Genomic DNA, 72,089 nt, shown 5'->3' with positions numbered 1-72,089 from the left:
GTTTTGACTGCCATGTGGCTTTCAGGTGGATCTGCAGACCTGGCCTCTCAGTAGGAGGCTAACTCTGTGCCGTGGGTTGCCTTAACATAAGCATGGTTTCTAACATTCCTTGGGAAATTAAATTTTTACTGAGATTTGATGCATAGCACCATTCTCTTTGCCCAGGTGACACCCCAGATTTTAACAGTAAGAAGGGATGTGGGAGGGATCTACTCAAACTGACAACGTTTCTTACATCCAGGCAGTTCTCCCTGGAAGTCAGAATAGATCTGCCTCCGATGGAGAGTCCCACCCCTTGATTTTTACTCTAACACATAAATAAATAAAAATATATGAAAGTGGAATTAATTTTAAATTCCTATCCACCTGAAAGTTGACGATACTCTGTGATTTTGCCGAAGGCACTAGGTGGCACTGTGCTCTGTCTTTTGCTCACCCTCAATTTGCTAAATTGGTGAAACCTGGGCAGTTTTTATGTTCTCTTCCCAAACACTGCATGAATGTTAGTGAAAGTTTCTTCAGCACCTACCATTATACTTTGCTGCCCATCTCTAATTTTCTTTTATCTGTCAAAATGGCCAGTGTTATTGAACTCAACAACATATTCAAACTTACATTTGCCTGCCTAAAAAGCACAGTTTTCCTCTAGTTGGCATTTAGAATGGACACGAAAAAATATATATTGTAATGCTGATTACTCAGCATTACAACAAAAGAAAGCACAAATACCCCAGCCCTACACAAAGGCTTGTTGGCACTTCTTTCTTCTAAGGCTGTACCAGAAATGTTATTACAATATAGGAATGAATGTTAGAGCTGTAAATCTGCACTTTTAGTTACTTGCTTTCACCCACACTATACAGCATCTGCCTAAAAGCTTACACAGTCCTTCCTGTCTTTTGTTGTTATTGTAACGATCAGACCAACAGGCCATAAGAAGAAGGTGATGAGCACATAATGTGTATTTATGCAGACAAATATACAGTACAAAGGAGGTTTTGCTCAGAAGAGCTTTTAATCCATAAAACAGTTTTCTGAACTATGAAGCAAGCTGATTAGAAGGAAAAAACAGGCCTCCCAGTTTCCAGCCTACTATTCTATCCTCTTGACCACATACAAATTTACCATAACAGAACTTTTGTAACCATATCCTATCAGTCTGAGATGTGTCTGATTTTAACTTCTCTTTGCTTGCACACTTGTGTATTACCTTAACATGACATTACAAGCCTTTGAAATCTACAGTGATCTGTAAATATTTCAAAGAATTCTTTAGTCTCTAAAAATATATATGTATAGTTATGCTATACATACATACGCTAGAGAGAGTGTAAAAATAATTATAAATGGAGTTTACCCCAACAGATAATTTATGTGGAATAAATTTTCTTTTTTGATTTCACCTGAAGTGTTTTGACAAAATTTTCAGCCCAAATAGGATTCAGTCCTCATGTATAAAGGCAACATCCCCAAGAAGGACAGCCTATTCTTATCAAATATATGTTCAGCCTGACTTGCATGTATCACCTGCACAACATCTTGGTTACTGCACAATTTCCAGGTCTAGAAAATCAGACAGAAGCCAAAAACAATGTTGAAACAGCTACTATCCAAGATGAAATACTGTCTGAAAGGTGCGTGGCATCTCTCATGGCACAAGAATATGAAACAGATGGTTTAAACACTGTTCCTACTTGTGTCATCAAGCTGCTGTTAAATTTCAGGAAAGTCACTGCCCTTTTCTCTCAGGTTAGTCTGCTGCTCTCCTGTCCAGGTTCCAGCCGGAAGCATCTTTCCTTAAGTGCACCTACAGCATGGGATATTAAAAAAAGAAAAAAAAAAGAAAAAAAAAAGTTGTAGTACCAGTAAAGACTCCTTAGGCACTATACTAACTCTGTAACAACATTGCAGACTGATCTTAATTCAAGAAATAATCTGTTTGCAAACCACTCACTCCTAACTTACTTCTCTCAGCATTTCCTGAAGATTTAAGAATTATCAATCATTGTTTCGGCAGTTCCAAGTTAGTTATTTTTGACATTAATAAGATTCTGAAGCCAACACATACTGAAATCCAGGTATGACAGCTGAAGGAAGTTAAACCAATGAAGCATAAAACAAAATGATATAGTTTGCTCATTTTCAGTCAGTCATGAATGTTCAGTTTGGATGTAAGAGATCAGAAAACTCTCATAACTGAAATTGCTTCCTTAGAGCAATATGCTTACTGTTTCCATTGTACTATTTGTTAACTTCTGAAAGAAAAGAAAAAAAAGTAGTGGCAGCAAGCATTTTTTGTTTTTTCAGAAATTGAGAGCATGATTAGTTATAAAATGAGCACTTTGGGAGTGCAGCTTTAGAATTTTAATTTTTGAAGGATCTAGAGTTCAAGAGAGGAATCCATACTTCACAATTCAAGGAAAATATTTTTGTTCAGTTTTTCAACTTTCTGAAACTATGGAGAAGTTTAAAGCTATATTACTAATAAAACCTTATCACTTCACTGATAAAAAAAAATCAACTGACAACTGCAATATCACATTTTAATGCATTATTTAATACATTACTTATGTGCAGGGATAACATATTTTTGTCTTGAAGCAAGTGCCTGTTGTGCTTGCTATAGAGATTACATAATATTCAGCATATATGATAGCAATGAGTGTGAATGCCTTTGGTGTTGAAATTTTCCAATTATCCAGCCACCCAGTAGCTTTCTACACATGAAACAGAAAACTGTAGGCATCCTTTCATGAAAGCCTTGGCATTTGGCATCCCTCATTAACAGATTTACTAATTTTCCACTCCTCAATAGGATTTTTATTTTTTTCTGGCACTTCTCTCTCTTGTATAAGTTATTCCTAATTAATTAAAATGAAATTCTTAAGATGTGAGTTCATTAATCCCTTTAATGAGAAAGAACATTTTGGACCTTATTATTAGACTGTCATCAGTATCTGTTAGACAGTTAAATTAATAAAGTGATTATATTCAAATAATTCAAACATTTGCATTTTATTTTTAACATTACATGTCTCTCTTGCTTACTCTGAGACTGGGGAAGTTTTGTTGGCCATGCAAAAGTAGTTTGGATTGATTTCTGTGCACTGTATGCCTGGACCCTTCAAATGTGTTTAGGGGTCAGAATATCCGTGGTCTAGGAGAGGTCTACTTAAGGTCTGCTGAAACCTCGAGGAATGATTCAAGCAAGAACAGAGCATTGACATCCCTTAAAAATAAAGGGAACGCGGTCCTTTATTATTAGAAAGCAAAAGGCTTGAAAGAAAGATAGTGAGAATGGACACTTCCTATCCTTGAAAGCATCAAGATAAAGTGGGACACAGCAGTAATTTGCTACTGTACTGCACATTTTGTGTACTACTGACAGGCTGTGAAAAATATCCATCGGCTAAAAGCAATATACAAGATTGAACTAGAGCTCCAAATGTCTCCTATTCTTGTGAAAAGCCATGGGTGTTTTATAATGATCTCAACATGCATCTTCCTCAAATAGTGATCCTCCAGCTATGCAGCATCCCTTTAATGCTTTTCTGGGACACTGATTCAGTCAAAGCACACAAAAGAGGCACGACCTTAGCTCAAAAAGGCAAGTGCAACCACTTTGAAAATTGTAAGTCAGAGAGGTGGATAAAGCTGGTATCAGTTAAAACATTAACTTATGAATCCTCTTAACTCACAAAACCTAGATCTGATTTTTAATAACTGATTTATGCTTTATAAATGTGCATATTGAAATACCAAACTGAAATTTTTTGTTCTCAAACATCTTTGGTCAACAATGCAAGCATTTTTCTTCTCTTCATCATCGCTTAAACAATAATCATCACATTTCTTCCTTCTCACATTTCCCAAGTCATAAACATCACAACAATCAATAGATATTTAAAAAAATAAAATAAAATAAAATAAAATAAAAGACAAATCCCGCCCAGCTCCTGCTGGAACCAAATTACTTTTTAAATGTTGTAATCTTTAAAGGCAAACAAGATAAACTTCTGCATCTAAAAAAGTTTAGATTTACTGTAGCCACATAGAAAGAAGCCACACGAGTGAGATTTGTTGCTTAGCAGACAAGTACAAAGGAAGAAAGAGGAAGAATTTTTCCAATTTAATTAGAAATGGTTTTATGTCTCAGGCACCAGTGCCTCCTAGACAAGTTTAGCTAAGGAGGAATTTAGAGTGTTGCTTCTTCAGCTATGCCTGCTGCAGTTATATAACTCTAACATTTACAAAACAATTTAGCTGAAAAGATAGTGGAGCACCTGTTGAATTGTTTTACATATTTACTCCACAGCATTTCTTTCTTTCTTTGAGGCTTTAGTTAGCCACAGAATTGAATACCACAGGAGTTAGATTAAGATTCATCCCAGAGTTAATGACTGAAATCGTGATGTACATCAGAGCTGCTATCATTTGGAACTAGTATCAGATCCTTGGGCTTGAACCAGTGGTATTGATCATGGTGACGATATAGAAGCTTCCTAAGGGCTCTCTTTTGGTGGAACAGTACAAGAATGCCCAGGGAGAACAACTCTGCCGGTACCTTTGCCATACATCCAGCTCACACATAAACACATGTCCTACCTTTCAGTTTAGCATATGTTTAATGATAAAACAAAGTGATGTGCATGGCAGGCTAGCAGCCTGAAAAATTTACTACTGGAGGAACTGTGAGAGGAGGAAGGTCAGTCATTGTGTTTGGAGATTCATCAAATCATTGATTATAAACCTAGAAAATGCAACGCGCATTCCTGCAGGAGACACTTCTCAAATCACCTCTGAAGGTAGATCAACAACAATCAAGCCCAAACAAAACTGCAGCTTCTCAGCTATATGGTGAAAGTACATAACATGCCTCCAGAGCTAGGCCACTGGTATGTAGGAAGGTTCTCGATCCAAACTTGTAAGGTAAGAGCAACAAAATGCCAGTTTACTATCCTGAAAGATTCTGACTAACAGAACATTAACTACAAGATGAGTGCACTTCAAATATTGTCTTGTTCTTCACAGTACAGTCACAGTTGACTAGTAATCCAATTCAAATATTTACCAAAAACTCACACAATCACTACATTGTATTCTCAAATAGAATATTTGCTTCTCTTTGCACTAGAAAAAACTCATCATTTCAATGACAGATCCACTTATCAAGAGTAAAGAAGAAAATCGTGTGTTTGCCTATTCATTTCTCCTGTCAGAGAGATGCTATTTAAATCAGTCATCCAATTATACATGGAAAACAGGACTACCATAGCATTGTATGTACAGCATCATATTGCAGTTTTTCTGTGGGAAAAACACATGTAGTACATACATTTCTGGATGCAGAAATGAAGTCTTGTAACCACTGTTTGTTTTTTGTTTGTTTGTTTGTTTTTAAGTGTTGAAAAATACCTAGACAAAGAGCTAGTATCTTCCATATCAGCCTTTTGTGAAATCAGAAGCCTTTTCACATTTAATTGCAAACCAAGGCTTTACCAATCATTTTAATTCAAAGTGAGAAGGGATTTGATCACTGTACATTGCATTAAATATATTTTTTATTGAAAAACTGTTAAAATCTAATGATATATCCATCTTCAATTACTGGATGATGAGTATTAACAATAGGCTGAAATTCTCCAACCTAACTAAAATCATGTTATCAGAAAGCTGTTCTATCCTGAAGATAACATCCTATTTCACAACATTTTTAATGGGCAGCTTTAATTTACTGCTTAAAATAGAACTGGAGTTCTGCGATTAATAAAGCTCTCTCTTGTACTGCCAGTGATGTACTACATGCTCTTGTGTCCCTGGGGGCATCATCTGGCTTTACATAATATTCAGCATATATGATAGCCAACAAGCCTGACAGAGTGCTCAACACCACCATACAGCCTGCATCCAAACTGGGTGCTACTGGCCTCCTGCAGCTGGAGAGATGGAGCTCAGCTTCCACCGCAGATTTTAAACCACCAGTGAAAGTTACTTCAAATCTACTTTTCAAAGCAAAGACTGTTTTAATGTCTCAAATGCTTCAACCCTTAGAAAAAAAAAATGTATTGTTTAAATGCTGAAATAAGGCAATAGCAGGATTATCAGACCATTTGTGCAAGAACATTTTACAAACACATCAGTGCAGAGCATATGTTTCAAATTCATCAAAAAACATCAAATGCAACTCTTTGAGTGAACAGGGCACTTCAGAAATTTTTGAAAGGTAATTTTTTGGTGTTTTTGAGGTGAAACATTAACAAAATACCAAATAAAAGTGCTTTACATTATCACGCTTCTATCTGCCTTTTTTCTAGCACGTACTATTTACCAAGTTTAGCCCAAATTCTCAATATTTTTTTACTTTGCCCTAAATTCTCAATATTTTTTTTACTTTGCCCTAAATTTATACTCATCAAGTGCATAGCTTTTTTCCCTACTCATTCCTATCTGAAGTTGACACTTTTTACACACATACTGCAACATAAAGAAGTCAGCAATAATATTAGTGGCTTTAAATGAATTCATATAACAGGAAAAAATTATGTATAATACACGTGCTTCTCATTTTCACCAGCAGACCAGTTCAAGTACTATATATAAAACAACACTATTGAGCTTGTTCAGTAAATTTAAGACAACTGGTTTTGTTTCCCCAAAGCAGGCCCCACAAGATAACTAACGGAGCTCTAGATGTCCACAGAAGCTTGAATTCAGACAAAGAAAAAATCTGAATATAAATGGCTTTTAAGGAATGAACATTTCGCTTTAAAGTAGTTATCCTGAAAATTTGGAGGTACTGATTTTACAGATTTTCTAGTTTTTCATGCCCTTTCGGTAAAAGTACCTAAGCATGTACTTAAAACATACTTAAGTCTAAGATACGAAGATATCTCAAGCCCTCATTCCCCTAGTAGTTGAGTAGCTTATAGTTACGACCACATCTACAACAAATGAAAGATAAGTGAAGATAAGAGTGCTGGTACACAAAGATCATGCTCTTAGAAGCACACATTCAGCAGGTGAAGCTGGGATACCAAAATGCTCTTCAGAACAGTGTGATTTGTACAAGGCCACCAAAAATATTGCGACAGAACAAGGAAATCTGTGCCTTTATCTCTGGATCAAGTTTTTTTTTTTCTCTCCATAGTAAATGTCAAGAGGATGTAAGCACATGCTCTGCTGAATATGGAATCATTCTACTGAATTAAAACCTAAATCAACATTCCTGGAAAATGAGGACAATTGCTTAATTTTTATTTTTGTAATACATAGCAACAAGAATAGTGATATATTAAATTGAATTCTGGAGTAGAGAGCTGACACCGCACAAATAGGTAGTTAATTTTTCCCTCCTCATCACCATCCCCTAACGTTACAGCATTTGCGCCTTATCACATCATTTCTTACTACAAAGCATCTAAAGAAGTCAGGAGATCACTGCAAAGAATGCACATCATAACATGATAAATGCTATGGATGTTAGGGAGACACTTAACTGCATGCGCTATACAAGCGTTTCTGTGAGTTGGTGCTTTTGGAAGCCAAACTTGGGCATTTACTTTAGCATGGTTGGCATTGCCCTGAGGTGATTAGACTAATTTAATTTAATTTGTATACTTTGTGGACTTTTATCACTATGGAAATATATCAACTGAAATAAACTTCTTTCAATCATTTCAAAGCACATTTACTTTCTGAGCACTGCACTAACCCCTGCTGTTACAGAAACCTTCAGGGATTTCTGAATGGCTGTGTGGAAAATTATTTAAAGAAGCTACATGAGTTGCAAAGACAACAACTGTTTCAATTTTGAATCCAACTGTTCTCAAGTGTTGACTGAATGCACACTCTTTCAGTATAGAAGGCTGATATAGCAGTAATTATTTTATTTTTAAATTAGCCACTAATTAAACAAGGTCCAAATAGAGGAGGCTTAAGCAGGTAGATAAGTTGTATGTCATCCCTTACTTCCAATAACTGTCTTTTTTAATAGCAAATTTAAAACACAAGTTTTCTGCTGGGCTGTATTGAAAAGGACAATGCACAAAATCCAGACAAAAATATCAGGTTTTGAAATTGTTGGATAGTTTTATTCCTGAGAAGAAAATGTACATGCATGCTTTTTTGTGTGCGCGTGTGCAAGTTCTGCAGAATGTACTTCCAATTATATTAAAATGTAACACACAAACAAAGGAAAAGTGAGGAAAAACTAGGAGAGAGCTATTGTATCTTTTACATTCAAACCCCACACTTCCATCCATTAATGATTAAACTTCAGCTTATATAAATAGTAAATTCCACTAAAGATTACCAGGAGTGTTCTGTATTTCTGATCATTATGCTCTGTACCAGTATATCAGTGAACTATTTTGCTTAGTATGCCGTTCTCTCTCTAGATTTTAATTTCTGAAGTTCTTCCTGACAGAGAGCCTCTCTTGACAGAGAAGTTCAAGGCACAGAGTTACAAGCTGCAGAGCGAAGGAAACCAAAGGAAGGCAGTAGGGAGCTGAACAGTACCTGCACTCATCTGTATTCCAGCTTCTTTAGGGACTACTGTATTTTCTTTTCCAAAGTAATGGGGACAATTTAGCTTTGGAAGCAGCGTTATAGCATTGTGGTGTTTTTTTGTTTGTTTGTTTTTGATTGTTTTTGTTTGTTTGTTTTTTAACATAATTTATCTTGGAAAAATAAAACAAAAAGATGGTTGTGGCCTACAGTCTAACAGGAAACTTCAGATTAATTTTCAAGGGAAGTTTCACAGCTTATGAAAATTTTGGGGCACACAGTATGTTCTGTGTTTCCTTTGTGAACCTCTTTGCCAATTCTGCTCTGTTCTAGATCTTGTTATCCATAGCTATTTTACACTTTTCCTTCAGAACCTTCCCTTTTAGTAGACAGTTTCTCTCTCGTTACAAGCATCAATATATATCCCAGTTTTTACACTAATTTAAAAAAGAAAAAGGAACATTAGATCAACAGAGAAATATCACAAATTAAGACACAGTAAAAAAACATTTAGGACAAGTCCAAATCAATTATCTCTAAAATATTTTAGAGGGATTATAAACATGCATTTCAGCAGCCAGCAGATTTAACGCTGAATAAAAGGAAGATGCTGAACCTTCCTTTTTGGACTCTGATCTGTATTCCAGAAATGCAAAGTGAAGAGTTAAATAACCGAGTAGAGCATAGAGATTACTTAGCAGGAAGTGGTCAACAATTATGTATCTGCATTTTGAGCCATTAACTGGGTAGTAGTCTTGTAGGTTCAGAAAGATGTTAATGGAACAGCTGCCAGATAACAGGAGGGCTGCAGAAATATATATTTTGCTATTTGTTACACTGGTGTCAGGGTGCGCATCTATCTGCGGATCAGCCTGATCCAAAGCCCACTGTAATCTGTTCTGTGACTTACATAACCATTGGTGCAGGCTCTAGACAAATTCAAACCACAACTAGTAACCTCTGGATAGATGATTTTAAATCCTGTTAAAACAGGACAAATTCGGGTTGTTAGGCCTAATTAAATCTAAACGTGTTACGATAAGTTGCGCTGTTGCAGAGTTCACTGTGGTCGCTTCATACTGTGGTATTAAAGTAGCTTTCTCCTCTGCTTAACACAACGCCCATAATCCTTTAAGATCATTATCATGGCTCTAAGTCAAAGACAGAATAGTTGTACATTCTTAGACAAAACCTTCTCTACAGTTAGATAAAGTAATTTCTACTGCTTAAGTAACGAGATGCAGTCATATGCAAGAACTCAGCAATGAGTTCTTGCCATCTAGCTTTGCATAAGAATGTTTTTCATTTATTTGCAGGTCCTTTAAATTCATTTGGCTGTTATTATTCAGTATGGAAAGAGCAAAGTAAAAAGCACTTATGGGCTATTAAATAATTGAGGAAAAATGCTATACAGAAATCCCTGTATTGTTTAAATTGCTTGTTAGTAACAAAGTTTAAGTTCATAAAGGCTTTAAAATCTAAATTTCTATTCAATTCTGTCAGACATCCCTGCAGAAGAGAACATGCTGAAACAAACATGCTAATTCTCTAAATGTTTTTTGGTGTTTTAGGAAATCAGAGGAGATTGTACGGTCCAAGTAGTGATGTGTCAGCTCCCAGATCAGTGCCTGAGATAATCTTTCAAAAGGTCTTTAAATTTTGAACTCTTGAAACTCATTCTGTGTAAGGGACAATTGTGCTTAAAGCATGCACATGCATGAAAAAAGACTTTTTATATGCATTTAACATAGGAGTAAAATAGAGACCAGAACATTTCTATAAATATCAGAAGTTATTTTGTTGAAGTCAACAGAAAATGACACCTGCACTGTCCAGAAAGCGGAAGAGAGAAATGCAACACAACAAAAAGCATAGGGGAAAATAATGATTTCATTAGTGATAATTTCTGATTAAAGTCCTTGAAAAATAGATATAAACAAGTTCAAATTATGTTGCTGAAGTTATTACTCTACTGAAGTTGACTTTGGTCTTCTATTTGCTCACCTTTCTTCCACTAAAATTACAAGAAATATTCCTACCAGTATTTCCATACCATGTCACCATTATGTTCACAGTGGTCAGTTTTGCAGTTGGTAAAATCTCTAGTCTTCTTCATACCTATCCACATTTTATGAGCTTCAACAGTGTTATCTTCCAGCCTAAAAGACTGCTCATGTTAATAAGCATGTACTTAAATAATATATTATAATGGACTTAAATGGCTACAGGCCTAGACACCAAATGCAAATCAAAACTCCCGTGAATGCCATAAAAAATGCTTTGAAAATTACTATCAACATTAGAAAATGCGTAGATAATAAGAGATTTATACAGACAGATTAGGACTTTAAACATTCCAAAGAGATTCTTTGCTTTCTGTGTATTAAAATCCTATTATAAAGGAAATTAACAGAAAAGTACTAAGCATGATAAATCTGAAAAGCCAAGAGTTGCAAAGCATAAAAAACAGCAGGAAGTTCAGAGGAACTCCACTGCAGTCCAACCAAAGGACATTGTTTTCTTCTGACATTGATTTCCGAAATCGCCCAGAGAAAATCTGTCCTAGAGCTAAGGCAAGGAAAGAGAAGTTCTCTCCTTGAAAGGACAGAAAGCAAGCCACCCTTTTTCCAACAGGGCCCAGTAGTGCTGAGCTGCACTTACTGGCTATCCCAGAGTAAGTCAAATTTATAGAATTAGATTTTATTACCAGAGCAAATAAGTGGTAGCCATTTCACAATCACAGATTAAGGAATCTTTATTATCCCTTTGTTTTCCTCAGTGGTTTTAAGAGTAGGAACTCTTTCAACACACATATTCAAACATCCCAGAACAGCTTTAGGATCAGGCTATCCCTGCAGAAATTAACTATATGGGGAAGGGAATTTAACAACAGGTGAAAATGTGAAAGCAAATGCTTCAGCTTTATTGTCTTTGAAACAAATCTGATAGTGACTAAAGCAAGCAACATCAGCTACGAAGAGGGAAGAACTCAAACTGTAGCAGGAAAACCATGGAAAAGAGAGGACAAAGTGTGGTGGTGCTTTCAGATTTTAATCAGTGAAAGCCAAAATGAGCTACATGCCTGGCTCTATAAAAATCTGGCCAAAAAAAGAAATATGACATTTATTATAAAGCTGAGCAACAAAATTTGTCTTCCATATGACAATTTACAAGATAATAAGAAACATGGCTTTCAGTGTTGTGCTTCAAAGACATCTGACAAGAAGTGTAAGATAAATCAGTATTCTGAGGAACATATTTCCATTAGAGTTGTGACTCTTCCAAGGTGTTCACATCCAGATACAACCCAAGGGACAAATATTTTTTTACTTATTCTCACACTTGATGAGACGAGGGCTACAGAGGTAAGGCTGGGAAAGTTCTTTGGGAATTTTTCCTTCTAAGGCTTTCAGGTACTGTAGGAAGGAAAAACAAGAAGAAAAAACATGAAATTCTGGGCTAATAGGATTAAAAAAATCAAGAACTATGGTCTGACAAGTATTCGGGAATTTTGGGAACAGCAACCTTGCCACATGAGAGGAGTTGCAGACTTAAAGATTTTTCCCCATGACAGTACTGGAATACTGTCTTCACCCCATCCCTCACTCAGTAACATTTCTGAAGATGCTTGTAGAGAACAGCTTTCAGATTTCAATAGATTTATATATATGTGCCTTGTAGCAGGCACTGTACTCTTCACACAGAAAAAAATCTATGGATTCTATGGATTCAGTCAAGGCTAGAGCCTCAGCTGATTCAATGCCTACTTTCAAAGGCTCTCAAATTCCTCCAGCATGTTTCTTTCCATAAAATCAAATGACAGAGAAAAGCTGTTGCAAAAGGTCTCTTCTGGAAAAAATCTGTACCATAGGGAGGGTTGTCCCGTGGAGGGTTTAAACTTCAACAGTTTATCACAGAATCACAGAATTTTCTAGGTTGGAAGAGACCTCAAGATCATCGAGTCCAACCTCTGACCTAACACTAACAGTCCCCACTAAACCATTTCCCTAAGCTCTACATCTAAATGTCTTTTGAAGACTTCCAGGGATGGTGACTCCACCACTTCCCTGGGCAGCCTGTTCCAATGCCTCACAACCCTTTCGGTAAAGAAGTTCTTCCTAACATCTAACCTAAAACTCCCCTGGCTCAACTTAAGCCCATTCCCCCTCGTCCTGTCACCAGGCACGTGGGAGAACAGGCCAACCCCCACCTCGCTACAGCCTCCCTTGAGGTACCTATAGAGAGCAATAAGGTCGCCCCTGAGCCTCCTCTTCTCCAGGCTGAACAAGCCCAGCTCCCTCAGCCGCTCCTCACAGGACTTGTTCTCCAGGCCCCTCACCAGCTTCGTCGCCCTTCTCTGCACCCGCTCAAGCACCTCGATGTCCTTCTTGTAGCGAGGGGCCCAAAACTGAACACAGTACTCGAGGTGCGGCCTCACCAGAGCTGAGTACAGGGGGACGATCACCTCCCTAGCCCTGCTGGTCACACTGTTCCTGATACAAGCCAGGATGCCGTTGGCCTTCTTGGCCACCTGAGCACACTGCTGGCTCATATTCAGCCGACTACCCACCATCACTCCCAGGTCCTTCTCTGCCTGGCAGCTCTCCAACCATTCCTCTCCCAGCCTGTAGCTCTGCTTGGGGTTATTGCGCCCCAGGTGCAGGACCCGGCACTTGGCCTTGTTAAACTTCATGCAGTTGACCTCAGCCCATCGGTGCAGCCTATCCAGATCCTCCTGCAGAGCCTTCCTACCCTCAAGCAGATCGACACACGGACCTAACTTGGTGTCATCTGCGAACTTACTGAGGGTGCACTCGATACCCTTGTCCAGATCATCGATGAAGATATTAAAGAGGACCGGCCCCAGCACCGAGCCCTGGGGAACGCCACTAGTGACTGGCCTCCAACTGGACTTGACTCCATTCACCACGACTCTTTGGGCCCGGCTATCCAGCCAGTTTCTAACCCAACGAAGCGTGCGCCAGTCCAAGCCAAGAGCAGCCAGTTTCTTGAGGAGAATGCTGTGGGAGACGGTGTCAAAAGCCTTGCTGAAGTCAAGGTAGACCACAGCCACAGCCTTTCCCTCGTCCACCCAGCGCGTCACTTTGTCATAGAAGGAGATCAGGTTCGTCAAGCAGGACCTGCCTTTCATAAAGCCATGCTGACTGGGCCTGATCGCCTGCTTCCCCTGCAAGTGCTGCATGATGACTCTCAGGAGGATCTGCTCCATGAGCTTTCCTGGCACTGAGGTCAAACTGACAGGCCTGTAGTTTCCTGGGTCTGCCCTCCGGCCCTTCTTGTAGATGGGCGTCACGTTTGCTAGCCGCCAGTCGATTGGGACCTCCCCCGATAGCCAGGACTGTTGATAAATGATGGACAGTGGCTTGGCCAGCTCCTCTGCCAGTTCCCTCAGTACCCTTGGGTGGATCCCATCCGGCCCCATCGACTTGTGCACATCTAAGTGCCGTAGCAGGTCACCAACCAGTTCTTCATGGATAATGAGGGCCACATCCTGCTTCCCATCCCCTTCCACCAGCTCAGGGTACTGAGTATCCAGAGAACATCCGGTATTGCCGCTAAAGACTGAGGCAAAGAAGGCATTGAGCACCTCCGCCTTTTCCTCATCTCTTGTAACTAAGTTTCCCCCCGCATCCAGTAAAGGCTGGAGATTCTCCTTCGTCCTCCTTTTTGTGTTGATATATTTATAGAAACGTTTTTTGTTATCTTTAACGGCAGTAGCCAGATTGAGCTCCAGATGAGCTTTGGCCTTCCTAATTTTGTCCCTGCACAGCCTCGCTACTTCTTTAAAGTCCTCCTTAGTGGCCTGCCCACTTTTCCAAAGCTTATAAACCCTCTTTTTCCTCCTAAGCTCAAGCCACAATTCTCTGTTGAGCCAGGCTGGTCTTCTTCCCCGCCAGCTCGTCTTTGGGCACGTGGGGACAGACCGTTCCTGCGCCATTAAGACTTCCCTCTTGAAGAGCGCCCAGCCTTCCTGGACTCCTCTGCCTTTCAGAACCGCCTCCCAAGGGACTCCACCAACCAGTGTCCTGAGCAGCTCAAAGTCAGCCCTCCGAAAGTCCAATACAGCGGTTTTACTGGTCCCCTTCCTGGCCTCGCCAAGAATAGTGAACTCCACCATTGCGTGGTCACTCTGCCCAAGACAGCTCCCGACAATCACATCCTCCACCAGTCCTTCTCTGTTTGTGAAGAGAAGGTCGAGTGGGGCACCTCCCCTGGTAGGTTCACTAACCAGCTGTGTCAGGAAGCTATCTTCCACGCTCTCCAGAAACCTCCTAGACTGCTTTCTCAGGGCTGTGTTGTGCTTCCAGGACATGTCAGGGAAGTTGAAGTCCCCCACGAGTACAAGAGCTGACGATTTTGCAACCTCTGTCAGCTGCCTGTAGAATTCCTCATCCGTCTCCTCATCCTGGTTCGGCGGTCTATAGCAGACCCCGACCAGGACACTAGCCTTGTTGTCCCTACCGATCCTAACCCAAAGGGACTCGACCTTGTCATTCCCAACCTCGAGTTCTACAACATCGAAAGACTCTCTAATATAGAGAGCCACACCACCACCCCTTCTGTGCTGCCTGTCCCTTCTATAGAGCTTATAGCCAGGCATTGCAGCACTCCAGTCATGAGACTGGTCCCACCACGTCTCCGTGATGGCAAACAAGTCATAGCCTGCCTGCCGCACGATGGCTTCCAGCTCCTCCTGTTTGTTACCCATGCTGCGTGCATTGGTGTAGATGCACTTCAGCTGGGCCATTGCCTTATCCTCCGGCCTTGCCATTGTTCCCCCTAGCACAGCCCCAACAATCCTAGCCTCAGCCCCATCCCCCTTCCTACCTAGTTTAAAGCCCTCTCAATGAGCCCTGCCAGCTCCTGGCCCAGGATCCTTTTTCCCCTAAAAGATAGGGACCCGTCTGCGGCCATCAGGCCAGGTGCTGAGTAAAGTGCCCCATGATCAAAAAACCCAAGATTTCTGCGTTGGCACCAGTCCCGGAGCCACGTGTTTAACAGGTGGGCTTTCCGTGTCCTCTCTGAACCCCTCCCTGCCACCGTAGGGATGGACGAAAACACCACCTGCACTCCCGCTCCATCCACTAACCGACCCAGTCCCCTAAAGTCCCTTTTGATAGCCTTCAGGCTTCTCTCTTCGATGTTATCACTGCCCGCCTGGACTATCAAAAGGGGGTAATAGTCAGAGGGGCGTACCAGGTTAGGAAGCTTCCTGGCAACGTCCCTGACCCTGGCCCCAGGGAGACAGCAGACTTCCCTACGGGTAGGGTCAGGCCGACAAATAGGGCCCTCTGTTCCCCTAAGAATCGAGTCACCAACAACAATAACCCTCCTGTCTTTCTTGGTGGAGGCAGTCCTGAGGCGCGGAGTTGACCTCCTCGCCCCAGGCATCCTCCTGGGAACATTTGCTACCTCGTCCTCACACACCGGCCTCTCAATCTCTAGGGCCTCAAACCTGTTGTGTAAGGGCACCTGGGAAGGTGGGGCCGGAAGGGGAGGGCGTCGCCTGCGATGTCGAGCAGGGACCTGTTTCCATTCCTCCTCAGCTCCCAGATCCCCTCCCTCTGCCCGACGGGGACAGGGCAGGGGGTCCGCCCCCATTTGCGGAGTCTCACCTCGGCACCTCCCCTTGAGGCCCTGCAGGGAGTTACTCCAGAAGTCTATCTCCCGCTCACACTCCCTGATGGCCCTCAACCTCTCCACCTCCTCCTTGAGCTCCGCCACCATGCGGACCAGGTCATCCACCTGCTCGCACCTCACGCACGCAGTTTCTCTGCTTCCCGCCGATGGCAGCAACAGGCTCAGACACTTCTTGCATCCGGTGACCTGAACTGCGGCATTTTTTAAGGGGTAGTCGGTCTGCGTGTGTACCGACTTTCTGGAGAGCGCGCCGTGCCTGGTGGCGACCATTATCACCTAGTTACGGCTGTTGTTAACGAGGCGTTGTTTGTGTGTAGGGGGAGCGCTCTGCCCTTCCTGCGCGCCCTGCCTGCGCGAACTGCCGCGCCAACTGCCGCGCCACTCCCTTCTGACGCGCCACGCCCTGTTTGCCCGCCCTGGTCGCCGCGCTCCCTAGGGGCAGCTTTTGAACGGCTGGGGAGGGGGCGCTGCTGGCTCCGCCTTCGCCTCGTCAGCCTCCCTCACGAGGGCTGCCGGGTCCTGGCGGCTCTCTCAAGTAGGCTCGATGCCGGAAAAAATTAGCCCTGCCTGGCCCGATCCCCCGCTCCGCTGCAGAACGCGTCTGCCCCGGAGCCGATCGCCTCGGCAAAAAGGCTTCAGTTGTGCAGAGAAACTAATCCCTTTAGAGTTTTACTTTAGAATCCAGCACAATAGTTTTCTATCAGTATGTGGGGTGCTTAGCTTGGATTATAGTGTGGTTTTATAGTAGTTTTAATAGTTTAGAACAATGTTTGGCAAAGGCACTAACTATAATTAGATGGCTTTTTCAGGCAACGATTGCATATAACTGTGTGCACGAATGTTTAGCCCAACTGAGTCCTCATTTCAGACAGGACCTTTTCTGTAAGAGCAACACGCAAATTTTCTGGCTTACAACCATATTAGCACCAAGTAAGCAATTACCTAGACTGTGTATAGCATAAAGCCAGCTAGCATGAAGTCACATAAAGCTAAGTTGAGAAAATACAGAACCAATTTAACAAGATACGGAAGCCTTGTACAAAGTCGTGAGTTTTTAAACATTAACCACTGATTAAGTTAAAATGCTTGTCCAACATGTTTTGGGGTGAAATAAAGATGACAGAAATATTAGAGCACCAAAGCTCCAGAAAGTTCCATGTTCTTAGATGTTCCCTACATCAGACTTCTTTATATTAAACTATGAATATGGCAGTTTTGGCTTTGATTGGATTAAATATAATAAAAAGAATTACCACTTCAAATTTTCAGTAGTTCTCATTTCAGTGTAATTAGATGTAGTGATTAGAATATCTTTTCTATTGCATTGTAGTTCTTCCTTAGCACCAATCAATGATACAAGTTATTTACATAACTATCTTAAGTTAAAGAAGGAGCACAACTTAACACAAGAGTTGCCATTGTTTCCACTGGAGCTTCTCCAAACTCCTGCCAAACACCCTGCAGTGTTGTGCAATGTCTTCGTAAACAGTTTGTGTCAGTTCACCATCTGTAACATTTTTTTTTCTATATTAAAACACACAAAAAACACACTTCTGAAAACCAACCAAACTTACTTATAGACACTTCAGTTCATCACTGGCTCCCTCAGGGAGAGATATCCTTTGTACCCCAAAGACCCTGAAAGAAGCTTCAGATATTAATTACTTTTGGACTGCCTGCCTCACCTGTCAAGTTCGAAGCACAGACAGGATGGCCTCAGCTTCTTCATGTTTCCTGAGATGCTAAATGGATCTCTGCATGTCAACGTATCGTGAACATTTACAGTTACATTAGCAGTGTGAGTAGTTAAGAATATTTCTAGGAACCCCACTTAAATATATAAATATTTATCAATGTTTATGAACATTTAGGTTCCAATTTCTTGGACGATTAATCCAAGTTTTTTTAATAACCCATGCTGAAAAGTTACTAGGAAAAAAATAATTTATGGAATGATTTTTGCTTACTAACTTTTTTAGAATAGAAACAATGTCAGCACATGAATTATATGCCAATAAAGCAATATACTTGACTAACTTTCCAGTCACATACTGGAAGAAAACAATTTCGGCTTAAAGAAATATGGATGAATTCTCTACTCTCTGCTCTCACTGAACGTAGCTAAATGACAATGATGCTCTTGATGGAGATCTAAATTATATTTTGATCTATGTGTTCTGTGTCTTCTGTTCTAGGGCTGTATGATAACAAAGCGTACTATCACAGACTTTTCTATTCTCTTGATAATACTGTTGCTAATTAGTTCAGCAATTGATCTCCATCTCTATCTGATTCATTTAGCATTGTGATAGCAATAATTGTTTCACCCTGACAGCAAACACCAAGCAGCCAAATCCCTAACCTAGTTACAACTGAGATTTTGCTACCACAGGAGCTAGGTGAAAAAATTGTGTTCAAAAGCTTTGAATATTTTACGTGTGTGCTGTGACCTTCAGTGGGACCTAAGCTGCCCTTTCAATCTGTGGCCACAAAGCAAATGTAGCAAGAGAAGTTTTCCTGAAGGTCTGCAGCAGCTCTTTGAGTCATCTGCATCAAGAACAATTTCTGTGTATCCATTGCTATTCTATAAAGCAGGGATAACTGCATTTCTTTCTCCCCAGTGCTGTGTGGCATAAACTTTCATAGTGTTATCTTTTATCATTTCTCAGTACTTGTACTTATTGAAGACCCAGTTCCTAATATTGTTAAACTCGGTCATCACAGCCAAAGCCAAATATCTACCAGTATTCTTGGATTTGCTCTGTAGCACGTCCTGTTGCATTCCTGGCAGCTCTAAGCCAACTGATTTAAAGAAAGCTGAGTTTTAGTCATCACAGCTGACATGATTATCTCTAAATTATTTGAGGCAGGGACTGACTACTGCTATCATGGTTGTTTGGGGGTGTTTGTTTTGCAAAGCATTAACGGATGTGTCTGTATCCTTTGTTCATATATCCAGTTTGTACTACAATATAAATGACGTAGGTTTGGTGCAGACCATTTTGGGAGTCCAATGGAGCTTTGCTCCAAAACCACATACACTTCCCTCCCTCCTTTCTCCCCATCAACTACTAAATTAGCATGAGACATTTAGAGTGGTGTCTTATTTCTAGCTTTGAGTCAGTTGCAAGAACAGGCTCCACTTTCAGAGTGAGTAAGCTGGCCAACACACAGTATGTCAGCCAGTCACCTGTAGAGACATTGCACTGAGGGATAGCCACATGTGAATTTTCCTTCAGCAAGCAAAACAAATTGAGGAAATCCTCTTTTATCCAGAACAGCAATTATGCACATTCCGACTTCCACACAATAAAATTTTAAACAGTTTAAATTTCAGTGGTTCTGTGAATCGAGCTGTATATTTTTGCTGTCAAGTCATCATTGTTTTGTGGGTTTTGTTTAAATCCACATTTATACAGCTACAAATCAGTCCAGCAGACATTTGTGCCAGTGAAAAGGAGCTTTAAAAAGGCATTTAACAGGCATTCCATACTCAGAGCAGGAAGGAAAAATAAAGGGGAACTGAACCTTCCTTAAGATTTTTATTTTTTTTTATTTTTTTTTTTTTTGCAAAAGGACTCGGTCGAAAACCAAGTCTAACAGTGAAAATGGATGCTACGGTTGGAACATGCCAAATATTTTAAACAAAACCTAGCAGCCTACATGGCAATTGCAGATAGATAATTGCACAAGGGGATGAGGTGATTTTGCCACAAAGCCTTTCTAGGGGAAATTGGGAGTTTGCATCAAAGGAAAAGCATTCCACTAGAAAGATGGAAAGATAGTCTGAAATCCTCTAGCATCCACTTCCAAGTTGTTTTAGTCTTTACTAATTAAAGAAGTTGATGACTCTAATAATTTCTACAGCATTTCCTCCATTCCCCACCCCCCATACACAGCATATGAGCAGCTGATGAAAAGTAACAAGTTAGATAAGAAGTGAAATGCAAACTGTCACAAGACTTTCATGATTCAAGAAGATCAGGATGAATATATTCTGTTTAATCAACCCACAATAAATCTCTGCTCTCTTACTTCACTCTTTGAGCTCATTACTCAAGATAACTATCCCAGCTTTCTCAGTTTTAAGAAAAGTTTTTTTTGTAGCTTACATTAGTCAGGAAATTCCACAAAATGCTGACAGTACAATCTCGCTCTTCAGTCATTATTTGTTCTATTTTTAACAACAATGATTTACTCACCAAGTCTCTGTACTTTTTAAACGTCTTCTGTTTATTTCAAGTTTCTTAGATACTGGAAAGTATTCAGTAATTTTTGTGCAATGCCCTTTTCAATGCATGAGTGATTAAAAACAGCTGGTTACTGGTACACACACAGCAAATTGTAAGTCATATTTGCTTTCAGACAGGTTACATAAATGAGCCAATCATCATGATGGCAAATTTTAATATCATAATGTTAAAGATTTAATCAGATATTTAATTAGAACCACTGCTCAAGCCTAGCATACTTTTCACATATGTATAGGCCAACTTGGAAAATCCAAGGGTGGTCCTTTAAGAGGCTCTCTCTGTAAGCTTAGCTCAGAGTATGAGGAAAGCTAAGAAAATTTCTGTGGGTACAAGAGCCTATGCCACATGCAGCCTTTTGCTACAGGACTGAGCTGGCTGGAAGCCATGTGAATGTACTAGTGAGGTGCTCGTTCTATCTGGCAGCGTGCTGCTCCTCTGCAGGCTTTCTTTGGTCTGACTCAGCTCAGCAGTGACTGCGGCCCCTCAGCCTTTTGTTGTGCCTGGCTGGGGACTCAAATCTGGCTGGGAAGGGCCCTGCGCAGATCTGATGTACGAAGGACAAGGATCAGACTTCAGCTCACGCTTTCCTCACAACCATTCATTTGTTCCTGATTGTACAAGTCCTGCAGATTTGTAAAAGTGGAAAGTGATCAAAGGATTGGAACGAGGATCCTGGCATGCTTCCATGGATAACGCTCCGTAGGCACTGGTCATACATGAGCTCCTGGACTCAACGCGGGAACTACTGTATGAAGTAGGCTTTTGACACCGTCTCCCACAGCATTCTCCTCAAGAAACTGACTGCTCTTGGCTTGGACTGGCGCACGCTTCGTTGGGTTAGAAACTGGCTGGATAGCCGGGCCCAAAGAGTCGTGGTGAATGGAGTCAAGTCCAGTTGGAGGCCAGTCACTAGTGGCGTCCCCCAGGGCTCGGTGCTGGGGCCGGTCCTCTTTAATATCTTCATCGATGATCTGGACGAGGGCATCGAGTGCACCCTCAGTAAGTTCGCAGATGACACCAAGTTAGGTGCGTGTGTCGATCTGCTTGAGGGTAGGAAAGCTCTGCAGGAGGATCTGGATAGGCTGCACCAATGGGCTGAGGTCAACTACATGAAGTTCAACAAGGCCAAGTGCCGGGTCCTGCACCTGGGGCGCAATAACCCCAAGCAGAGCTACAGGCTGGGAGAGGAATGGTTGGAGAGCTGCCAGGCAGAGAAGGACCTGGGAGTGATGGTGGGTAGTCGGCTGAATATGAGCCAGCAGTGTGCTCAGGTGGCCAAGAAGGCCAACAGCATCCTGGCTTGTATCAGGAACAGTGTGACCAGCAGGGCTAGGGAGGTGATCGTCCCCCTGTACTCAGCTCTGGTGAGGCCGCACCTCAAGTACTGTGTTCAGTTTTGGGCCCCTCGCTACAAGAAGGACATCGAGGTGCTTGAGCGGGTGCAGAGAAGGGCGACGAAGCTGGTGAGGGGCCTGGAGAACAAGTCCTGTGAGGAACGGCTGAGGGAGCTGGGCTTGTTCAGCCTGGAGAAGAGGAGGCTCAGGGGCGACCTTATCGCTCTCTATAGGTACCTCAAGGGAGGCTGTAGCAAGGTGGGGGTTGGCCTGTTCTCCCACGTGCCTGGTGACAGGACGAGGGGGAATGGGCTTAAGTTGAGCCAGGGGAGTTTTAGGTTAGATGTTAGGAAGAACTTCTTTACCGAAAGGGTTGTGAGGCATTGGAACAGGCTGCCCAGGGAAGTGGTGGAGTCACCATCCCTGGAAGTCTTCAAAAGACGTTTAGATGTAGAGCTTAGGGAAATGGTTTAGTGGGGACTGCTAGCATTAGGTCAGAGGTTGGACTCGATGATCTTGAGGTCTCTTCCAACCGAGAAATTCTGTGATTCTGTGATTCTGTGAAGTGCACTATCCTGAGATCTCCACATTCACCAGGTGATCTAATTGCTGCTAGAAGGAGCTGCAGCAAGACTAGCAGAGACAGCAAAATAGCTTGTTTCAGAAGAATAGATTGGATTTTCTCACCATATTACAAAGGGTCAAACTATTTCCTGAGAACGTTATGTTTCAGCATTCCCAACCAAATGCAAGCATCCCGTGTGAGCACTCTCAGCTCTCATTTGCAGGAACAGCTTTACTGCCAGCTAAACAAAACAAACGCAGAATGTTCCATTTTCCTACCTGTAGCTAAGCTGCTGGTTTTTAACAGGAAATAAAGGTAGTCTTTCCAGTAATCACTGGGAACTCTGGACACATCAGCAGTACTTGCTGGTAGATTGCTAGAATGTGTGTGATCTGAACAAAATGCTTCAGCTGAGTGAGCTACATTAAAAATTGGCTGTTTTTAATTTAAGTCTCTGAACTTAAAAATAAGTCAGTGTGAGCTGGAGCACTTTTCATAAATTTTTAAGCCCTTCCTCAGAAGAACTTTGTTTTCTTTATGTGAATCCTGTATCACTTGGAAAATGTTTTTTGTGCATTTAAACAGCACATTCAAACCTATTTTCACGATTTGAGGAGAATGGAAAAAGGTGAAAGAAACAGTATAGTATCTCACCTGTCATAGTGAAAAACGGAGCTTAAGGCATATGATTTTTTGTCTCCCATTCCAAAACTGGTGCAAACACCATAGAGGTTTCTAAAGAAGCTCCCACCTATGTTCTGCAACAAAATGTCATGACAAGGCCAGTCAACCAATTTTCTCAAAATATCTGCTGTACTTTATTTATGCTATAGTTTTTCCTTTACCATATCTTTATCTTTACCATATCTTTAAATATGATACTCCTTCCTATTGGCCCAAAAAAGCTTTTGTAGAAGAGCTTCAGTAATGTTCCTCTATCAGCTGCTTCACACAAGATAATCAACTCTTCCGTGAGTTTTCATTTATTTGCATTTTAATGTGCTCATCAACCTGATTAGAGAATGGGGATCCAAACTCTCTAGAAAACAGTATGCTACCCATGAAAATACTGCATTTGACTACTATAATAAAAAGAGATTTAAATACTACATTCTCAGTCAATCAGTAAACGTCCCCCTCAGCTCCTTACATCCACCTTCTATGTCAATTTTATATTCTTCAGACATCATCATTATACCAGCCAATCTAGTATTTTATAGTTTAGACCTAGTTTAAACCTGATACCCAAGAGAATTTGGGGTTTCAAAATACCTAGGCCCCCAGAAAAAAAAAAAAAAACTAGAAGTCTGGCAACATCTACTCCAACATATAATGGTCTTAAGTTCACTGCATTTAGGAAATTAGCAGTGACCTGACAGAGAACATATATTGTATAGTAATTTGGGCTGCCAAAATAATTCCTCGAGTAGCTGAACTTATGTCTGTTGGACTTGATATACAGCATGGTGTGTAAAAAGCCACCTACTTTTTAAACTCCCTTTTTTTCCAGATTGTCTAAATACATCTTGATTAAAGTTAAGATGATGAAACAGACAGGACATCAAAAAGAAAAGTCTGCTCTGTTCTAGAAGATGCTTGGAGTCTCCACTCATCTACCAGAGAAGTTCCCAAGGTGCAAAATTTGTGACTGCAATACAACCACGAAGCTACAAGAACACTTGCTTTTGTTTCTCTGAAAAGAATTGTAACAAAACTCTATGGTCTCTCCAGTACAATGCCTACTATTTCAGGAATACCAGAAAAACACTGAGCAGAACCTTTTTATTCCATCACTTTGTTTCTTACATTTCTGCCCTTCAGAGCATTTAATTCTTACTATTTTTCAAAACACTGTTCCAACTCCATTATAACCTTGGACCAGCCAAATATATCAGGCAAAAGCCAAGCAGACCGTCATAGTACTCTTCAGTGTTAGGTTCTTGGACAACTTGCATCATAAATTTACAAGCTTGTCAATTAAGTTTAGAGATCCAGTAAACCATCTATATTAAGTATGACTTGGATATGAGGGAAGACAAAAGAAGATGAACATGGCATTCTCACAGCAGGCATAATCTGTTGACTTTTGGGTGGAAAAGATGCAACAGGCTGTCCTTTACCCTTTACTTAGAGTTCCACTCAGTGCTCCGGATTTGCAAGCATCTTCAGAGCCTTCCATTTTTATTTATTTATTTTAGGAAAAGAAATATCCTTCTCTAATAATTTCTGAAACTATCATACCATAACCTAATGAATCAAGTTGTTTTTTGATAACCTAATGAATCAAGTTGTTTTTTTGTTTGTTTTTTAAATTTATGTCATGTATTCCATTGTACCTTAGCTCTATAGAATTCATAGTTCACAATGTTTTTTGCTTTTTATTTTTGTATTTTTCTTTTTCTTTTTTTTTTTTTTTAAGCATGCACTTCTGCTTGAGCAGCTGTTTACAGATTAACTTGAGTACCATTGCATATCTTGTTCTCAAGACAGTCAGTCTCATCAGGCAGTACTGAAAATAGGTACTTGGCATTCCCGCCCTTCCCCCCCCCCCCCCCTCTCCCCCCCCCCCTCCGATACACATCTCAAGCTCTGTTTCTTCTGGTCCTATATAAGCTTGAGTTTGCACATGTGAACGGACTCACTAAAGCACTAAAGTCACAAATATTGAGCATGCATAAATTGGATAATTTTATGTATAGGCTAAGCATTCAAGGGAAAAAAAATATAATACATGGGAAACTAATGCACAGGAGTTAAAGCTGACATTTTCAAGTAAATCCAAAGGATTGAAATGCCAAAATCCTGGTTGTAGTGTGCATATTAGAGTATATCATCCTTCTTATTTGACTATTTCCATGTGCAAACTAATTCCCAACAGAAGAGAAATGCATGTTAAGCTTTAAATAAGCAAGGACAGACTTACAGAACTAATCTGATTTACATCACTGAAGACTTTTTACCTACTACCTGTGGCAAAGCAAGTCAGCCTATTCCTCGGGAGCTTCCTCAATAATAAGCAACAAATTCCTTATTGACAGAAGGCTTTAAGACATCTCTCAAGAGCCACCTCCTACAACAAACACACACACAAAAAACCTTCATTTAGGTTTACATAGCATCTCTGCCAATTTCCAGTGAGTATTTTGTTGTTCTTGCTTATTTTAAAGGCTCTCACAAAACAGACCTGTCATAGGACCTGGCATGTAAGTACAAGGAAGCTCACCAAGTTAATAAGGCCCACCAGTACTTCTCCATTTGATAATCAAGCTTGGGAAAAGGAATTCAAATGTTAATGCAATGTACAACACCCTAAATGGATTAAACCTGAAATTCACCTTCCTCTGTGTATTTTTGTGCTGTACTTGATTGCTAATCATGGCATGTGAAGTGTGGTAAAGGTCAATAGACTGTTAACACACATGTTCAGGGTCAGTTTTTGACAAAAGTTTTTGGACAATTTCTACCATATTTATGTGAATTCCAATAGATACTTTTTTGTTGTACAGGCAAAAGGACAATTCTGGATAATGTTTCAGACTACAATTTTGAGCCATTTTTAAGTGAATTGCTACTTATTGGGTTTTCTGTTTTGTTTTTGTTTGTTGATTAATTAGTAAGATCTGTTTTCTCTCCCAGAGTTCAGTCATCATGCTAGTTCACCCACAGATGTTTTGAAAGAAGTCAGCAGAACCTTCTCCAACCTACTATGCGATCAGCTATATAGTTCCTTTGAAAGTTGAAGGTGATGCCCATTAACACACGTTGCTGCCTGCACACAGTCCTTTGGGCACTTCTACCAAATTGTTTCCTGCTTGATACGTTCTTAGATGCTATAAATCTTTCCCATTTACCCTGACAATAAAATACCTCTAGGGGATTTTTCTACTATTTATTTAAAGCATTGATTGAAGTTTCTGAATTATAAATAATTCTCACTAATATTTAAGCTCATAAAAATGATAACTCAACAAAATAATCTCTTCATTTCTATATGTGGGTCTATGGCTCTATTGATGACTTCAAAGAACCAGGAGTTTTCTCTCCTCAAGAAAAGCAACGAGCGCTGCAGGGACAAGGTGCCCTTTAACTCCACACTGCACATTCACAGCTAGAAGAACTGGATTTTTGTTGACTGGGAGCATTAATCGTAGTGTGATTTAATTTACTGGAAGGCCACAGGGCACCTTTCTGCACACAAAACAGTAGCAATTTCACTCGGCTGTCCCTTGCTAAAGAAACATAAGGAAACCTGATTAAAAATACTAAAGAGATAATCTTTTCTGCCTGACACAAGAAGCTAATTACAAATGCAAAATAATACTGCAGTACTATTTTGCAACAAAATAGTGAGAAGGAAGAGTTAGGCACTGAGGTGGCAATTTGCTGGAGCCTAGTCAGAATATCAGGGAGCAGCTGATGCTCAGAATAAGAAAGCTATCTGTGCCTTTGAAGTCACACACACAAGCATTTGGGATTCAGCATAAAATTCCATCTCAACACAGTATTTTCAGCTAAGTACTATGCATAGTATTGGTAGATGTTGTCCTGGAGGGATGGTACTACTGGATCACTGCTATCCTTCTTAAAAGTTCTCTTATTATCCTTCTGGCCTTTTTTTTTTTTTTTTTTTTTTTTTTTGTGGTATTTCTCAGAATCACACTAGCAGCTGTTATTGCTGCAGGTTATGCAGAGGATTTGCACATATCCACCTCCAAATAGCTGGGAAGGTATTGAAGAAGTACTATTCTGTAAAGTATTTGTAGATATTTGTATTCTTTGAAAAGATACCCTCAGTTATGACTTTCATTTTTCCTTTAATAGGTACACTCATTACAAATGATAGCTCTCTCAGTATGCAAGATCTAGCTAATTCACTGTAATTGCAACTGAGCACTAATGATTCTTCTAATCTTTGGCTTTTTTATATGGTATTATCCTATTTAAGATCATAAGAACAGTAATAACTGGGCATGAATACCAGACACAGATGCATCTGCCATTTCAAGAGAGCTCTCTTTCCTCCCATGTCTCCTGCTTCAGTAGTTTAACAAATATATTTATTTATTTACATCATTTCACGCCTTAAGACAGCTCAGTATTACTGAGCCTCTTCCCTGCCAGGATGAAAGAAACAATGTCAGGTAACAAAACCTTAAGGATGACTGATTTGTCTCATGTCTGCACTGTAATAAGCACCAGAACTGAAGATGGCCATAAATCATACCAGTATTTCAGGTCAGAGGCTGCAGTACCTGAGCTTCCACAGACACAGAACAAATGAGGACTGTCATTGTCTGGCCGAGGAGTACACATCCTATGCACTTGAGTTTTGCCACTGCTAATGCCTTGTAAGACTTCTCAGCTGCCCCAACAGGAGCAAGCGACACTGAGAAGAACAAGGTCCTGGAGACCTTTCTGCACGGCCCAACACCCTCATTTCTTGTTTGAAATGGTCTCTAGAGGCCTGAGCCTCCTGCCTCAGGAACTGGCTCAAATACAGACATTTCTGTCTGGTGGGTGGCCTCCAGTCAGCCCTCCAGGAATGGGGCCCCATTCTGTCGGTGTCTCCAGGCTGACATCCTTGCCCTTCTGCCCCACACACCTCCTCAGCTTCTCTTTACCCAGCTGTTCTCTTAACACAGGTTTTGGGACAGAGAAAAATCACAGGGAGAGAAAAAAGGGTATCAAAATTCCACTGCTCAACATCCACTTTTACCATCACTGTTAAAATAAAATTTAGTGTCTTCACAACACACATGTATCTTGGATTCAGAAGGGAGGGTTTGGGACTCACGTTTTGTAAGCCAGGATGAGGAAGGAATTTGGGCATTTCAGCTCAGTCCTCATACACAAGCTTGGCAATTCTTTCACTCTCTGCCCATCTGATAGCACTAATCCACAGTCACAACAGAGGGAAACAAGAGGCCAATCTGCTGCCTAGTTGAGAACTGTCTGGCTGAAACACAGAGCAGTCTGCTGAGTCTAATCCATGTTTTATATACAAAAGAAGAAAACAGATACAGTAACTGACTCCTAAAATCTGCAGCTATGGTCTTCCACTTATTCCTCCTGGATAACCACTCTCAGAACAGAGCTGCTTGGAGCTGTATTTATTGTGGTCTTTCTTAACCCAAAAGTACAGCTTTTCATATTTGATCTCAGACATGCATAGAAACTCCTCAAGTCTACAGATGCAGAACACTGCACACGCAACTGTGAATCAAGTCACCTTTGGCAGTGTTACCTTCTGGGTAAGCACAGCAGACCCAATCAAAATATGCTTTCTTTGTTAAAGGTTTTATAAAACCACTCAGTTTCCAATTCTACAATAGAATAGATTAAAGAGCTATTGAATTTTCTTGCTATTTCTATGTAGTATAATTTGCAAAGTTATCCTCATGCAAAATCACTACTATACACAGACACTCCTGCATTGCAGATGTTCTTGTAAAGTAGCTATTAATAACAAAAACTCAGTGAAAAATACAATTTCATTCATTGTCAGAAATGTTTGTCCCTGTTTGCTAGCAAAGTCAGAAAAAGATAGGCAGGGGGGAGCAGGAAGTCACTTTCTTCTGTCAAAATACACAGTAACCACTCTATGGCTTCTCTCTATAAATCTAAGTGAACTGGATGCTGTATGCAAAGTGTTTAAAATCTCCTGATGCTATAAAAGAAAAAATGAGAACACTGTGTCTGACTCATAGGCCTCCCTCCTCCTCTCCTCATCCCAGACTTCCTCCCAAAAAAACAATACGAAGCCAACAAAAAACATCAGATAACAATGGTGATCACAGACTGAATGATCTGGTTTCATCATCAAAATAGTTATTTATAGCTTGTTTGCAGGTTTGTGTTTTGTGTTTTTTTTTCACCCTCTAGATCTGTTCTACAGAACTATTGTAAAAGCAAATTTAAGTTTTAGCATTCTTGCTAGGGTATGCTGTTTAAACTCTTCCTTTGGCTGGTAAAAATCAATGTTTTCTTTCACGTTATTAATCTAAAATATAGTGAGCCCCAAACTTCAGGTTTTGTTTGTTTTTTACTGAGTTGAAGCTGGTATAGCTTTCTGGCAGATATAATTTATTTGATGAGACACGATATCCCAAGATTCTCATTATTTAAGTCTTTGATGATTGAATTATGCTGTAATAGTGCAGAAATTTAAGCACAGTAATACTGTGTTCTAATGCATCTCCTAGTGAGTTTATAACATAGATTTCATTAAAAGATATAGAGCTAAAATTATAAAAACACTTTTCATGATTTTCATGTCTTTATAAATACTCTCCACGAGTACTAAGTAGTAAAGTGGTGGTTGTCAATTTTTTTCAAAGTTCTGTGATACTAGTAGTTTAAACTTTCTAGCTTTAAGACCAAAATCTTTCTACTGGAGGAGAGGCTGAAGTTTGGGGGAGCAGAAGAAATGGGTGTAGGTCTGCTTTTCACATGAATATATTGGAAGAGTTACAAAGTATATTGTTGTGAAAAGAAATATGACAGAAGTTACCTTTACTCATACTGTAGCTATTAACTGTCACAATACAGAAAATTACTAATAGTAATATAAAATACCTTTACTAAGGAAAAATAAAATGGTAATTTAATCAACTTCGATGTCCTTTGTAAATATTACATTTTCAGAATCAGTCAAGAGCAGCTGCAGGCTTCAGAGTTTTTTCTATGCATATTTAGTCCATGCTTTTGAAGTTTTCTGTAACTTATGTTCAAAAGGGAGCAACAGTTTTGCATACAATGTGTCTTATATCTTCCTATCTCTTTATGCTCTTAAATTGCAGCTTTATTTATTTATTTATTTCAAATTCAGTCTGTAAATTAGATACACAAAAACTCTTAAGGTTTAGTTCTAGTTTGGGATCAGCACTGATAGATGCTGAGAGCCCCAAGACCCTCTCTCTTCCTCCCACTGCCCAGCAACGGATACAGCCCCTCACTTCTGTTGCAGGGAAACATGCTGACACAGACCAAGTTAGTCTGGGTTCACCCTGGTAGACAGCCCTGACCTGCATGATCTCTGTACCAGCCTGAATATATTACATATATTACAATTATGAGCTCAGTAAAAACAAAACAAAACAAACAAACAAACAACAAAAAAAAGCAGTTTGTGTTCCTTGCTCAGTCCATGACAATCCATTTTATTTACTGGGTTGAATCTCATTACACCTTATGTCAAAATTGAGAATGACATAGGAAATACTTGGAGACTACTAACATTTTTAAAATAACTTCAGTAGATAGTTTGCCCTGACCTTGATCCCTTCGATCATTTAAGTATTCACTTAATTGGAGCCTTTTGGATCAAAGCATTAGAAAGAACTTCACAAAAACAGAAACCCCTACATGATTTCATACAATAAAATATCATAGTGAATATATGAGAAGATTTGCTGCATTTAATTATACATATATATATATATATATATATATATATATATATATATGTAATAGTAGGTCTGAGTTTACAACCTCTCTTTTGACTAATTTGACTCCTTAAGTCTGGCTGATGACTGCTGTAACTCTTGGCACTGGTTAAGGATACCCATACTAAGAACATTTGCTAACATCGTCCCCAGTAAGCAATGGTCACTACTGTTCACTCACATTAAGCTAGAGCTGCTCTCTGGCAGACATCCTAGTAAAGAAGACATCCCAATTCATTACATTTCCCATTAAAATAATAAAGAATATCTTTTCTACTGATATGAAATCAAAATATTGGAAGATTCATAAAAGTCCTCCCACCTCATTCAGGGGAACAGCAGGTAGGCACTATATAAGCACTTTGCTATATATAGCAAGACTTTTTGCTAGCAACACATCAGTGTCACAGCTGAATTATGATATTCCAAAAAATGTCAGCCTTCATAACTGCAAAAGTAACCACAACTTCAATAAACTGGAAGGACATATCAAGGTCTGTAGAACAACAAGATGAAAAGAATATGTTATTAGTCTTCTATTTCTTCCCCATCCCTTCTCCTGCCATTAGCTCTTTGCATTTCAAGAAGCTAAGTGAATGCAAAAAGCAAGCAATGTCTCTAAGAGTATTTCAGTCATCCTGAACTCAACTTTAAAAGACAGAATTCATATATTACATCTACATGAATCAAATACACAAATGGCAATACACATAATGGATTAAGCAGCAACAATACACATTTTGACCACAATAATAGACACCTAACACAAGTTTGGTGTCTATTAGCTTGGTCCTGCAGTTGAAACTTCAGTGGTCTAACCTTGAAGGGTGCAAAGCTCAATATTCCCTTGGGAGCAAGTGAGACTGAGGAAGAAGCACTTGGAAGCAGGAAGTCTAGAATTTGGAATACCTTGACAGGGTTGGTATAGGTAAATGACACTGGAAGACAAAGATTTTGGTCTATGCTCCACTGTGTGAAACTTAGAAAGTTATTTTCTGAAATAAATATCATTGCATTGGGCATATGAAAGCAATAATCAGGTTATAAAAATTTACAAGAGACCATGAATTTTTAGTCTGATCTCTCCATTAGGATTAATTGTAAGCAGTGTAAGCAGAGTAATAAAGAAGTCCTAGAGGAAAAAAAAGTCTTCCCTATAATTAATTGTGCCATTTGACAAATAAAACAATGTATATTTCCATTATCAAATCTGAAGGCAAACAGAATTGATTTCCAGTTTTACTTGATGTAAACAGAGCTTATTATCTTAATTAATTCTTCCTCAGACTTTGTTTTCTGGAAGACATTTATCTCAAAGAAAGCGACTTTATCAACATTTAAGCAGTATATTTATCTTTATAGCCTCGGGTATGATGTAGGAGCTAAGACTGGATCCAAGAATATATTCATGTTGCTAATGCTAATACACTTAAGAGTTGGCCCCTGCTGCAGTTGTATCAGCCCTGAGACTGCCTACTAAACAGCTCCAGTTTGTAGTGAAGAAGGGCCTTAACGCTCTGATCCACGACGAGCGTGAGGAAGTGTTTGCAACCAGCAGGGCAGCCCCAGGCAACATGTACCTCAAATGAATATGGAGTTCATCATTCCCTTCCTCTCCATTCTTATCTCAAAATGACCTACACAATTACTTGTACGTCTTTTCAGCATTTTCTGCAGTACCTGCTAAGAAGGTTTCTACAACGATAGCTTATTTTTGTCCACCTCTGCACCAGGTGCCTGTGCCCAGGTGCAGGCCAATTGGGCCCCGTGAGGTGAGGCTGGGGCCACTTCCAGAGGGCTCTGGGACAGTGTGAGGGAAGGGCCACGTGCTGCAGGGCAGCCAGGGCTGAGGTAAAATGTGTGAGGAACGGCCCTGCCAGCACCATGCCGAGAGAAGGAAGAGGAAGGGGATGAGGTGCTGGACCTACTGGGACAAATGTGTACCTGCAGCCCATGCAGAAAGGCCATGGTGGAGCAGGGAATGTGCCCTGAAGGAGATGCTGCCCGTGGAAGGGCCCACAAAGGCTCAGGGGAAAAGTGTGAGGAGGAAGGAGGGATGCAACTGAGGAGTGGGAGAGTGACTGGCAGCCAGTCAAGGTCACCTCTCATAACCTCCCACTCTTTTGCCATCTTTCATCCATTTTCTTTCTCGCCCATCTGGGCAGGCACCGAAAGGACCATGCAGAATGTCTTGTTTCAAATTACGTTGCTTCAAATGCCTTGATTAAACAATGCTTTTCCAAAAGAACTTCATTTGCATTCCCACTTTTCACTGAATTTAAAGCACATTGTTCATCCTTCATCATGAATAGAAAATATACTTAAACAATATCACTGACTACATTCCCTCACAACATACTCATTTATAAAACTTCTCTTCATCTTAAATAATATTTCTTTAGGAATTTTTTCAAAGTCTTTCCAATCTTTTTTCCCCACACACACAGTCCTGATTAGGGTAACAGCATTCAAGGGAAAAAACACGTTGTCAGTATTATTCTTCTTTCCTCTCCTACTCTCAGAGAGACGACAAAAAGCCTCCACAAAAAAAAAAAAAAAAAAAAAAAAAAAAATCTATGCCTTATCGATAACAAAATGACTCTACTCTAGAAACTAGAGTCTCTGTAGAGCTTTAATGTTACAAAACCCAGAAAGAAAAGAAACTATGCCTTCAGAGCATGCAGGTTTTATTTCTTTGACCAAAATCTTAAGGTACTAGCACCAGCAGGAGACATTCTTGCACAAGCACTTCTTACCTTCCCAGAACATTCAGAAGTGGACATGAAAGCAGAAATTTATATACAATCTCTTTTTCAATATTTGAACCTAACTGCAAGATTTCCTTTACTTCTTTTGTCTAGAGGGCTTCTGCTCTGCTATGACCTAGCCAGTACAGATTTCTCCCACAACTTTTTCTGGGATTTAGGCAGAGAAAATTCAGTAGAATAGGAAGCAGCCAGGAGAAATTCAAAATTGCTGCTGGAATGATGGGCTGGAGAGACCTCATTGGCAGCAGAAGACACTAAAAATATAGGAGATAATAAAAATATACAGCTAATGCTATCTGAGCAATGTAACCTGTTTTCTTTAAATTCTAATTACTTTTAATTCAGAAATATATATAATTAATGAAATCATACAAATAAAGATTTGGTATTTTTGCAACAAACCTTATTTGGTGCAGAAAGACTAGTTACAGAGTAACTGTAACTTTTTGTAACTAGTTGCAGGATAGCTCCTATTGAGTTATAGGATCAAATATGAGAGTTGACGATTTGTTTACTCATTAGAAGTGGTTTATTGTATAAGTGTTTTCTTAGATGCAAAAGTCTTTACAGTTCATGTAAACCTCCATTGAACAAATAACTGACATACTTGAGATGCAGCATATAAAAATACTTCATATTTTTCCTCCTATAAATTCTCAAATTAGGAAAAAAATCCTTTCAGATCCATCATGAAATAAGCATAATACACTGCAACAGATGAAAAGGAGCAAGCTATATACCGTGCAATATTACCAAAAGCATAACCAACACATCAAGAGAAGTGATGCATTATGATTTTCCATATGGACCAGAAGTGAATAGCATTAGGGAGCTTTTATTCTAAATGAAAATATGGCCCAAGATAAAACTATATGTTATGTATATATAACTCAGACTTTTTATTTTAATAAAAATAGTGACCATCACTGTATTTATTACTCCTTTCATTTAGATAGATGCAGAACACGTGCAGCATTTTTCCACTTTTATTTTTTTATGTTTCTACTGAAATGAATGATAAACAGGGAAAGCGAAAACAACAGGCAGACTACAGGGCTAGCATGCCATCACTGCATCTCTACAAGAATCCATGTTTTCAGGGCAGTCACAGCAGGCAGTGTCCCATATTGCCACAATGTGCATCACCAACAGCTATAAAAACATGACCAGAATGCCAGACAATAGGACACTGTGTAAACATGTAGGGCTTACTATTACAGCACCAGGGCCTTCATACAGTCTGCTTTCAACCTGGCTGTTTTAACTGTAAGGCTTAGAAATATTCCATATAGAAATACAATATACCACGTATGTGTTGTCAGTCACAGATGCAGACATACAACAGAGAACAATTCAGAGGACTGCACATCCACCACAATACAGGTAAGCAGGCTCAATGTATTCTTTATGTTAAATGATAAAGATATTTCAAACTACTCACTAATTTCAAATAAATTTTGTTTCCAAAAATTTTCAATAAAGATACTGGCTCAGCAGTATAACAATGTCCTACTTTTAGAAATTGCAAAGAGCAGCAATTCCCTCATTAAACAGACCCACAAATAAATAGTCTCAATTTTTTCTACATTTCTTGTCTTTAATTGATATTGTACAGGCTCTATCATCATTATAAAATGTAGGTTTTTTTTTACAAATAAGATTCCTTGTATTCTGTTAAATATATTGCTTTTTCAAAATCTTAATGCTACTCTCAAGAAGCTGTATGCAATAAGCTGGACAGCAGGGAATCATTTTGAAGGAAGAGTTTTATCCACCAAGGATGACTTTGTACTTCTTAAGGCCAGAAGGCCTTAAGAAGGACATTACATACTTTTGTTTATATTTAGCTGGTTATACCTAGAGGTGAACCTAAGGACCTCACCCATTGAACGCATAGAAATTGCTATCCTTTTCAACCCTTCTTATTTTTTTATTTTTATTTTTTAACCAATGCAGAAAAGAACAAGGCCATAAATACACAAGTGTTTGCACTTGTAGTAAAGCAGTTCTAAAATGTTGCTGGCTCTTATCTGAGAAAGAGCGACAAAACCATCCAGCTACCCTTTCACTGCAATACAAAACACATTGATTTGCATAAAAAGTCATAGAGGCTATTTGGTCTCCTCTGTATGGTCTCTTTAGTACCGCCTGTTTTCTTATTAGTGAAGGGATGTCAATAGAAATTATTTAATCTCAGATATTAATCTTGAAAGCTGTTTGATTTAAGGGTATTCATCTTACTATACATAATAAAAGCATTGGGCTGTTTTGGAAGGGGAAATAATTTCTCTTGTAGTGTTATCAAACATGACAAGAAAGCATCTCTGGATCCTTTATTACAATTTCAGAAGCAAACAATTTTATACAAAAATGTATAATCCATAAATTTTTGCTCTCTCATAACCAGAGGACAGAATTAATTTAAGATCAATTAGGATCATTGTATGATAAGAACACTTAAACCAATAATGAAAGTAATTGCATTGTGGGCTGAATATAAAGAGAATTTTCTGCTAAATACTGCTAGCAATCAGCATGTAAATGCTTTGAGAAGTTTGGGCGAAAAAAGTATCACACCAAGTATCATTTGACCTGTGTGTTACAGATGAGGCATCTAAGGCATAAAGTAAAAGCCTCAGAAGCTTCTTGAGGTTTTGATTTGACATTTTTTTAATTAAAAAGATTTATCTTTTTTTTTCCCCCCAGTGTTTTCATTGAAACACTGAAATTAAAACCCTTTGAATTATAAGGGTACAGACTAAATGGCCCAGGAAGTCAAACTTTATATAGAATGAAAATGGAAGTTATATACTATAAACTTTTTAATATCTCAACTAAAAGCCTCCCTCCAGATCATCTTTTTACTATAAATTTTTATATATACCTAAGACCTCAACTGCTTTTCATGGCTACTTTCTTGTCAGAAGGAGCAATCTGCTTTTCCTCCACTTCATTTACTTAAACTGAGCTGCACTGTTGTAATGACAAATACAAGAGAAAGTTTTAAGATAAAACTTCATAAGCTAAGAAATTACACAAAGCCAGTTGAGAGCACTGGGTTTTTAGACAAATTTTGGGCAGGCTTCCTTTCACCAGTCTTCACCTCCCCCCCCCAACAGTCACCACCCTATCCCATCTTAAATTGGAACCTGCACTCTTGGTTTCAGAGAAATGCCTCAGGATACACCAACAATAGCCTAAATGAAAAATGTACCTTTCTAACATGCAAGTGGTAAGTCCTCAGGAAGTTCTAATGTCTGGAAATTTGAGGGCAGATAGCTTAACAATGTGATGTAAATTTGGAATTAAATTGAGAATTAACACTGACGATAAAAATAATGCTATGCATCTCATAGGCACCTAAGAATCTAAAGACTAGACCAAAAATGCAATCAGGGTTACTGCATTATAGAAAATCTGCAGTGAAAACCAAAACTATAAGGAGAAATGTCCTTCAATACTACAGCTCTTCTAAATAACTGAATTGTGCTTGTAGCTTTAGATTCACAAGAGCCCAGAAGTCCTTAAGAAGACATCATTAAGAGAAATCATTTGAAAGTTTGCATATGTTTGTACTTACACCACCTTAAGGTAGGGTAGGACTGGGACAATCTCTGGTCACCACATGGCTACATCACTGAAGTTCTCCTTTCCACCAGCTTTTCTTTATAAAAAGTACATGTTGTTCCACAACAATGTATGATGAAGGTAGTACCACTACTACCTTACTATTAAATAAAGAGGAGGTTCTAATTATAATCATTGGTTAAATTACCAAATTATAGAAATCAATGTTATAAATTTAAATCATATAAGCCAGTTTAAAATCTGTGGATAGTTTTAGAAACGGTTCAATGTAATACGTTTTGTGAAAAAAAAAAAAAAAATTGAAAAAGGCACTATGTTTTTACAGTCCCCCTTCTTCCAAGGAGGCACGTTACATTCTGAATATATTCCCTGTGAACCTTTGTTTCTAAGAGCACCTAAAGCCAGAAACTCTTCCAAAAAACTCACAATCAACCGTTTATGCTCATGCCACTGAATAATTCTTTATGGTATGAAGCCAAATTAAATATTTCATCTCAGTCTTTAAATAGATTGACAGACTTCAGATGTATCTTCAGAAATCTCCAGAGATCCTCTGAGACTGTGAATGCTAAGATGTCTACAATGCAGCTGTATTCAAAGTATGTATTGATATCCAATGAGTTTTCAGTCACATACATCAAAACAAGCATTCAAGAAGCATTTGTTTTAGCAATGCAGTTATGATTCACTATTTACTCTACACTGCCTTCAGCAGTTGAGTACAAGACTTGCTTCTTAGTACACAGGTTTTGTGAATCCATTACTGTTTGGTTGCAGCTATTCCTTACTTTTACATTTCAGAGTACTTTCATGGCAGAAAATGGGACGGGGAAAAAAAGAAAAAAAAAAAAGTTTTCTAACCTGTATCTTAGTCACTGAAGGAAGTTCTTGTAGGGTATTGCTGCAAGAGTTGTAATGAGTTGCTAATGAATTACAATGTTCCTCAAACCAGAACACAGGGAATGTATTACAGAAGTCCTTGCTTAGGGCTTGCCTAATAAGAATCACAATCCTAGGCTCACTAATAGATAAACAAATAATTTCTGCTCAGTTCAGTCTTATAAATCAGGGATTCCCAGAGTATCACAGAAAAACTTAATCTGGGAACATTAAAGCAAAGCTTTTTGAACTGGTTATATATATATATAAAAAAAAAAAAAAAAAAAAAAAAAAAAAAAGCCTCCTATCAATACAAATCTTAAAACATCCTATCTTGTAAACCAGTTATCATTTCACCATTAACTACCTTTTTCCTTGTGCCTGTTAAAGTCAGAGAGACTTGGACTGGATAAGACAGAAGTAGCAATAATATATATTGTGTTATCGAAGGAGAAATAACAATAAAGATGTTTTATCAATAGATAAGTACACTAGATATAACAAGAGATAAAGCGTCCACCCAGAGACCATGATTACACAAATATTGGCACATTCAAATTTCATAAGCTGCCAGAAAGGTTACTGAGCAGAGGTTCAATATGTAGAAGATTCCATTCCCAAACACTGTACCTATCATATTATTGTATCTAATCTGGGATTCTAGGGGAGATTAGAGTTTTCATATCTGTCTTCTGGGGTGGCTAAATGCAATAAATATCTTTCAGAGTACAACTTGGTATTTCAGTCACAGGATTTACCGTACTTGGCTTTGCAGCCAAGGTATATTTGTCAGGCATTTATTTTCCCTCTACCCATCACTGTTAAAAAGATTGTGAGTGGTTAAATAGAACAAAGGAAAAACAGCCAGAAAATTTGTATGATTTAATTAAAGGAAGAAATCAAAGGGATTATAGCCAAGAAAGGAAGCTTAAATGAAAAATTTACTACCTCTGGAAGTAACTCCCTGTGTAAAGTAATAAAATAGTTGGGGTTCACAGTGAAATGAATCATATATCTTCTGCTGCATGCTGTTCACCACACAACTCTTCCACACAAGCTTCTGAATAAAATCACTGCTTTCAACAGCTGCAGCTGGATCTTGTTTTAGGCTGAATAATATTTCTTAAATATTTATCTCATATTTCTATTGATACATGAAACTTGCCTAGACTGTCTGCCAGACCAAAATTCTGGCTTCAATTTCCTCTTTTTTTTCTGCGTCACTGGTGATAGAAAAAAATGGATTTCCTTGCCCTCTGAGATAGAGGCAGGCTGGTCTACTCTTGCTGTTCCTCACCCAGGAAACATTCATCATTTCATGGTAATCATAGTTATTAATTGGCTCTGATGAATGAAAAAATGAATACTAGTCATTTTACTCAAATTTGGCTGGAAAAGCAAAATTAAAAGTTTAAGGGAATAGTGTAATGCAAATTTATAAATTGTATTTTATTTATTTTTGTTGGATTGGTGCTTAAGGCTTGGCCAAAGAGACATTTAGGGCTTTGTTACAACTGACATTGTGCCATCAGAGGAAAAGGCAGTCCTTGCTCAAGTGCATGGTTAGTTCAAACTTTAAAAAGCACTCACCACTGGTAACAGCCTGCTAGAGCTTTCACATGGATTTACCTAGGAGGCAGAAAATGACTCAGGGAAGAAAAAAAAAGGTAGTCTAGAGACCAGTGTACAAGTCTGGGATATGCAAGCATCTGAATCATTTCCTCTGTACACTGCAGATTAGGCTAGTCTTCTAGGCTGTGATCTCTCAAGTGGATCACATAGTCTATTTTTAAGATATTTTTCTAAGGAAATATATTAGCAAGATTGTGAGGTGTTCCTGCTTTCTTATTGGAATGCATATATATAGAAAAATATGATCAAAGTCATACCTGAATGTATTAGATGTAGCTTCATTACTAGGTCACCATAAAGTTTCAGTCAATTAACTTAGATTATGAATGTCTTATTTTATAAATGAATAAAATCAAGCAGTCATTTATCTTCTCAAATTTCATCAGAATTTTTTTCTTTCACATTAGAAATTTTCCATAGCCGCCTCCCCCTCCCTCCCAAGAGATCACACCAATTTTTTGGGGGTTGCAAAAAATATATATTTATTTTATAGTCTGGCAATGCATTATGAAAGAGCTTTATATTATACACTACTATATGACTTAACTTCACTATTTGTGCCTAGACTCTGAACCCTTAAGCACTCATCTTTCTAAAGATAAACTAGGAAAAAAAAAAATAAGAAAGTGACAAAATAATCACTTTTCGCTCTTTTGTCTATGTGTTTGTTTGGAAGGTAATTTTGGTGATTTTAACCAATGTAGAGAATGGATGAAGTCATGGGATTATCATTAACTCCAAGAACTTCACTGCATTTAGTAATACTGTGATTTCAGCTGCCACACTTCTGGCAATGAGCCAGCAGTGTGCTCAGGTGGCCAAGAATGCCAACGGCATCCTAGTTTGTATCAGAAACAGTGTGACCAGCAGGGCTAGGGAGGTGATCGTCCCCCTGTACTCGGCTCTGGTGAGGCCACACCTTGAGTACTGTGTTCAGTTTTGGGCCCCTCGCTACAAGAAGGACATCGAGGTACTTGAGCGGGTGCAGAGAAGGGCAACGAAGCTGGTGAAGGGCCTGGAGAACAAGTCCTACGAGGAACGGCTGAGGGAGCTGGGCTTGTTCAGCCTGGAGAGAAGGAGGCTCAGGGGCGACCTTATCGCTCTCTATAGGTACCTCAAAGGAGGCTGTAGAGAGGTGGGGGTTGGCCTGTTCTCCCACGTGCCTGGTGACAGGACGAGGGGGAATGGGCTTAAGTTGAGCCAGGGGAGTTTTAGGTTAGATGTTAGGAAGAACTTCTTTACCGAAAGGGTTGTGAGGCATTGGAACAGGCTGCCCAGGGAAGTGGTGGAGTCACCATCCATGGAAGTCTTCAAAAGACATTTAGATGTAGAGCTTAGGGATATGGTTTAGTGGGGACTGTTAGTGTTAGGTCAGAGGTTGGACTCGATGATCTTGAGGTCTCTTCCAACCTAGAAATTCTGTGATTCTGTAACTCTGAATCATGGTGTGAACGTTACAAGAGTCTAAGAGAGTTTCAGCTTTCCTATGCCATACAAAGGCACACTGCCTAATTCTGACTACGAAAACATTCTTATGCAGCACTCTTCAGTCCCCCTCTTTACTTTAGATACCATTCCTGGAAAAATACAGTTACTTGGAATAGTATGGAATGAAATTTTGGATTTTTTAGTATTTTAATTGCACATAAAACTAACCCATAGGAAGCCATCTTAAGTTTTTCTGCTTACACCAAATGGGAATCTGATCAAAAGCATTCCCCCACCCCCCTTAAAGTTTCACATTCTATTAATGTATATCCAACAAGATACCCATCTCTGTAAATAAGAAAAATAAGAAGCAGCAATTGGAGACAACTGCAGAGCTGATTTGTCTGCAAGAAAGTTCGCAAGCAGAGCTAGAGGAAGTTCCAAAAGCTGGAGACAAGCAACCAAAATTAGAAATATATGAGAAAGTCATTCCATAGTTCAATTATTGCTGCCAAATGTCATTTGCACATAAAATTGAAACAGAATGCTTGTAAAAATCCATATTTGCTTGCCAAGTGCTTAACAAATCTTTGGTTAAAATTAAGCTTAGATTGCATTTTTTCTATTAGAAAAATTGATTTCTAACCTTGTTAACCTTATTTCTTCTACAAATTTTCTCCACGTTATGAAAGGAAAGGATCCACATACATGTATATCCTTGTTTCCCACAGAGTTCTAGTCCTTTTTTTTTTTTTCCTTTAGTTTTCTTATTCCATTAAAAAAGACTGCTTTTCATCATTATTTCTGTGCTGGAGTACACAATGAACACGTGACATCCTCTTTAGGCAAGCAAAGCTTCCAGTAAGCATTAATGAGAGAAATAGAAAGCCCCCCAAATTACCTGAACAGAACTTTCTCTATTAATTAAAAGTTCATTTAAAGATAGGAAAGCTATTTATATCATACTGGTGCATTGGCTTTCATGAGATTCTACGCTCTTATGTGAAAGCTCTAAAAAAAGTTTGATTCTTCACATGAGCATGTTATGTAACACCTCTCCTTAGACAAACACAGAACTGATCACAGTGAAAAAAAGTAGGCTTTTCCAAAACACTCTAATATGTATCAAATCAAGGAGACAAGTTCATATTTACCCTTGAGAAATCCAAATTAGGACACTAAAAAAATAAAAATAAAAAAAATCAGCAAATCTTCAATTCCACTCTGCTCAGTTAAGTTATATACTCCTCATATACTCCTTTATGCCTAGTAAGCTTCGTTTAGGGTTAAAATGCCATAGACATTTTAACATATCAAGAGTAATTTTCGTCCTAAGTCTAACTAGATTATACACATTATATTGCATTGGTTATACGCTCTTTATCCAACAAACTAAAAAGGAGACTACAAATCATAATAAAACCATATGGGTAACTTTATTCCCAATGACTGCTTTTCTCTGCTTGTATGTGCAGCCACTAGCGGTTACCATTGGAGCTGACCTTACTTAGCCATGAATGAAGTAAAACGTAAATCTTAAAATCAAATGGTTGTTGGATAACAGCACTTGCTTTCCTTCCATCCTTGCCACTTTAAAAAAAAAAAAAAAAATCTATACTGTGTATTCTCTCACACTCAGATTTACCCAGCAAAGCAGCTTACTGCTGTTATTTTACACAACACTGCTTCCTTTAGTTTTATGATGGGATGCTAATGTGCTGGGTCACTCAGGGCTATTATCAGTACTCTTTCAGACTGTATCATTCCTGCTGGCATAAAAATCACATATTCCTCACCCAAAGATATGAGCAAAATGTCTCTGTAGGAGGGAACAGCATCCCTGCCAGCTGGAAGACAATACAGAGAAGAGAGATGTTCTTCATTCCTTATGGATCTTCTCTTCTTGCTTCTCCCATTGCTGACAGGGATTTGGGTCTTCAAAAGGAAAGGAATTCCCTCTGGTTCCAACTTCTAAAGGTCTGCAGATGATCGCTAAACCTGTTGGGCCCCTTGTCAATAAGTGAAAATATCTGCATGTGTCACTATATATGAATGCTATGAAGGCTGCTTTGCTTCCTCCTTTCCAATTGCCTCTCCCCTCCCTTTGAAAATGTTAATTTTAATCTTCACAAAATACACTGAGGCCATCTTAAGTTGAATTTGAGCAATACCAGGTCACTTGTTTTGTGGACATCCACGAATCAATGAATTACGAGTGAAAAATCCACACCTTGCATTGGAATAGGCCAGACTAGATAGCTTTGTTTCTTCTGGCTTGTTACTCCCATATCTAGAAGACTTCAGTTTCAGAAAATAAATAAAACAAATATTTTAAACAGGAATCTGAAGCAAACCTTCAGAAGACAAAGGTGTTGTACAGGCATTGATATGCAGCACAGCTAGCAGCTGTAAATAAAATGCTACATTTCAATATACACTTCAGTGAAAAATAGGAAGACTTTTCCTCTTACAGATATTACTAAATTTGAACTCTAAAAATGTCTTGTTTGGTTAATGAAGAGTGCTCTGCAGATACAAATACAAAAGTAGAAACAGCATGCCAGTCTGCAATGAACAGCTCCTGTCATCTCCATTTCCTTAAGGTGTGTGCCAGCCCTCAGACAGAAAACCCATGATGCCCATAGTATGGCTGTGAACAATCCAGTCCATGACCAAAGGAATATAGGTGATTCAAATAAAAGTTTATTCCCCATTGCTGATCTCTGACAAAAAATAAAAATAAGAAAGAAGGAATGCCTGGCTATTTCTAATTTAAACTTAGATACTGCAGATACTGCATAAGAGTGTAAAAAGGTTTGATTACAGCAATTGATTCATTTATAGGAACATTGTTCCAGACATTCTTGTGTGCTTTATAGTTCTGGAATCTTGGTACTTTACAGCTTAAAAAAAAAAAAAAAAAAAAAAAAAAGTTTCCCAATTAAAATGGAAAAAAAAAAAGTAGTTCACTGTGCAACACTTTTAAATGAACGTACAATATAAATGTCATTGTTGCTTCCCAAATGGGTCTCTTTGGGATATACAACAGTTGTGATTTTCAAGGGAGTAAGAAGAATATACATAATATGGCAGTTGTAGCTAACAAACGATATGACTCTGTCAGTTTTACGTACACAAACCAAGATGGTTGCAGCAGAATTATAGGCAGTATATTTAAAAGAATACTCACATTTAGAAGCCTTGTCTGACATTACATATTCCAGCTAGTAAATAGCTCTTGAACCACTTATCACAACTTGCATGGCTTGCATATTAATGGTGTAATCACCAGAAATAAAAGAGTGTATCTCAGCAAGCAGAGAATTTAATGCCAAAGGAAAAACACAAGCTTACACAGGGAGCAGTGCTGTCTCCCACCAACATGACCCACTGCAAGGGCTGACAGCCATCAGCTCCTGGACTGAACCCAGAAAGACATGCTGTTCCCAGCGAGATGGTGTCAGTTCAGCTCCCAATAACTCAGAGCATTGCTCTGCGCAGTAAGAGTTTCAACAGACTGTGTCCGCGTGAATGCATGTACACCCACAGACAGCCTGCTTGTGAAGGAAGGACTTCACGTCAACCACAAGCCCAGTCCTGGCTGTAACTAAGCTGGCACAACCACCCCAACCTCTCTAACATTGTTGAGGTTTACAGAAGTCAAGCCAATAAGACACAGTTACTACCCTATTCCTCATTTAAATTTCTTGTAATGGCCTTTCTCTATGACACTGCAGCAAACAGATCCACAGTATTTGTAATCTTAATGGGGCCATTAGGAATTCCAAATGCCTTAAATAAATAACTAATTGCCAAAGCCCTCATCATCTTCCTGCAGTTTTTACATCCTTGCCAGCTGAGTTACCTACATTCAGTGAATTAATCAGATCCTGGGTATTGTACAGACAAAAATAAAAATTCAGATCTTAGTCTCAAGAACTATGGGTGGACAAGAGACATTTCTTAATAGAAAGAAACCAGGAAGAAAGAAAAAAAGAAAAAAAGAAAAAAAGAAAAAAAGAAAAAAAGAAAAAAAGAAAAAAAGAAAAAAAGAAAAAAAGAAAAAAAGAAAAAAAGAAAAAAAGAAAAAAAGAAAAAAAGAAAAAAAGAAAAAAAGAAAAAAAGAAAAAAAGAAAAAAAGAAAAAAAGAAAAAAGGAAAAAAAGAAAGAAAGAAAGAAAGAAAGAAAGAAAGAAAGAAAGAAAGAAAGAAAGAAAAGAGGCAGAGGAAGCAGTACCATTGTAAGCCGTTCTCCAGAAATAAGCTAGCACAATTCAGAAAACATATTGATTCTCAGACCAATTACAAAAAATTTTCTGTTTTTATTTTATTTTTTTCCCCACAGAAAAAAAAGATCTTCCTTCCCATGGTTTTCCCATTTCACGTTGCTCCCAATGCCATATTAACTGCTGAGGGGAAAAAACTGATTTTGGAATTATGATCTGCTCTTCAAAGTATAACACAAGCTTAGCTTCCCAGTAAAGGCACCAGATGCCTGTGAAAACAAAACTCAAAAGAAAAATAAAGACAAGTAGGAGGTTCTTAGGAGGCATTCCATGTAGAAAAACACCTTGATCTCACAACAAACCAGGGTACTGAACCTCAGAACACCCCCAGTCTCTCAGCTCACAACCATAGTCATCCAGTAGCAACTAGGGCATTGATTGGCAACTGTTGAACTTCCTGCTGCAGGTTTCCTCCATGTAAGGCTGGAATTTCACATAATGTGTAAAAGACTAAGATCTTCAAGTAAGGGAGTTTGATCTCTTAACTAATCCTGAGTCAAAAACAATCTAGGGTTGTTAATCTCTAATAAATACATGGGGGGAGTAAAAGTAAAGGGTCACCTCATGGGAAGACATTTATAACATTTCCAGTATCCTACTACACACTGCTCACTGTAGATCAAACAAGCAACAGAAAACCAGGGAATACAAAGTAAAGATGTTCACATTTTGACAGTGTTTGTTATGCAGCTTTACAAAACATCAGTATGAGCCTCTGCAAAAATATTTCTTAGATGTTAATTTGTGTTACAAACACTGGACTAAGCACATCTTTTCATAACATCCTTGTAACAAGTTCAGATGTTGACTAGTTACACCAGATATGCATTATTAACTGCTGCTTGTATTTGTCCTACTCATTATTATGATTATACAAAAAAAAAAAAAAAAAAATAGAATTTCCAAGATTTTGTTGAAAGTTAATACGGATATAAAGTAACCCCCAGACAAAGCATTACTCTACTGTGCAAAAGAACAAAGTATAAAAATTTATATTCTTATTAGCTGAAACCAGCAAGAACAAAGTATAAACACCTCAGTATAACTTTTGCATTTTACAGCTGGAGTTTCACTGATGTTCTTGTTGTTTTTCACTTCATGCTCATATCTTACCTAGTGCTTCCCAGCAGACAGGCTCAGTTCAGGTGTAACATTATCACATAAAATTAATGCAGTGAAAACTCTTTTCAAGGCCTCCACAGATGCTATCACTTAAATCATCATGGGCAGAGTCATAATGCAGAATAATCACAAATGAAATAATTGACATAGAACTAAGACATCTGTTGTTTTGCAACTTATAAGAACCTCCCACTTCTTCTCCTGGGGAATGTTTATTTAATTTCTCTTTCTATATTCAAGAACTATGGGAATCAATAAGAATCTTTTCAATGACACCAAGGGGGTTTGAATTAATCCTCCTTATTTACAATGAAATTTAGCCTGTCAAATCCCTGCAGTAGTATTTCATATAATATGCAAACTCAATGCATTATGTGGTTAGAAGATTAAGTTCTTATTAGGATATGGAAGTATTAAAGATGTAAATATTGGGCCTAATTTAGCAAAGCACTTAAGTGCATGCTTAATGTTAAACATATAAGTTACCCCATTACAACCAGCTGGATTTCACATTAAGCACATTTTTAAATTCCAGTAGTGCTGGAAACAATACTGCGACCAGTGTTCTTGGACTAACTCAGAGAGGTGAACTATTTTTTATCATAAAAGGATCAGTGAAACAAATAAAAAATTATAACTGGATTTACACTAGAAGAGAGAGATGTTGTCAGGGCAGAAAACATTATTTGCTTTCACTGTTACATTTCCTTTGAGATACAGCTGTCACCCCAAGTATTTTTATATCTTGCAGGCTTTATTCATCCTTTTTTTTTTTTTTTTTTTTTTTTTTTTTTTTGAATAATCACATCCCCTGGCTTCTTATCTGTTCTTCTTTATATATTCCTCCATACTCTTTGTTTACTATTCTGCCTTGCTCTTCCAGAGAACCAGGTGAGAAAACAGCAATGTAAAATATGCACTGTGCCAGGCCTTTGGCTCCCAAGCTTTGTGATATAAAATTTTGTTTGTTGAATGCCTCAGCCTCATTATAGTTGCCTTGCTTTACTGCTGCTGGATATACAACAGCTAGAGGTTACAGAAGTCAGCCCATGTAGTGGACTCAGAGAGCATGTTCCTGCTCTAGCACATGGATTGCTGTGGCTGATATAAGACCTTTCTCTCATTTGCGCTAGCTTCATATTCTGTCATTGTTTCTTAAACATCAGTTTCTCCCTCACATTAAAGGCTAATATGCTTTTCTAGTAAGCCCCATTTCCCTAGAATCTGAACATTATTCCTATGATCTGAACAATAACCTCCACTGAGATAACCTTTTTCAGGTCTCCAAACATAGGAGGAAGTTGATGTTATCAGTGTCCTATCCCAAGGATAATAGCCAGGTGCAAGACTGTCTCTTGGCATCTTTTATGAGGATTCTGGAGGAGAACGGGTACCTCTTCTGGGACACAGAGCACTGAACAGCATTTTAGTTTCCCAACAGCAAACAAAAACAGAGATGTCAATACAGGGATTATAAATGCTGATGTATAAAGGTCCAAAATGCTCACTGGGAAGATGGGAATGTTCATACCAACCACTTGCAGGTACTTCACTCCATGTGAAGTGTCTCCAGGTCTCAATTAAATGCTGAATGGAAAAATAAATGCTGCATGGGAAAGGGATTATACTTGGTGGTTTTTAAGCCATTTGTCAAGAATTCAATGAGAAAGATGAAAACAAAGAAAATGGTCACATGTTGTATCTTTGTAGTAAGTGTAGAATAGAAATACCACTGTGTGGACAGTCAGTCTGAAGAAATTTAGCCAGGAGCCTCTCTTAGCAAAAGTAGGATCTTTCAACAAACTAGAATACGGCCTACGCTAAGATTCAAACTGTTTAAGTTCTTATAATGAGTGAATGCTATTTCAGTATCTCAGACATAATGTGATCTCCTGCACACCTATAATCTCCTCCTCGCATCATATATTTGCATTTGATTTGTTTTCTTAAACCTTTAGAATTGAAAGCAGGAGAAAAAGCTTTTAAAACTCTCAACCACTTGAAAGGTCAATGACATGACGCAATGAAAGTTTCATTCCTCCTCCTTACAGAAACAGCTTTGCAGGATTCATTTCCAAGGCTCTCTGAATACATCCCACCTAGAAAATTCCTGACACTTCCATTACTTTACTTGGGAAAAAAAAAAAAAAAAAAAAGAAAGCTGAAAAAAGAGAGTTTCATTTTCAGTTTCATACTGAGTTTGAGCAAAAGAACTTGACATATAAATATGAAAGCTTCTGCCCTCCTTATGAACAATATAGTACAGACGATACATGGAAGGAATATAAGATTTTTCACAAATAATTGAATTCAGCCTGTAAATAAGGAAAGTTTTTCAAAGTTAGTTTGACAAAGATGCTCAGTTCTTACAGATAAAATGTTAAAGTATAAAAATCTTGTCTATTTTACAGTAACGTGTTATTTTAGATCTGGCATTTTCACTTGAAACCAACCCCTGATCAAGCTCACCCTTGCTTCAGCACAGTATTTTCTGTGATAAGATCAAAGACAAAGTTTCTTATACAAACTCTATATTTTCCACTTTTCTCATAACTGCATATTAGTACTTAAAAATGAGCTTAGGGTATGTTAAACAAAGAGACAATATATAAACCCCATATGATACATAAATCCTGTAGATTTTATCACAGCAAATTTATTAAATATTTCAGAAATAGGCAAAAAATATCCCATGGCCATCCAATTTCAAAATAAATTATATCACTTAATTAAAGGATATCCAAAAAGGACTTCAAAAATGAGGCAAAATTACATTAGCAGTAGCCATAAAGTGAGGCTATTTATTTATTTTATTTATTTATTTTATTGTTAAGCTTGGTGACCTATCTTTGTGGCTAACTTGTAAGATCTGGGGTTCAACTGGCTGAACTTTAAAAAGCTTTGTGGTCTTCTCTTGCCTTTTCATGGACTCACTTTATGGATTGTTTTTTTCCTGTTTTTGTGCCCTTTCAAATATTACTTGGAAATGATAAACATAGGCTGACTATATAAAACAGGTATCAAAAGTCAGAGATTTAATATTCTGTCAGAAAGACCCAGATGTGGCTGTCAAATGAAAAACTGCACCAAGAGATAGGACTTTCACTGGAACTAATCATAAATATATTTCATTTTTTTTTTTTTTAATGACATAATTTGCATATCAATACTACAGGTTATATACAGGTCTTTAAAAAAAACTGCTGTACATACAAGCCAGATAACACATGCAGTTTCACTTTGATAGGGTAGAAAATCCATGCTTTATACTTCTAGAGCAAATCAGACTTGCATTAAGCAGTACATTGCAAGTACTTTGTGGCAATGCATTAAAATATATTTATAGCGTTACCCAATGTTTCAAAATTTATAAAGTTGATTTGCTCAAATTTTCCTGTCATCTTCCCTTCCTTTCTTCCTATGCAGAGCAAGGAGGCCAATAACCCTCCTTTATTTCCTCTTTATAAGGGAATCACTTTATAATTTGTTGAATACCACATACTAGGCCAATGACCAGAGTAGAGGGCATGTTGTAGGTATGCTGACTTTTAGTTATTATGTGTAGCTTTCTGTCAGTTTTAATGGACAGGTTCACCTCTTCATATCACTGCACTGGCGCTAAGGCCATGACAAAACCAAACAAAAGATAAAGACAAAAAGTGCAATCAAATCTCCACAGTTTGAAGCCAGCCTGCCGTGTTTTCCTATGCAATTTATTTTATTACATTGTGTACTAACACTAAACTGCTTCATCAATCAGCTGGAAGGGTAAATTTGGGATCTATTCAGCTCTCAGAATTGCCCCTACTGCATTGCAATTATGGAAACACCTGATTTGAATGATTTCTCTGCACTCTGCTGTAAAAGTTCAGTGCTCAACAGACCAAAATTTCGCTTCAGTCTCCAATATAGATAATGGACTCAAATTTGTAAAGGGCTGGGGACTTCTCTCCTGTCCCTTCAGTTAGCATCCTAAATGGGGAAAATAGATTTTTTTTTTCTTTTTTTCTGCTGTCATGTGCAATAAGTTTTTTGTTTTGTTTTATTTTTAAGAGATCATTTTGGAGCTTGGCAAAAGCCCCTCTCTTCTTGAGATCAGCCTGGAATTACTTACCATCTGGGAACATGGTAGCTCTGATCCTCACGTAAAGCAACGGAGATGCATCCCAGCCTATTGCCTGCCATTGCTTGATAGTCCTAGCAACATCTTTGCAGGTATACCTGAAAATAAATAAATAAATAAATGAAATTACTTTGTATTTCTGTACTGTCTTCTTATTTGTTCCTTTTCTGATCACATTTTATTTGATGCTCGGTTTGTATCTTTCTTATATGTGATTTTTATTTGCAGAACATCATCATCAAATTGTAATGATACGTTGATATTGAAATGCTCACATATGCATAGCAAATCTAAGATTTTTAAACGTACACACAGCAAGCCCAGCACTGTGAGTTTGCCAATCCTTTGCAGATCTGATGTTCAGAAAATAAATCTGAATGCACAGAACTATGCAAAGGGTGTGACTTGTCATGTCACTTACAAATGACTTAAATTCAAGGTTATTTCTTTCTGTGCAGGATGGACAAGTTGGCTGGCATTGTCAGTATGTTATATAAACGTACTAATCTGCATATACAGCTATTTCATCTGTAGCTTCTCCTATGCTTAGGTCTATAAACTTCAGGCTGCTCAGAACTACAAAAAAATTGCTTTTCAGTCACCATGAAGTTCTTCAGCCAGTTAGTATCTTCACGTTTCTAATGTGACAAATATATATATCATACATACACCATAACCTAGAAACCAGATCACAAGGTACTGGACCAAGACCAGAAGCTATTAACAGCAGAAGTGGAAAGGTTTAGGCGTGCATCTTGACCACCACTCTCACCTTACCTGTAATGATCAGTTCTGTGGTCAAGGAAGCTTCCTTTTGGCTCTTGACTTGTGTACAAAGATTGTCAGCTAGTTCCTGGAACTGGCAGTGATACAAATATGGCTTGGCTGAGCTTACTAATTTACCACTTTGGGAGCACCCCCTAATCTTCAACTAGCAACTCATGGGTCCTATTGAAGGAAAGTAATAAGAAGAAACAACAAATCCCACCCCATATATTTGAGAGGAAGGTTTCAGAGATACAAAATTTGCCTAACTAACACAATCACAACAAATCCTTTATGATTTATAAGGGAGCAGAAGTATGTTCATTCAGAGTGATCCTAATGTTAAATATTTTCTATTTTGAAATTTTCATTAAAAGGAGAAATTGTGACTTCTTGGTTCAGAAATGGTCAAAATGAGGCTCCCTGAAGCACCGCGTAAACTAAAAATTAATTGCTAACATTTTTAGGATACATTTGCTTTACAAGTCTTACTGGGTTGCAATTGGTAGCCAAAGAATAAGTATTTTGTTTCCTGTTTGGAGGAGTGCTATATCTCCTCTGTGTCAGATGCTTTGCATATAAATTTCTCCTGATACTGGCAACACGTTGCTTCAAATTTTCGAAGAACCAACGAAACACAGCAAAATGATGCTTTTCAAAAGGAACACAAACTACAAATATGGCTCAAGGAAATTTATTTTAAAAACGCAGAATAAGAGGAACAAGAGTCTTCCTGGAACAAAATACTGCTTTGAAAATAACTATCATAAGCTGCTTCAAAGAAAGATGCACAAAACTTAAAAAAAAAAAAAAAAAAACAACAAAAAAAAAACAAACAAACAAAAAAAAAAAGAGTTATGGAGAATGGTTTTAGAATGATTTTTTATTTCTCACTTGGCTGTTACTTAGCTCATGGCATGAATCTTTGACCATTAAATTTCTTTTTACCAAAAAAAAAAAAAAAAAAAAAGAATCTGCCTGGAGTGAGATGGTGAGATGTTTAAATTAATGTGAACAAACTTCTGTACACTGTAGCTCTTGGGAGCTAGTTTGGCATGTTTACTATATGGATGCAAAAAGATTTCCTATTTTTTGTCTTATGGATTTTCCTCCTATGTGCATGTACTGCAAAAGGAGAAATATGGTCTCTTTCATTGTTATTCATTGTCTCCTACACCATTGCTATTAATCTTTTTAATTACCAATTACAGATGAATTTGTTCTGATGATGTAAAGTTGAAAAAATAAAATCCTTGAGTGTTCACCAGAACGTTCACATATTTAATTCTTTTTACTACATTTATAAAATTTTACTTTTATTAGAATTCCTTAAAAAGACACTTTCTCCTCTAAGGCAGCTAGATAACAAGCCCACAGTTTGCAATTCCCTATATAGTAGCTCCTCTTGGAGAAATACTTCTGGGGTCAATTTCTTAACTGTTGTGATTTCATGGATTAAAAATTACTTTAAGCATTTGGTTTTCAAAAAAAAAAATTGTGACTGGGGACACAGAGGTAGGAGAAAACTAACATTAGTGTGTAAATTGACATTTAGCTTGGGTAGAAGTTAATGAGCTCCATCCTGTCAAAGTCTGATATTGCCCATGAGCTTTCTTAGAAGATATTTCAAAAAATGAATATGAACAATTTTTAGGGGAAAAAAAAAAAAAAAAAACTTCTGCAAGCCCTATTAAAACCTATCTTCAGGCTCTGAGCATTGCTAATCATGAGATCGAGCTTTACTCCAACTGCTGTGATCAGTGGCGCAGAGGACACGAATATATCAATCCTCTGCTCTTTATATCTGTAAGCAAAACAAAAAGTGGGGCCATTATAGATCTTGCAGTAGCTGACCGAGTGGAAGACCTTACTGCCTCTTTGACATGAGTTCGTTGAGGTTCATCGCATCTATTTCCAGTGTGTTCAATAGGTGAAAATGTCACACACCGCAGTCCCTGTTTGGACACCTATGTTCTATTCACAGAAAGGGAAATGTGCTACGTGTAAAGGACCAGGTTTTCTCCTATAGTTAGTCTTGGATGGCAAATGTTCTATAGCTGTACCTGCTATAAAAATGGTTTCTAACAAAAGAATGGATAAGAGATACAATCTTTATAGTAATATCATTAAAGAGACTGATTGCAGCTCAAGTCCTCCTCAATCCTCAGCAACACTGAAAGAGCTATGCAATTCTCCAAGTCCCATTACTCAGCATAGCAGTGCAGTAGGATAGGTCTTGAATGCCCTACAGAGCTGAATGGTCTTGAATGTCCCAGAGAGAAGGCTATTGATGCTTGAACTTTTGCACCCAAGGTTTCTTCACTCACTATTATTTGAACTCTTGCAAAAGTCTGATCTCATAAATATTGGATTCTCTGCAATATTAATAAGAGATGCTATGATCTGACAGAACTGTCAGTAGGGGATTGCTAACTGTGCCTTTGAAATAGGTCCCTGAAAATGAAATGACAACACTCATCAGCTGCCTACATTCATTTAATGTGACAAGTAGCCACCTAAGCATGGCTACAAAATATGCGTGTTTTAACTCCATGGAAGAACCAGGAGCAGAGTCATACCTCACAGGAGCATTCCAGGGACATTCAGGGCTGTCACAGATTTATTAACCTAATCATTAGAAAAGAAGAAAAGTATCCCAGGTACACATAAGTAGCTCCTGTTGAAAATTTCCAGTTCTGATATATTTTAGGAATGGAGATTCTAAGGCCCATCTTCCCAAACAGGAGAAGCTTTCCAGCAGAAAAAGAATGGGAAAGATTCTTTCAAGACAGGAGCAAGTTTGTGACAGTCTTCTCGAGGTGAAAAATGCATATGTTGGAATCTCTGACGAGTCCCTTTCGTTCTTCCTTGACAGAGAACAAACATATCTCATCCTATTTTTTTCTTGGTATTGTTCCTTTTAAAGTGACAAATGAATAAACAAACAACATCTGGGTTGCAGAGTAACCATCTGGGGAAGCCTTAGAAGTGCATATAGAAGGGCCCCCAGAGAATGCTCAACAGACAGAGCAGAGAAATCTGAAGAGAAAGTGACTGCAGGTGTTCTCCCTGAAGAGAGGGACTCCCACTTATCCATGTGAGCTACCAAAGAGCCTGTCATACTCACTGCATCAGAGCAGGGCTGGGCTGAGTCATCCTTCGACGGTGCTGACAGGGGAGAGCAGGTACATGATGGATATTCTCCAACAGACTGACTGCTAAAGACATAACACAGGCACTACATCCCCCTACCAGCCATTCTATGCCAATTGTTTGTGCATTTAGCTTTGCTTTAGATACACATTAAAGGTTTTTGTAGCAGAGCTTTGAACAGCAATTCATTAGACCTGAAGTGCGGTTTCACGGCCAAATTGATTTAATGCTGATCTTGCCTTTTTCTTCCCTGTCTGCAAGCTTGCATGCTCTTGCTCTTGGGCTGGCACCAGCATGGTACATTGGGCCTTGCAGCCAGCTCAGCCAGGAGAAAGATTAAGCTGAACGCTTATTATTTATTTTATTTTATTTTACTTTGATCAGTTTCCTGAACTGGATGATTTCTTGGCTGCCCAAAACTTAGTGCTGGAAGAAGGGAGAGGAGTAGATTCTGTTGCAGGCTCTCTCTACATTTCTCAGCAGCACCACAGACCTAGATGACCCAGACCTCTTTGAAAAGTACGCTGTGGAAGTGCCACATTCATAATGAAAGCCTCTTGAATCTCCTTGACTCTTTGCTTAACACGTCACCCAGGTGACATGTTAGAACTGCACGAAGATTATTACTGCTTCCTTTGCTTCATATCACCATTCTGCAAGCTTCACAACTGAATTAAAATGTAAATTGTGTATGGGTGCAGAAGGGAGAACGAACTTTAGCATACAGGTGATTAGAACATTTACTTGCATCCATCTTTTAAAAGCCATAGTTTACCTGTTTATTCTATTAGAACTTCAATTCAAAAGTATCTTTAAGCATAAACTGAGATAGGTTCTGAATAACCATTCACTATCAAACCAACAGGAATCTCTCAACCATAACCATCTACCAAATTGAGATGTAGGTAGGAAAATAATATTTGGAATTTAAATTCTTTGACAGAACTTTAATTCAGGTTGTTAGGTGTACACGTTAATTTCATGCATCAGAGCCATAAGATTAGGTTATATCTTGTTTCCCTTGTTTGCAGCCATATGAGGAGGTAACAGGCTTTTAATTTTTTTTCCCCCAATTGTTGTATGCTTTTCTGGTCTAGATATCTGACTTAAAGGATCCGTTCCCCTCCCAGTAGCACCATAATAATGATTGCAATGGTAATGGGATTATATAGTGTTAAATTCATTCAAATTGTACAATGACTCAAGAACTTCCTTAGGGCTTTTACTTTTTCAGCCAAGAAAGTGTTTTTCTTAAAACTAAATATGTTAAAAAAAAATAATAAATCACATAGCTTTGGGATATAAATAGGGCAGATTTTCCTTTTTAATTCAAACGTATCCCTTCAGTGTTGTGAAGTAGTGAGTCAGTATGGGCGCACAAGAATTAAATTAACTGGCAGGAGAGGGTAGTAAAACATCTTATCATTCATTGTCCCAGCTGAATGGCAGGTTCAGGAAAGGAAACACAGACAACTGCAAAAAGGCTGATTCTACCTAGATATGCTGAGATCTCAGCTCCTTACTACAAGGCCCACATCTATGCTCTGTACTGCTACAAGCATGATGTTGCAACTAGTCCATGGCCATGTCTTCTGACTGCCACCATAACACACAAAGAGTAAGGAGGGAAGGAAGTCCCTGCCACTCTGCCCTTGCATATTCATCCATGTCAATACCAAGTCCTTAAAAAATCAGCCAATTACTTTACTTTTGGCAATGGTCTTTTTGCTTGTGCTGCTCCAGTGTTTTAAGGCTCATTTTAGTTTTAACTGAGATCGTCCCTTGATCTGTGTTGTAAAACAGTCCCACAAGCACTGTTCCCATGTAGCTCAGGATAAAAAGAGAACAATGGGCAGCGGCAGCTGCTTCATATGAGCTCAGTGCAAACCCAGCTTCAGTGTGAAACTCTGTCACTATAAAAGTGCTTTGCTTTGACATCAATGGTTAGGGGATTCAGAATTCCTTCAGTTTTAACCCCCCAAAAATAAGGAAAGAAATTAACAAATAATAGACTTTTTCCTCTTTTTTTTTTTTTTTTTCCTGCACTTGATATTCTCAATTTTGCAAAGCACACAAAACAAAAACAAAAAACAAGCAAACAAACAAAATGACATTCTTCTGTTTGTAGATAAAACCACCCTGTATTGGGCTGGCTTTAGCAGAAGCACCCTATTTTTCTGCCTACTGCATCTTCTGGGTCAAAAGATGGTCTGATAACTAACAGACCACCCGCAATGAGATTGTGCTGAGCTGGCATTGGTGAGTCACCTCAGCCTTGGGCTGCCTGATAGTTTACATGCACAGGCTTAAAAGCAGGACCTGAACCCAATCCTTCACAAGCACATTTACAATTAGTTATAGTCTCCCTGCACTGTTATCCATGCAGAACATAGCCTGAAATACTCTCATTATAGTTTAATCTAAACCAATTGGTTTTATAATTTATTGTTATTTCTGGTTTACAGAAGAGTAACTCTCAAAGTAAAATGAAGCCAATAACAAGCAAGTATCTATTCCAACGTTTCTTCATGGACTTTTAAACACTTCAATACTTCTAACTTCACTTTCATGTTTGGAGAATGCCTGCTTACATTTCAGCAAATCTATCCATTATTAAGACTAAATGTAAACTGTGAATTCATTTATGCCAATCAAATTTTTGTGATACACAGACCGGCATTAGAAGACAGTAATTTTTTTAATATTTTTATTTTTAATTTGGGAGTTACAAGTTGATGGGAACAAAGTTGCGGAAATAGAATGAGTTTATATACATGCTATTTTTACTACTCCTGAGAAAATACAAAGTTTGTAATTTATTAGAAGCTAAAAGTTACCCTCATTTAGTTTAGCTGTGCCTTAGAGTCTCCGGATCATTGCCAATATGTGCTAAAATGTTAAAAGGAAGAAAATATTGTAAAATGCCACTAGAAGGTAGTGCAGTCTAAGGCTGGATACAAGGACTCTTGGGCTCAATTCCAGCCTGTAGGAATTTGCTGGGGATGATTGGCTTCATTTATGTGCTGACAGCTGTCATGAAGCATACACACCTTTTACATTCCCACATAAATGACAAAGTGTGTTAAATGATGCATCAGCCCACTGCACTGTACATGGAGGGCAACACCAAGCTTGGGGATTGACAGCTTGAGCTTCTGCTCCCCCTGCCCAAGCACAAGCATCACACCAAGCTAACCCAGCACATCCATGGGTACATCAACAGTCATTTGGAGGTCATGAAAGCAGCCGGTGAGCATGTAACTAATATGATGGCAAGAAGAAAAGGAAGAACACCTTTAGGATGAATTCCAGGAAAACTGTCTAAGGTCCACATTACTGTGAAACAGACTCTGGGAGAGAATACCAGGAAACCTCCTTCAAGACTTAATTAAGAGGACAAAACAACTGATAATAATAAAAAATCCTTCATGTAGAAGGGAATAACTAATTAGATTCAATTTCTTCTTCCCTCTGTTATTTGGCAGAGACTGATCAGGCCAGTATTCCCAGCTGTGAGGCACTTCTCCCTGTGCCTGTTCAGGAGGTACTCATAAGAAGGGTTAAGCCTAGAATGCTCTACCCAATCAGCTATAAAGTTTCTGGTAACAACCAAGGTGACAGTGGGTAAAATGCTTCTTCTGCTGAAGCCTGAAAAGGGGAAGGTGCTCATTGTTCCCAGGCACCTACAGTGAGCAAGCAATATGTTGTTAGCAGAGGCACTCCTGGCCCGCAACTTGGAGGCAGCCTGCAGGGACAATGAGCAGCAGCAGGGTCACCTGCAAACCCCAAGCTGGTGAAGGGAAGAAGGAGGAGGAAGCATATCTTCAATTTATAAAGCTCGATTGCATGTCTCTAGGCACATATGCATATTCATAAGGACTCTTCAAAAGATGATATGATAATGCAAGTAGTTCTAAACACTACTAATCCACGACAGATATACGCCGAGTAATGCTAGATAAACAGAGAAAACCAAGCAGCCTCTTCCTCCCTAGCAGATGTCCTTGAAATTCCCTCAACTGCTTAAACTCCATTCTAATAGTTTACCTTATCAACCCTGTCTCACAGAACAAGGAAATGCATTTTTCAAAGATTACTGACATGCCATAGAATAGAAATCTAAGGGGATACTGTCAAATTCATACGGTTAGAAATAAATAGGGTAATCTTTATAGTGCTGTAGTCACTAAAACAGATGTGATACTTTTATCTGTGTCCAGAAATATATACAGTTTATCAGTGCAATTACAGGAAGGGAAGATTATATTTATCTTTGCTTCCCTGTGGATTAGAAAAGAAGCAAATTATTTGTCTTCCAGGAGATTTGAGTGGAAATTCACCTGTTGTGATAAATAAAACATATTTTTTAATTCTGAATTATCGAGAGGAATGGTATTCAAACAGCTATAAATTATATGATTAAACTATGCTAATAAAACAGATTTGAAAACAAATTCATATATATATATTATTTTTAAAAAATTAAGACAATAGAAATGAACACACTTCTAGTGTTTACTAAAGCATACAGGCATTGTCTTCTCCAATATTCTGCTAACACTTTGTACATTTCAGTGAATGGCTTACAGCTGCATGACAGAGCAAGCAAGGGAACATGTCCCTTACCAACAAAACAGCTGCAGTCGGCCAGTAACAACTTAGATATTGGAGGCTCATTTCAGCCTCTGTCTTGAGAACATTTCACATTCCAGCAGAACCATTAGTCATCGTAACCTAGCCACCTCTGTAGCCAAACAGGCTACTGAACATTTGCTTCTTTAGGAGGTCAGCACAAAACTTGCTGATAGCAGTTAGGGAAGATGTTCTACTCCCAGTTCACCACACATCAGAACAGTTGCTGCTAATCTCTACTTCTCTGAGTAGGTTGCTCTTCTTCCACTAGAACACTTGCTGCTTTCTGGTGGCCAATATATCCATCACCTTACCATGTCTACCTTCCTCATTTAGAATATTCTGCTGGTGCATCATTTCCAAAGATTAAGCCAAAGATTAAGTTATCTGTACTTCTTCCCCTCTTCCAAGTGGACGTATGTGGATAAAATTCAGAAGGGAGGAACTAAAAATGTGAGAATCATCTTTCTGGTAATGATAGTGTGATTGGAAAGAAAGCTCAAAGTGAAATGAGAAAGAAAAAAAAATCCTTTGTAAATGATGATGGACTAATAATCTTGCTGTTTATATACATATACATATGTACACAACATATAGGGCTGCTATAGCAACCCCAAACCGCAACTGTACGAATAGTCAATAGCATAAAGTGAGAAAGGAAGTGGTATTGCCAATTGACCTTCCTCCTTAGACTTACCCCATAGTGGGCACTAATATGACACAACAAGAGCCAGGCTCCTTGCTTTATTCCATGAAATATAAATGGCAATTTTCTGATGAAGGTTGCCAAATGTGTGGTTGCCAAAAGCTCTTCCAAATGTGTGCTTATTCATGTAACTTATAGCCATTACAGTGTGCTTAAGCCCAGAAAATATACCACTGAGTTTTTTACAACTGACTTCACCAGATAAAAATTCAGAAACCTGTTAAGAAAACCATGTGAAAGAAAAATTCTCCCAAGAACTTCCAGGAGAAATAGCAACAAATACCAAGTGTCTACACTGGAAATACTTCAGCAGGGATGCTGATGTTGGAAATCTCAGTACCTGCAGGACATGCTCTTTTCTGCCACTCAAAGGTAAACAAAGCAGTCAGACTATTTGGTCACTTAAGTTTCCAGGCATCTGCTTTTATATGAGTTATAAAGGCATTGCCCATATGCTTCCAGATGTCCTTTCAAATATTTAATAATAGAAGTGACATTTTAATTTATGGTATGATTTTATAAAGCATGTTATTCAAACAGGTTTTAAAAGTGCTTTAAATAGCTTTTATTAAAGAACTTTTAGCCTCTCAAAAAGCTCTACGAGTCACAAGCACCTCTGTGTAAATGATTTTCACTTTCATCTCTTTGCATTAGAAGAGTCATGTAAAGCTCAGTTTGTTCGGTGTGGCAACCTGCAAAACCTCAGCACACAAATAATGCATTTGTTTACCATTTTTGTTTCTTTAGTCAGTCATTCCAATGGCTTTGCTGCTATTATGTGTATTGTAGGTTTTGTTGCCAATGCATTTAGGAGTCAGGTTGCAAAGACAAATGCTGTCTGTGATGAACTTGCTATATTAAGGAAATGTGTGTTCCTCTATAAACTGTTCATTTAAGAAGTTCTTGAAGCTGGAGTTACCCAGGGATTCTGAACTCAGTCCCAGAGACTCCCTTCAGGATTTTCTGGCAACAACCTTCTTAAATAAACCTGAAACTCATGAGTATGTATACAGGGTTCCCTGGGGTCTGGACTCTGAAGAATGACTCCTTTTTGATGCCCAAGATTAGACAGCTTGGGACAAAACATAAAAAAAAAAAAAAAAAAAAAAAAATCAAGGTATTCTGGTTTCCATTGATTTATAAAAATTAAGTGACCAGATTTTCAAGTAACTTTACAAGGTCAAATGGTCTCAATTTGATAATGGAATTTGGTTCTAAGTTTATCAGCTTAACTGCATAGGGTTTAATACAGGTCTCTGCAGAGGGAACAGTGTCTATAGCACTGGGAAAATTGTAAAAATTTGTAAATTGGGACTTTTATGACAGCTACACACTGGAAAGGATTCGGGGTTTCATGTGTCATACATCATGGATCAGGCATTCTAGAGAGGCTTTTAAGCCAGGCAATGTGAAATTTGAATAAAAACATGTCATGCACTACTGATTTAGGAAATTCTTATACTATGGTTCTCCTACTATATCAGATCAGTATGACTCAGGTCTATTGAGAAACTTATAATCTAGCTAATGGGACAAATGGATTTATGCAGAAAGATTGTTATGCTACTCTGGAAAGTTTGTGTTTTTTTTTTTTGTTTTGTTTTTTTTTTTGGTGATTTTTTTTTTTTTTTTTTTTTTTTTTTTGGTAGCAGCACAGGTTCGTTCATTTAATTGCATTACTTTTAAGTGTCAGAAGTTGATGCCATTGAAGAAGATTGAAGAAGTTTGCTCCTTCACCGGTACATTAGTCATTTCCTGGATATTCAAGACTTGTTTGCCCTTTGGGTACACTTGAGGGAAATATGACTGATGGCAATAAAACCAGTTGCAGAAATGTGTTATTGCCAGCAGACAATAACAGAGTTGCCTATCACCCCCAGGCATTTCCCATATATATCAAGACATTTGCTGTCAGTCACTGACTACTCTAGAGGAGCCTAAATACTTTCTGTATTCCTGGTGGGAGATGTCCTGCCATGCCAAGAAAACTTACTTTGACATGCACGCTAACAGGCCTTGTTTTACACACTAACAGAACAAGGGAGGTCAGAAGAAACCTCTGGAGATGATCCAGTGCAAACCCCCCACTCAAAGCAGGGTTGAACAGAGCAGGTTGCTCAGGTCATTGTCCAGCCTCTGACAGGAATCACAACAGCAGCTCATTGTTTCTCCACAGAGTCTCTAGCTGGAAATCTTTATGGTGACATTGCTTCACAGCATCCCAGTGCTGGTCCAACACTGGGTTATGCCTCTGCAGAAGTCCCCTACAGGGAGTAAGTGGGAAGAAAACCCCAAATATACATGGAGGTAGAGAACGAGATAAGATAATAAAGCAATCGCAAGCAAGACATTTCAGTGGCCTGTCTTGAAAATACGCACTGGAAGATGCCCAGTGGGATCACCTCACAAGAATGCATTTTATTGCTCTGATCATCAGAGGGCTAATCATGACTCCGTAAAACCTTTTTCCCCTCTACAGGAATTATGTGCTGTTCAGGCAGGGGTATCCACACATCATTGGTTTTATATTCCTCATTCGAGCTGACTACATCAATTCCCGCTGAACAAATCTCCAGCATGTCTCTCACTCTTCCTCTGTCCTCATACTGAAAGATTTTATTTGGTTTCTTATTGTCATGGCTAATTTCATGCTTCCAAGTTTGTTTTGTCTTAATTGCCAGGGATTTCTGTGTAAATAGCTTCACTGTACCCTTCAGTTTAGGATGTGCAGTTTTAAAACTGATTTTTGTTATGTAAAAGTTAAATGTTGTGTCAAACTTGCTATAGAATATATGTTTTAAGAGGGTAGAAGACTTGGCACTGCATAAGTTGCTACATGCCCACACAAGACAAAACTCAGCAATGATAATAAGAAAATTTAAAATGAAAATACATGTGACAGAGGAAAGTATAAAATAGTAATTTTCATAAAGAAGGCCTGAAAAATTATACCAAGCCAGTTTATATCCCTATGATCCATTCTAATTTTATAGGTGACACAGCTTTCATATACCCATTCAAAAAAAATATTTTATGAAAGAAGCGTCCTTGTGGTAAACTTTCATGTTTTTGGACCAAAAAGACTGTCGTGGTTTAACCCGGCTGGCAGCTAAACACCACGCAGCCGTTCGCTCACCCTCCCCCCTCCCTCTCTGGGACGGGGGAGAGAAATGGAAAGTGAAGCCCGTGAGTTGAGATAAAGACAGTTTAATAAGACAGGACAGGAAAATAATAATAACAAAATAATAATAACAATAATAACAATAATGTTACAATGGTGATAATAGGAAAGTAATAATAATATGTACAAACAAGTGATGCACAATGCAATTGCTCACCACCCGCTGACCGATGCCCAGCTTAACCCCGAGCAGTCCGGCCCCCTTCCCCCGGCTAGCCACCCCTATATATTGTTTAGCATGACGTCAGATGGTATGGAATACCCCTTTGGCTAGTTTGGGTCACCTGTCCTGGGTCTGTCCCCTCCCAGCTCTTACTGCACCCCCAGCCTGCCTGTTGGCAGGACAGAGCAAAAGGCTGAGATGTCCTTGGCTTGGTATAAGCACTGCTCTGCAACAATTAAAACATCGGGGTGTTATCAGCACTCTTCTCATCCTAAGCCAAAACACAGCATTCCACCAGCTACTAGGAAGAAAATTAATTCTGTTCTAACTGAAACCAGGACAATTACAAACTGCTGTAGGTGAAAAAAGCTCCTTTAACTTCTTTGCCTGAAGTAGGAACTCAGCAGAGACACTAATGTATGTTATTTGAGACTAGACCAAGAGACCACCCATTAGCCAGAATACAGCAAGAGAAACGCAGTGGATTGCACAGAGTGCTGCAGGCTCTGACATGTGTTAATTACACTGCAATGTCCACAGAAGGTCAGATCAAAGCCCCACTTAGCTTTAGATTCTGCCTCCAGCTGGGAATGCCAAGACTGCAAGAACAAGGCACATGCATCATGATATTTTTCCCAGCTTTCAGTGATCTGCAGCTCAGGCAGTTCCTAAGTCAGAAGTGATAGCTTTGTTTTGACAGCCTGAGATGGATGTTTCTTCCATATTTCTTTTTTTCCTCGTTCATTGATAACACTTTATATTTCCAAGGTAACTTCTAGCCAGTACTCAAAGTTACTTAGAATATTACATGAACCATAACTACTCTTACATACAGGTTTGTAAATGGGGGCACAACCGAGGTGAAAGCTTACATTTTGGAACTGTGATCACCTGGAACTCATGCTGGTTACAAATAGATGTAAAACAAAACAAGAATTTTATAATCAGTATGAATGTGAGCAGAATTCAGATTTCAGCCTCTGTCACACCAAGCAGATAGAGCATTAGATACTCCTTAAAGTAACCAGCGAATTACAACTAAACTTGTTCATGAAAAATAATTTATTACACGTATTTTTCAATGAATGGATGTCATTTAAAACCAAATTCAATTCCTGTCAGAGAGAGGTTATTGTATCCTCAGTGAATGTTCCCTACTATCGGAATGAAGAATCATACTCTTTTGCTAAAAAGGGGTTCTGCAGTGTACCTCTGGTCTTCTTGAATATCTTTCGCACTGGTATTTAATCCTATTTGAGCACACTTGAAATTAATATGTCTTGTTTATGATTAAAGTACTTTTTCAAATGGCAGCCTTTGTAAGCAATATATTAATATTAATTTCTAAACTTCTAGATCAGTTAAGCTGCACCAACAAATTTGACACTAATGGTAGCAAAGCAATGAAATACATGTGTTGAATATTTTATAATGTTGATATAATATCTGGAAATTAAACAAAATGAGTTAAGCTGTGGCTGGGTACAGAAGTAGGGCATATCCTGTATATTTTAACTCATTTTACACTAATTAGAGCAGAGGGTATGCTTAGTTAGGTATATAATTAAGCAATAATGCCCTAGTGATTCAATAAGCACTACTGATGGTTTGCTAATTAATGACTTCATGAAATATAATAGTAATTTTCTTATCACTTCGATCAATGAGTTATTGATCTTATAACAATATGAATGTTCCTGAAGAGGTAACCATTACCAATTGCACTCATATAAACTTACTTGAAAAATAAACTAATCATTGTGTATTTGTAAGAAAAAAATAATAGTTTTATATATACATAACATTTTCAACCATGCACAGCAGTGCATACTTTTATCAATATATTTAAGTTAGTGAAAAGTGGCATGAAGGCAGACAATTGCAAAAGAAGAAAGAAAACATACTAAAGTAAATTAATTCTTGTTGGATAAGGCCATCATACTCAAAGAGTATGTAGATTTAAAAGGCCCATTATTCTCACCTTATCAACAAAAAAGATGATATACTTTGCAGGATTCAGGCAGGTGAGTATGGATGTTTACGCCTCTCTGGAACTGAACCATCTTTAAGGTACTATGCAGAACTGAATTTCTTGGCAGTTATCAGAAAGATAAATATTTATAAAAGCTGTCCAAGAACATTTAAAAATAGGAATAGTCAGTTAATCTCTCAGTGCTAACACAGAGCCTAACCCCTCCTGTACCTCAAAACAGTGGGCAATGAGCATTACAAGTTTTCCCAACAAGACCAAAATTAACACTGACAGTACAATTCCCTTTACAATTATTCCAGTAGCAGAAATAAGTACAGGTCAGACTTCTCTCAGGATGAGATTCATGCACTTGAACAATAATTTAGTTTCTGTTAATGAAGCCTGTAATTTTTAAATAGTACCCTTCTCTGCTACATTAAGTGGTGCAAAAAGTTTAATGCATGATTAATTTTTAAAAGTTATAATGGTTCCAGAATATTTCATCATTGAATGATTCATTGGACAGTGCCAGATTTAAATATCTGGCAAAGATTTCTTCTTATAAAGAATTGCACTCTACTGAACCCTGAACATGGCAGGCCAAAGATGACCATTAATTTTTCTTCAGTTTCAGAGTGATTTGTCATTAAATATTAATCTCTACCCCAAAGCAACCAGCAGGGAAGCAAAATAAGTGATCTCTGAGATTTTTTTCAAGACCTGGGCAGTCTCCAAGCATTGACAGGAAAGTAAGGAAAGTCTCTATTATCTTCTCTTGCCAGCCTTAGTAATGAAAACCACATTTTGTCCAACACAAAATTACCTCCCCAGTGTCTTTGTCACAATACACAGCTGCAGAGTTCTCAGATGAGCGATGCAGCGAGCAAGGGCAGCACATAAACAGGGGATTATGAAACCTATAAACCCTTTGTTCCCTTCTGCAATGGCAACCCCAGGGAACCCCTCCACACCTCCAAGAGAGCAATCGCTTCCTACTGCTGCCGTTTAATTTGAAATCTTTCCATTTGCATTCTGTGTAAGCAGCTCAGAGCAGGCCTTTATCTTTCCACCCACGCAGCCTCAATCCATCTCGTGTACTTCCACCTAGCGAATTCTAACAACTCTTATCAGTTTTTGAACCAAAGGAATCCCTTCAAATCCCAAATGGATAAGTCATTTATTCCCCCAAGACAAGCCAAATAATTTGGGGGCGGGGGTTTGGGCTTTTTGTTTTTCCGGGGCACGAACTCTGGCTTCCTTTTGGGGCTTTCCCACCAAGCATTGCTCCACATTTTAAATTATCTCCATCCTATCCTTGGGCTGCACAACTTGGTGCTACCAATCATTGTGTGAAAGAACAGAAACAGTTTTTAAATGTTGCTCCTGAGAAAGCAAATATGCTGATTTTTTCCAGGACTGTGAAACGAATTGTTCTTTATGAAAAGGAATAGTATGCCATATTTCTAGTGGGATGTTTGTATTCCTAACACGTTCTCTTCCTTGGAGAAACAAAGCCAAACGCTGGACCAGAAGAAAACAATGCCTGCTACTTGAAGAGCCACACTTAAGGGTGCAAGGCTGAATTGCTCCTAGCAGAGGAGGCAGCAGAGAACATCCTGTCCTGCACCGCATTCACCATGTTGCTTCAGGTATGCAGCAAGGTAAACAGAGCCAGTTTCTGTCTTTGGATTCACAATATAAAACAAAGGCAGCAGAATTTATCTTGCATGCTTAAGAGAAAATAAACCACCCATGCAAAGTGTCTAAAGCTGCTGGAGCTGTAAGCGTGGTGATGATGTCCAGTTCATAAAGGCCGTAGGTGAACTGAGCCATGAAGAGGAATTCCCTCATCTGTGTTTGAAAGATCACCTTATGTGCTGAAACAAAAGACTAGTTTTCTCTTAATATGCATAAGGGGGTAATGGTATAAATTTCATACATCCAGAGAGATATGTAATTCCAGAGCGCGGCGAACAGGGCGGGCAAACAGGGCGTGGCGCGTCAGAGGGAGTGGCGCGGCAGTTAGCGCGGCAGTTCGCGCAGGCAGGGCGCGCAGGAAGGGCAGAGCGCTCCCCCTACACACAAACAACACCTCGTTAACAACAGCCTAACTAGGCGATAATGGTCGCCACCAGGCACGGCGCGCTCTCCAGAAAGTCGGTACACACCCAGACCGACTACCCGTTAAAAAATGCCGCAGTTCAGGTCACCGGATGCAAGGAGTGTCTGAGCCTGTTGCTGCCATCGGCGGGAGGCAGAGAAACTGCGTGCGTGAGGTGCGAGCAGGTGGATGACCTGGTCCGCATGGTGGCGGAGCTCAAGGAGGAGGTGGAGAGGTTGAGGGCCATCAGGGAGTGTGAGCGGGAGATAGACTTCTGGAGTAACTCCCTGCAGGGCCTCAAGGGGAGGTGCCGAGGTGAGACTCCCCAAATGGGGGCGGACCCCCTGCCCTGTCCCCGTCGGGCAGAGGGAGGGGATCTGGGAGCTGAGGAGGAATGGAAACAGGTCCCTGCTCGACATCGCAGGCGACGCCCTCCCCTTCCGGCCCCACCTTCCCAGGTGCCCTTACACAACAGGTTTGAGGCCCTAGAGATTGAGAGGCCGGTGTGTGAGGACGAGGTAGCAAATGTTCCCAGGAGGATGCCTGGGGCGAGGAGGCCGACTCCGCGCCTCAGGACTGCCTCCACCAAAAAAGACAGGAGGGTTATTGTTGTTGGTGACTCGATTCTTAGGGGAACAGAGGGCCCTATTTGTCGGCCGGACCCTACCCGTAGGGAAGTCTGCTGTCTCCCTGGGGCCAGGGTCAGGGACGTTGCCAGGAAGCTTCCTAACCTGGTACGCCCCTCTGACTATTACCCCCTTTTGATAGTCCAGGCGGGCAGTGATAACATCGAAGAGAGAAGCCTCAAGGCTATCAAAAGGGACTTTAGGGGGCTGGGTCGGTTAGTGGATGGAGCGGGAGTGCAGGTGGTGTTTTCGTCCATCCCTATGGTGGCAGGGAGGAGTTCAGAGAGGACACGGAAAGCCCACCTGTTAAACACATGGCTCCGGGGCTGGTGCCAACGCAGAAATCTTGGGTTTTTTGATCATGGGGCACTTTACTCAGCACCTGGCCTGATGGCCGCAGACGGGTCCCTATCTTTTAGGGGAAAAAGGATCCTGGGCCAGGAACTGGCAGGGCTCATTGAGAGGGCTTTAAACTAGGTAGGAAGGGGGATGGGGCTGAGGCTAGCATTGTTGGGGCTGTGCCAGGGGGAACAATGGCAAGGCCGGAGGATAAGGCAATGGCCCAGCTGAAGTGCATCTACACCAATGCACGCAGCATGGGTAACAAACAGGAGGAGCTGGAAGCCATCGTGCGGCAGGCAGGCTACGACTTGGTTGCCATCACGGAGACGTGGTGGGACCAGTCTCATGACTGGAGTGCTGCAATGCCTGGCTATAAGCTCTATAGAAGGGACAGGCAGCATAGAAGGGGTGGTGGTGTGGCTCTCTATATTAGAGAGTCTTTCGAGGCTGTAGAACTCGAGGTTGGGAATGACAAGGTCGAGTCCCTTTGGGTTAGGATCGGCAGGGACAACAAGGCTAGTGTCCTGGTCGGGGTCTGCTATAGACCGCCGAACCAGGATGAGGAGACGGATGAGGAATTCTACAGGCAGCTGACAGAGGTTGCAAAATCATCAGCTCTTGTACTCGTGGGGGACTTCAACTTCCCTGACATATCCTGGAAGCACAACACAGCCCTGAGAAAGCAGTCTAGGAGGTTTCTGGAGAGCGTGGAAGATAGCTTCCTGACGCAGCTGGTTAGTGAGCCTACCAGGGGAGGTGCCCCGCTAGACCTTCTCTTCACAAACAGAGAAGGACTGGTGGAGGACGTGATCGTCGGGAGCTGTCTAGGGCAGAGTGACCACGCAATGGTGGAGTTCACTATTCTTGGCGAGGCCAGGAAGGGGACCAGTAAAACCGCTGTATTGGACTTTCGGAGGGCTGACTTTGAGCTGCTCAGGACACTGGTTGGTGGAGTCCCTTGGGAGGCGGTTCTGAAGGGCAGAGGGGTCCAGGAAGGCTGGGCGCTCTTCAAGAGGGAAGTCTTAATGGCGCAGGAACGGTCTGTTCCCACGTGCCCAAAGACGAGCTGGCGGGGAAGAAGACCGGCCTGGCTCAACAGAGAATTGTGGCTTGATCTTAGGAGGAAAAAGAGGGTTTATAAGCTTTGGAAAAGTGGGCAGGCCACTAAGGAGGACTTTAAAGAAGTAGCGAGGCTGTGCAGGGACAAAATTAGGAAGGCCAAAGCTCATCTGGAGCTCAATCTGGCTACTGCCGTTAAAGATAACAAAAAACGTTTCTATAAATACATCAACACAAAAAGGAGGACTAAGGAGAATCTCCATCCTTTACTGGATGCGGGGGGAAACTTAGTTACAAGAGATGAGGAAAAGGCGGAGGTGCTCAATGCCTTCTTTGCCTCAGTCTTTAGCGGCAATACCGGTTGTTCTCTGGATACTCAGTACCCTGAGCTGGTGGAAGGGGATGGGGAGCAGGATGTGGCCCTCATTATCCATGAAGAACTGGTTGGTGACCTACTACGGCACTTAGATGTGCACAAGTCGATGGGGCCAGATGGGATCCACCCAAGGGTACTGAGGGAACTGGCAGAGGAGCTGGCCAAGCCGCTGTCCATCATTTATCAACAGTCCTGGCTATCGGGGGAGGTCCCAATCGACTGGCGGCTAGCAAACGTGACGCCCATCTACAAGAAGGGCCGGAGGGCTGACCCAGGAAACTACAGGCCTGTCAGTTTGACCTCAGTGCCAGGAAAGCTCATGGAGCAGATCCTCCTGAGAGTCATCATGCAGCACTTGAAGGGGAAGCAGGCGATCAGGCCCAGTCAGCATGGCTTTATGAAAGGCAGGTCATGCCTGACGAACCTGATCTCCTTCTATGACAGAGTGACGCGCTGGGTGGATGAGGGAAAGGCTGTGGCTGTGGTCTACCTTGACTTCAGCAAGGCTTTTGACACCGTCTCCCACAGCATTCTCCTCAAGAAACTGGCTGCTCTTGGCTTGGACTGGCGCACGCTTCGTTGGGTTAGAAACTGGCTGGATAGCCGGGCCCAAAGAGTCGTGGTGAATGGAGCCAAGTCCAGTTGGAGGCCAGTCACTAGTGGCGTCCCCCAGGGCTCGGTGCTGGGGCCAGTCCTCTTTAATATCTTCATCGATGATCTGGACGAGGGCATCGAGTGCACCCTCAGTAAGTTCGCAGATGACACCAAGTTAGGTGCGTGTGTCGATCTGCTTGAGGGTAGGAAAGCTCTGCAGGAGGATCTGGATAGGCTGGACCGATGGGCTGAGGTCAACTGCATGAAGTTTAACAAGGCCAAGTGCCGGGTCCTGCACCTGGGGCGCAATAACCCCAAGCAGAGCTACAGGCTGGGAGAGGAATGGTTGGAAAGCTGCCAGGCAGAGAAGGACCTGGGAGTGATGGTGGACAGTCGGCTGAATATGAGCCAGCAGTGTGCTCAGGTGGCCAAGAAGGCCAACGGCATCCTGGCTTGTATTAGGAACAGCGTGACCAGCAGGGCTAGGGAGGTGATCGTCCCCCTGTACTCAGCTCTGGTGAGGCCGCACCTCGAGTACTGTGTTCAGTTTTGGGCCCCTCGCTACAAGAAGGACATCGAGGTGCTTGAGCGGGTGCAGAGAAGGGCGACGAAGCTGGTGAGGGGCCTGGAGAACAAGTCCTACGAGGAGCGGCTGAGGGAGCTGGGCTTGTTCAGCCTGGAGAAGAGGAGGCTCAGGGGCGACCTTATCGCTCTTTTTAGGTACCTCAAGGGAGGCTGTAGCGAGGTGGGGGTTGGCCTGTTCTCCCACGTGCCTGGTGACAGGACGAGGGGGAATGGGTTTAAGTTGAGCCAGGGGAGTTTTAGGCTAGATGTTAGGAAGAACTTCTTCACTGAAAGGGTTGTGAGGCATTGGAACAGGCTGCCCAGGGAAGTGGTGGAGTCACCATCCTTGGAAGTCTTCAAAAGACGTTTAGATGTAGAGCTTAGGGATATGGTTTAGTGGAGGGCTGTTAGCGTTAGGTTGGAGGTTGGACTCGATGACCTTGAGGTCTCTTCCAACCTAGAAATTCTGTGATTCTGTGATTCTGTGATTCTGTGATAACCATATCAAAGACCAGCTACAGCTAGCAACATGCATAATGATGAAGAAAATGCCACAGTAAAGGTGGTGAGCTGAATTGCAAAGCACTATATTCCCTGCACTGAGCGGAAAGAGGCAGGCTAAAAATTAAAAGGGAATTCAGCTGCTATGGTCCATTTATTCCTTCATCTTTCTGAGACTGCAAACTAGCTGGCTGCGTGCAGCTCCAGCCCACTTCGTCACAGGACGCAAACAAAAGCCAGAACAGTCCTAACCAAGGAGCTGACCAGCAACTAAAAGATTAAATGCTTCCCAGCTTGGTAGCAGCTGTGTAAATAACCAACTCCTTCACGTAATTGTTTAAGAGGCAGTTTAAAGACCTTTTGGGTAATTGCTGTACTTGGTTGCAGAATCAACACAGCCTGTTGTTAATGAATTCCTTGTATTAGGAGTTAGATCCTGTGTGGTTCAGCTTGCTATAAAAGATAAATTATATCTTGTGTAAAGATCGCAAAGAGAAACTGTTAGGTGGCCATATGTTGAGCTTCAGACTGTGCAAACTCCATCAATGTTGCTACCAATTTTAGATTGGTTAAATTATCCAAAAAGAGGAGCATCATGAAATGGTGTTTTCTTTCTTCTCCCTAAATCCAAATGGTAACAAACAGCAAGAGTTGTTGCAGGAAATCGTAAAAAGCTGACAGATTCAGCCAAATTAAAGGGAACGTTGAACTACGGCCAAGGACAGTTAATTCTAAGACCACATCGAAAAATCAGAAAAAGCTGCAA

This window comes from Aythya marila (assembly GCF_965140915.1).
Source record: "Aythya marila genome assembly, chromosome: 17".
NCBI lineage: Eukaryota > Metazoa > Chordata > Aves > Anseriformes > Anatidae > Aythya > Aythya marila.
The sequence above is the reverse complement of the archived record's forward strand: the minus strand, read 5'-3'. Positions refer to the sequence as shown.